Genomic DNA, 72,089 nt, shown 5'->3' with positions numbered 1-72,089 from the left:
CATCATCAGCAGTGCATTGCACGCGCAAGTTATAGTGAGTCCATCTAACTATAACGTGGGAATTTCAATGGTTTTATATCAGTAAAATTTCCAGCTAACTATAACTGGTGTGAAACCTATGGTTTTTTCAGTGAATTTAATAGGTTTTTTAAATGCTAATTCCTAACTATAACTGGTGTGAAACCTATGGTTTTTTCAGTGAATTTCATAGGTTTTTTAAATGCTAATTCCTTTGTATATCGAGTTTCTAACCTTTTTTTTTTTTTACAATTTGCTGTTTTTTTTTAAGTATTCATGTTTTTTATATAATTTTTTTCTTTTGCGCTCTGGGTGCGCGCTCCGGGAAGCTTTCAGCTAAGCTCTCCGGTAAGCTTTTCCGAGAGCTCATCTGAAAGCGCACCCAGAGCGCAACTGTCGTTCGTGAAAAAAAATATGAATGAAAAGTTAATAATAATGCAAAACATTTCGTACCATACAAATAAAATTAGTTTTTTTTAATAAGGAAAATGATTATGCATTTCTATAAAAGATTGATGACGTCACTTCGGCGCGCAACGTAAGTGCCCTCGGAAGCGCCTACGTTCGCGGCGCATAAACGCACGCAAAAGCGCCTACGATAGCGCCACGTTTGCGCCCCGGAAGCGCCTACGATCGCGCTGCGTAAATGCACCGGAAGTGCTCCGGAGCGCGCAGCGTAAACGCGTCGGGTCATGTGACCCTAAAATAACACTTTTCATTGGTTGCTAACAGTTTTTTTTTACAATGAATGAAATCCCCACCCATTTCCTTCACTTCTTCTTTCACTTTTGTGACTGAAAGACCTGCCTTTTTTGCTGCTCCATATTCCTTGATTTATCATGGCTGCCAGACCATCCAGCAGTGAAGATGACTCCAATGATTTCATTGATGAAGAGCCTCCTCAGCCGAAGGTCAAAGAACATTTCATCTGGAAATTTTTTAAGTTTCCAGCAGACCAGAAGAAGGTGAATGCACCAAAAGTAGAGTGCAGGATCTGCAAACAGGTCCTGTCACGGGGTAACCCCCCAAAAAAATACTCTTTTGGCAACTTCACCATGATTCGCCATGTGGAGAGGAGGCACCCCCAGAATTTTGCCCGGGAAAGTGTCAGGGCTCTGGCACAAGAGGTTCCCAGAGATGGGGCCTCTACATCAACAGGAGGAGCAACTTCTTCTGGAAGAGAACAATCACAGGAGCAGGTAGCAAACATTCAACCTGCATTTAACCATGGGGACGTCAGATGCAGATACTGCAATCAACTCCTCACCTATGGGGAGCAAAGTGTCCTGCTCATGGTTCGGGCATTGGAGAACCATCACTGCCCTTCCCACCCCTAATTTTTTTCTTTTCTTTTTGCTCCTGTTGAGCAGTTTCTATTCCCTGTTTTTGTTCCTGTTCAGTTAAAAGAAGAAAACCAAAAGTTCTTTTCAGAACTACCTCCAATTCTCATCAAAGAGCTATATTCTTAAAAAATGAAGAGTAAGTGAAATATAGTGCATTGATAATTGAAAGGAGAATGAGTAAGAAAGAACAGAAAGGTATGAGAGGTGAAAGGAAGTGAAGTAGGAGGAATGAAAGAAGGTGAGTGTTAGAAAAGAAAGTTATGACACAGTGAATAAACTGGAGGCCTCATTTCTGAAAAGTGACGCATCGCTACGTGAAAACAGCGATGCGTCACTTTTCTGGACGCACTCCTTATGACATTCCAGATATGTCATATTTAATATATGACTAATCAATTCGCAAGGAGTTACAGATATGTCAGTATTTCTGACATATCTGTAAACACAAAAGTAACGCATTGCAGGAGTGCGTCACAAAAGTGACGCAACTCCAGTAATGTGTCCTTTCACATGGAAAAAGCACCATGTGAAAGGTTTGCTGTGAAGCAGGCGCAAGATTTTGGCGCAACAGCATCCTAAAAGTGACGCACTGCGTCATTATTACCAAGCTTTTTGCAAGGAACACCCCCTCTGCATGCATTATACCTGACACTATTTTTTAAAAAGTGACGCATCTAGGTACATGGGTCACTTTTTAAAACTCTGCGCCACATTGTATCTGCATCAGGTATAATGTATGCAGAGGGGGCAATCCCTCGCAAAAAGCTTGGTAATAACGACGTACTGAAATCTATGAGATTTCTCTGCGTCACTTTTAGGATGCTGTTGCGTCAAAATCTTGCGCCTGCCTCGCGTCACTTTCATGTTTACAGATATGTGAGAAATACTGACGTATCTGTAACTCCTTGCAACATGATTCGTCATACATTAAATATGACACATCTGGAATGTCATAAGGACTGTGGACAGAAAAGTGACGCATCACACCAGCAGTGTAATAAAATGTGCCTCGTTGCACTATATTTAAAGGATGCAACAGCATCCTAAAAGTGACGCAGTGAAATCTCAAACATTTCACTGCGTCGCTATTACAAAGCTTTTTGTGGGGGAACACCCCCTCTGCATGCATTATACCTCACGCAGATATAAAGTGGCGCTTGATTTTAAAAAGTGACCCATCTACCTAGATACGTCACTTTTTAAATATAACGCAACGAGGCACATTTTTTTACACCACTGGTGCGATGCGTCACTTTTCTGTGCGCACTCCTTATGACATTCCAAGTAACGCATTGCTGGAGTGCGTCACAAAAGTGACGCAACTCCAGTAATGTGTCCTTTCAAATGGGGAAAGCAGCATGTGAAAGGTCTTGCCTCAGTCTAACACCTGCTGTAAAGCAGGCACAAGATTTTGACGCAACAGCATCCTAAAACTGACGCAGTGAAATCTCAAAGATTTCACTGCGTCGCTATTACAAAGCTTTTTGCGGGAGAACACCCCCTCTGCATGCATTATACCTGACGCCATTTTTAAAAAGTGACGCATCTAGGTACATGGGTCACTTTTTAAAACTCTGCGCCACATTATATCTGCGTCAGGTATAATGTATGCAAAGGGGGCATTCCCCCGCAAAAAGCTTGGTAATAACGACGTACTGAAATCTATAAGATTTCTCTGCGTCACTTTTAGGATGCTGTTGCGTCAAAATCTTGCACCTGCCTCGCATCACTTTTATGTTTACAGATATGTCAGAAATACTGACGTATCTGTAACTCCTTGCAACATGATTCGTCATACATTAAATATGACACATCTGGAATGTCATAAGGAGTGCGCACAGAAAAGTGACGCATAACACCAGCAGTGTAATAAAATGTGCCTCGTTGCACTATATTTAAAAAGTGACGCATCTAGATAGATGCGTCACTTTTTAAATATTGCATAACAATGCGCATTTTTTTACACCGCTGGTGCGTCACAAAAATTGACGCACAGGAGGCGCAAAACTAACAGCGCAAGGCCTTCATAAATATGGTCCTGGATTTTCCCCGTGCTTCGCCGGTGCGCGTACCATGCGCTTCCCCCGCGCAAAACGAAAAAAAAATGTTAATGCCCTGCAGGACCCTATTTTAGTCCCTACATCAAACCTAGGGGGTCAGAGGGGGTCTACTCTTCCCCCTTATGGTCATTTGCCCCTTTTTTTTTCAAACCCCTTGTGTCTCGATTTTACCGAGACACAAGATGGCGGCCGCTCCGGACTGTTTAGAATGTTTACAGACACCCAAGAGCCAATCAGCTTTCTGCGCGCAAGTCGCGTGTCGCGCCTGGAGCGCACTCCGGTGCGCGCACCGGAGAGCGCCTATAGATATATATATTTTTTTGAACCTAAATTACTCAAAATCCACTGCAGCACATATCTTGAGACATAGCAAAGGCACATCGGGCTACAAGTCCCTACAATTTTGCCAAGTTTGGTGTAAATCCATTCAGCCGTTCGGGCTAAAAGTGAAATCGACCGCCCTATGGAAATTAACATGGGGAAAACGCGTTTTGGGACCCCCCTTTTATCTCGGCCCCCGCTTGACGTATCCCCCCCAAACTTTCAGGGAAGGACCGGAACCCCGCGAGGCCATTTTCAGGAAATTGTCAGGCAGATTCGTCAACCGGCGCCAAAGTTATTCCAAATAGAATTTTGAGATTTAACATTGAAAAAAATCCTAACTATAACTACCTACTGGCGACCGCCAGTAGGTAATATATATATATATATATATATATATATATATATATATATATATATATATATATATATATATATATATATATATATATATATATATATATATATATATATATATATATATATATATATATATATATATATATATATATATATATATATTACCTACTGGCTATCGCCAGTAGGTATATATAGTTAGAATTTTTTCCCTATGGGACTTTTGAAAATTCTATGTCTAATAACTTTGGCGTTTGTGGACGGAATCGGCTGAAATTTTCAGGAAAATGGCACATTTTGTTTCTGAGCAGCCCCTGAAAATTTGGTGGGGTTTCGTCAAGGGGGGGCTGAGAAAAAAGGGGGGTCCCAAAACGCGTTTTTTGCATTGAGTTTTCCATAGGGCGGTTGGACTCACTTTTAGCTCGAACGGCTGAATGGATTTGCACGAAACTTGGCAAAATTGTAGGGACTGTTAGCCCGATGTGCCTTTGCTAGGTCTCAATATATGTGCTCCAGTAGTTTTTGAGAAATTAACGTTCAAACCAAGATATATATCTGTAACAGCGCTCTGGGCAGCGATCCGGTCCGCTTACTTTTCGCTTATCGGAACTTTGCGCGCAGAAAGCTGATTGGCTCTCCGGTGTCTGTCAACATTCTAAACAGTCCGGAGCGGACGCCATCTTGTCTCTCGGTAGGATCGAGAGAGAAGAAGAGGTGGAAAACGAAGGGGGAATTTAATGAAAGGGGGCAAGGTATCCCCCTCTTGACCCCCTAGGAATGTTGTTGGGGTTATTAAAGGGTCCCGTGGGGAAAATAAAAAAAAAATGATTTTTCACGGTAGAAGCGCGGCCGCGAACTGGTAGCGAAACGGGAATTCGCCATTTTGTGCTTCGTTAATTAAATTACTAGTTATAAGTGGGTGCGGGAGACGTATCCTAATCCCCTATGTTTCCTGAGGGTGGGTGAGGAGGCTGATATATGTTGATACATCTCTTCCAGCGGCTGTGCGTGAGCTTTTTTTTTTTTTTTGCTGCGTGACAGTCCGGAGCGGCCGCCATCTTGTCTCTCGGTAGGATCGAGAGAGAAGAAAAGGTGAAAAACTAAGGGGGAATTTAATGAAAGGGGGCAAGGTATCCCCCTCTTGACCCCCTAGGAATGTTGTTGGGGTTATTAAAGGGTCCCGTGGGGAAAATAAAAAAAAAATGATTTTTCACGGTAGAAGCGCTTCACGGGCCGCGAACTGGGCCGCAAACTGGTAGCGAAACGGGAATTCGCCATTTTGTGCTTCGTTAATTAAAGTACTAGGTATAAGGGGGTGCGGGAGACATATCCTAATCCCTTATGTTTCCTGAGGGTGGCTGAGGAGGCTGATATATGTTGATATATCTCTTCCAGCGGCTGCGCCATCTTGCCTTTTTTCGAATGCCACAATTTTGTCGTGCACGGCAGCCATTTTAGATTCCAGGCTGGTTCCAGGCTATCATCTAACCCTGCGGATGTAGTTTATGGCCCCAGCTGTAGAGAATTCAGACATGCCAATCCTCCTGATTCAGGCGTGAGAGTACTGATTTCAGTGCTAGTCTCCCGCCTCCCGATTTCTGCAAGCAAAAACCCGGGGGCATATTACGAACAACTAGCGATAATTTTTGTCTCTAACTTGTTTAGAGACAAAAATTATCGCCGCACATCGGCGATTTTTATCGCAGATAAACCTTGCTATTATCGCAGAAAAGTCAGCGATATTCATGTATTATCGACCTAATGCTCTTAGCCATGTTATCCACCTCCCATTGGATAACATGGCTAAGAACTGCTCAGGGCAGGTGTTAGATTTTGGAGATATTCGCGCTTAGCGCGAATATCTCCAAAAGTTGGTAATAGAAGGTAGCGATGTTAGGGACTGTTTCCAGTCGCTAACATCTTGGCACGCCACTTTGCATGTCATTAGTGATAAGTATCACTGACATGCAAAGCGGGGCCCAAGATGGTCGCTATCTCCTTTTAGCTGTCACTAACTGGTGTTAGCGACAGCTTGATAATAGGGAAATAATTTTATCTCCGCTTTCATGGTTTTTAAAGCCAAAAAAGCGGAGATAAACCCCCTTGATAATATGCCCCACGATTCCTTGGGGGTTTCAGCTGACAGGGCTTGGTATTGTGTTACATGGTAATTTTTCCATGAAACGTCAGAGGGTCGATGTAGGGGTTCTAGAAGAGGTGATAAACCATTTAAGCCTCATGAACAAGCGCATGGTCTTTTAAAGATTTGTGAAGTACTCGGGGCGGCGGTGTGTGTGTGCCCTCTTTCAGGAGCGGGCAGGGGGGCACTGCCAGCAACTTGCCAGGTCAGGTAGTGTTCAACACGTGCATCACCCTTTCTCTGCCTGCTATTGCGCTCCATGCTTCGGAAAGGTAAGAAAAAGAACGTGCATTTGAGTTTGAAATGTCCGATCCTGCAGCAGCACACTTCCAAAGCCCACACATGACAATAACCCGAATCAAGGCCCCATTCACCCGTTTTTAAAAAAATAGATAACACTCCAACAAAGTAAGGTTATAAAACTTTATTAACTACTAACTTTAACAAACGGAACAAAAACTAAAAACATTTAAACATTTCTCAACACAAAAAGCAACAATGGTTAGAAGCTGTCTTTTGTGCGAATAGTCCCAAGGCAGCACAACGTGCAGAGTTCTGGACGGCACCCAGGTGATGTCGCCTGGGTGCCGCACTGGTTTAGGGATCCTACAATGCTGCTCCGAAAATTGGCGTGGGGCGTCCCGGGTGGGGCGGGGGGAGGCCTCGTCAGTAGCGGTCTGTTGTGCGAATAGTCCCAAGGCAGCACAACGTGCAGAGTTCTGGACGGCACCCAGGTGATGTCGCCTGGGTGCCGCACTGGTTTAGGGATCCTACAATGCAGCACAGAAAAACAGCGTGGGGCGTCCCGGGTGGTGCGGGGGGAGGCCTCGTCAGTAGCGGTCTGTGTGCAGTGTCACATGGCTGACACAACATGTACGACAGGCACCCAGGTGATGTCCAGTAAACTGCCGCACTGGTTTTGGTATCCTACAATGCTGCTCCGAAAATTGGCGTGCGGCGGCCCGGGGGGGGGGGCGTGGGGGAGCCGGCGTGAACGGGCCTCCCCAGGTGGCGGCCATCTAGCTGAGTTGCGCTCGCTCTTGCGGCCACAGCGTCTCGCTCACCATGTTGTTGAGTTGCTCCCACTCTTGCAGTGCAGCGATAGGCGGCTGCCATATGGCTCTTAAAATGGCGGACGGCTCCTCGGTTTTGGGCCTGGTCCACTGAAATGGCCCTGGGACACTTTGGAACTCGGACGCTTGCCTGCTAGGGCTTGGGCTCCATTCTCGAAAAGCGTCCCCTCAGCCGTGAAGATTGTATAAAAGTCTTGGGGGCCCCCGACTCCCGCAGGCTTCCGGTGGGGAGCGGCTGCCATGATTGCTCGCGGAATGACCACGACGGAGCCACGAGATGGTGGTGCTCTCATGCTGACGCCAGCTTCAGTCTGAATGATCCAGAAACAAGGTGGGGCTTTCATCGTTTGGGAAAAAAAAATGTTCTAAACCAATGAAAAGTGTTATTTTTAGGTCATATGACCAAGCCTTCCATCTTTAGGAAACCAAAAGTAAAATGAACCAATGAAAAGTTTTATAAACAAGTCACATGACCTGTTATGCGACATAGGGCTACAAAAAGCGTAGAAAATCCGTTGGCACGTGAGGCGGCGTCAGTAGCGGACCGATGTGCGAATAGGCCGAAGGCAGCACAACGCGCCGAGATCCGGATGGCACCGAGGTGGTGTCCAGCAAATTGCCGCACTGGTGTGGCCATCCTACAATGCTGCGCCGAAAGACGGCGTGTCCAGCTGAGTTGCGGTCACTGTTGCGGTACAGTGACTCGAACGCGCCGAGATCCGGATGGCGCCGAGGTGGTGTCCAGCAAATTGCCGTACTGGTGTGGCCATCCTACAATGCTGCGCCGAAAGACGGCGTGTTCAGCTGAGTTCCGGTCACTCTTCCGGCACAGTGACTCGAACGCGCTGAGATCCGGATGGCACCGAGGTGGTGTCCAGCAAGTGGCTGCACTGGTGTGGCCATCCTACAATGCTGCACCGGAAGTCGGCGTGGGGTGCCCCGTTGGCTTATGAGGTGATGTCAGTAGTGGACTGATGTGTGAATAGGTCGGAACCAGCACAAGGCGCCAAGATCCGAATGGCAAGTCCTGGATGTTGAGTGCCTCAGTTGAGATTTCTGAGCAGTGCTTGTAGGACTGTCTGAAGCTTATTTGCACCTGCTGCAGCTTCACTAGGTCCGGCGGAACTTGTTGCCTTTTCCTTTCTGCTTCTTTTCCTACAATGCGTTTCTTCTGAAGACACGACCAGGTCCCTGAATGTGTGCAGGGGGATGCTATTGATTGAATGAACGCGCCGAGATCTGGATGGCACCGAGGTGGTGTCCAGCAAATTGCCGCACTGGTGTGGCCATCCTACAATGCTGCGCCGAAAGTCGGCGTGGGGTGCCCCGTTGGTTTATGAGGTGATGTCAGTAGCGGACCGATGTGTGAATAGGTCGGAACCAGCACAAGGCGCCCTGCACTGTTGAGCCTTTTTCAATGTCTGTTTTTTGTTGTTTCCCCTCCATCAAAAACAAAACAAAAATACAAGGCGCCAAGATCCGAATGGCAAGTCCTGGATGTTGAGTGCCTCAGTTGAGAGTTCTGAGCAGTGCTTGTAAGACTGTCTGAAGCTTATTTGCACCTGCTGCAGCTTCACTAGGTCCGGCGGAACTTTTTTCCTTTTCCTTTCTGCTTCTTTTCCTACAATGCGTTTCATCTGAAGACACGACCAGGTCCCTGAATGTGTGCAGGGGGACGCTATTGATTGAATGAAAATGGCGGCTTGACACAAAGCTGACTCAAGCGTTACTGTTGGTGCTATACAGACAAAAATTGGTTTTCAGTTTGTACATTCTTCAGGTTTTTTTTTTCCATCCAAGTCTGATTGAGAGTTTGTAGAAAAATGGCTTCAGATTTTCCACATACTACTCTTCAACATTCTTCCTAAATGTAACAATGTGAAACTCACTAGGAGAACGGCTGTTTCTGTTTCCTTTCAAAATGCTGCCACCAATATTTTCTGAATGGAAGACACCATCTTGTAGCATAAAGGGCCGAAAGGGGTTCTGGTCTGGCCGATGGTTGGTGGAGACATTTTGACTATATCTTGGACCTGCCCGGCCTCGCCCAAAATGGCGCCGGTATAAATGGGACTCGTAACTCTTTGCCCGCAAATGTATATCTAGAAAATGTTATTGTAAGTGGCCCTGTCGTATTTTAATTACAAAATGTACGTCCACCGATTCCGCAACTGTTAGACACCTTTGTTCTTGTCACCTAATGGCCCGCTCGTTACGTTCTTCTACAGTGTAAATGTCTCCTCATCATATACGATTTCAGTTTGCTCCGTGGCCGGCCCACGTGGTTATAGGCCCGTATTTGTATACTGACATTTTCACAATAAAGGTTTTTAAAACAAAACACGGTAGTAGTATTTTCATTTGTAAAGTTTTTACTTTTGGTGACTGTTTTCGAATCAGTAAAAGGCAAGTGAAATAAAGCAGTCCAATTACATGACGGATAAAAGGTATAATATGTAGGAACGCAGTAAAGATAAATGGTCAAGGGCAGTTGTGTTTTTCATGTCTGCAACATAAAGTGATCGATAAGAATCTGATAATCAGGCGTATCGGCGACTAAGACAGCAGGCCGAATCTCTTTTACTCAACGGCTCCGTCATGGAAGGAAGAAACGCCCTTTTTCTCGAAAAAGGAATATATTTTACTTGCAAGACAGTTGTAAATTTTCCGGGAAAGTACATTAGCCTGGAATATTATAACATATGTTTGAAAAAAAAATATTGTTCGAAAATAATAAAAAGCGTAATTTTTAGGTCATATGACCAAGCTTTTCATCATTAAATTAACAAAAGTAAAATGAACCAATGAAAAGTTTTATTAACAAGTCACATGACCTGTTATGCTTACGTTACGCGCTGCGCGCCGCGCCTCGGATCACTTCCGGGTGCGCTAACGCGGCGTGTCATAAAACGCATTACGCGACAACGTAGGTCAAGAATATAGTCTAAATGTCTCCACCAACCAGCGTTCAGAACACAACCCCTTTCAGCAGTCCAAAAAGTTCTGTTAAATGACAACAGAGGGGACAGGCAACAAGAACCATCAGTCAAAGAGGGGAGGGCAAGTTCTTCTCTTCCGGGTCATGTTGGGGCGCTACCGGAACTGATCGAATTGGTAGTCTACAGTGTTTCTGGATGTTTCAGACTAAAGCTGGCGTCAGCATGAGACCACTACCATCTCGTAGCTCCGTCGTGGCCATTCCACGAGCAATCATGGCAGCCGCTCCCCACCAGAAGCCTGCGGGAGTCGGAGGCCCCCAAGACTTTTGTAGAATCTTCACGGCTGAGGGGACGCTTTTCGAGAATGGGACCCAAGCCCTAGCAGACAAGCGTCCGAGATCCAAGGTGTCCCAGGGCCATTTTAGTGGACCAGGCCCAAAACCGAAGAGCCGGCCGCCATTTTGAGAGTCCTGTGGCAGCCGCCTATCGCTGCACCGCAAGAGCGGGCGCATCTCAACTACATGGTGAGCGAGACGCTGTAGTCGCAAGAGCGGGCGGAAAACAGCTGAATGGCGGAAGAGGCACAGTGTAGCAAAAGCGGGCGGAATGGCAACTAAAACGATAAAGGGGCGCCCCACTACAGCTTGTCTTCAGGTCAAACGGATTGTGGGACAAGGTCCAGAATTGAAGAGTCATCAAAAGGCAAAAAGTTCCGCCGGACCCCGGGAGCCGGCCGCCTATGTCGGGGGCGATCTCAGGCTACACCAGTGCTATAATACTTGGGGAGGGTGTCGGAGCCAAGCGTCTTCTCCGAGTCCATGGCCATCACACCGCCCCTCAGGGGCCTCCGTCAAGCTGTTTAGGAAGGTAACATATCACATTGTTTTCTAATGCAGTCAGGTCCACAAACGACACTCACTTACTTTGAGAATAGTGAAGCTGCAGTAGGTGGAAATAAGCTTCAGACAGTGTTACAAGCGCTGCTCAGAACTCATAACTATGGCACCCAACATCCAGAACTTATGCTATTTGAGAATGGTAGTGACATTGAAGCATCTCAGGGACCAAAACCATTAACGTACTTTCACGTATGAAAATCTTACTTGGGGAGGGGGCAGGAGCGAAGCGCCCCCTCCCAGTCAGCGCCACCACACCGTATGTTGAAAATCTGAAGCCATCGTTCTACAAAGTCAACCAAACTTGGATTGAAAAATCTTGAAAAATGTACAAACTGAAAACCAGTTTTGGTCTGCATAGCATCAGTAACAACGCTTGAGTCAGCTTTGTGTCAAGCCGCCATTTTGATTCAACAAAGCACAGGCATTGAAAAAGGCTGAAATTCAGAACTCTAAACTATGGCACCCAACATCCAGGAGCTTGCTATCCGGATCTTGGAGCCTTGTGCTGTTTTCGATCTATTCACACATCGGTCCACTACTGACATCATCTTATAAACCAACGTTATGTAAATAGTTTTTTAATAAAATGTTTTACCCTGTTTCTTTGCTGGTGTGTTGTCTATATTTTTAATATTTGCATAGGGTTTGTCGTTATTTTGTGCGGGATGGGTGATGGAGCCGAGCTGTCTTGCAGCCCTCATGGTGTGGAGCTCAGTTCATCTCACTATTTTCGTATTTCTCAAGAAGGGTTGTTCCTAATATTTCTATTTTAGCGAGGTCAAAAAGAGATCCAATTAGTGGCCTACTGATTTTGCTCGATTACTTTTATTTTTTTACACGATTTTTCACTATCTGCAAAGACTAAACAGAGTATTGCGACTTTGTGCTTGTTTGTAAATAGAGAATGATCCAAAGAGAACCAATTCTAAAACAGTAAATGCTTGGACAACAATCAATCAAATGGAGAGACAAGGAGGCACGACGGATTACAACGGGGGTAAAGGCTTGCGTTAACTACCCTTCAGTATCTGCAAAGAGAGAGTACTACTAAGGCAAAAGAGGGGAGGGGGGGGGCAGCGTTCAAAGCACATCAGCGTGCATAAATACGAAAATGTTTTTATCTATCACGTACTTGACATTTTAAAGCTTTTCATATTTGCTATTAAAAAACCAATGAAATTCACAGAAAAAACCATAGGTTATAGTGGATATATAGTTAGGAATTTGCATTTACAAAACCTTGAAAATTCAATGAAAAAACCATAGGTTATAGGCCATATATAGTTAGGAATTAGCATTTACAAAACCTTATTTTACTCGCATAAAACCATTGAAATTCCATATATAGTTAGCTAACTATAAGCGCTAACTATATATCGCGCACCCGCAATCCACTGCTGATGATGTCACATATTACATCATTCATGACATGGTCAGTGACATCACTGATGACATCACTGATGACATCTCAAATGACATCACTGATGACAACTCAAATGATATCAATGATGACATCTCAAATGACATCACTGATGACAACTCAAATGACATCACTGATGACATCTCATTTGTCATCACTGATCACATCACTCATGTGATAATACAATGAACCTCTTCAGACTCTAATATAACCTTACATACACTCAGTATAAACAGACACTCACAGACTGTCACTCATCCATGGAGTTACTCACACACCTAGTCAGTCATGCAAAGAATCAATCACACCTCCATTTCCTTAACTATACAGTTATACACATCTTACTTATTCAAACATATAATAACACATATTTACTCTCTTATATAATCCCTGATACAAGCTCACAGTGATCGATACAGCCACTCACACATTCACTGGCTCTTATGTTCAGTTATTTATATATCTCAACTCTCACATGTATTGTGTTTTACATACGTACTTACTTGCACATGTAGCAATGAGAAATCCATTCACTCACCAACACACCCATGCACAGTCAACCGCCCATATAGCTGTTTCCACATGCACTCTTGAACTCATACTCCTAGTGAATCAACTGCTTACACATCTATGCACAGAGTCACGCACCTCCCAGCCACCCACACACACACTCAGCCTCCCATTCAAATATTTGGGCAACCAATCAATAACCCATATGGCCACTCTTATAGCTACTGATCAACACATGCAGCAGCTTACACAACATCAAACATACTGATGCACGAATTAAGACAGTTTAGTCACTAACCCATGTACTCAGTGAGACACATTTAATCACTCACTCATACAGTCAGTCATGCACCTACTAAATTCTTCATCCAGACACTTATACATCCACTCATTCTTCAATATGTGAAACATATTTAAACTTTACAGACACATACAATCACTGGATGTTGTGATCAGTGATGTCATCAGTGATGTCACTGACCATGTCATGAATGATGTAATATGTGACATCATCAGCAGTGGATTGCGGGTGCGCGATATATAGTTAGCGCTTATAGTTAGCTAACTATATATGGAATTTCAATGGTTTTATGCGAGTAAAATAAGGTTTTGTAAATGCTAATTCCTAACTATATATGGCCTATAACCTATGGTTTTTTCATTGAATATATATATATATATATATATATATATATATATATATATATATATATATATATATATATATATATATATATATATATATATATATATATATATTACCTACTGGCGGTCGCCAGTAGGTATATATAGTTAGGATTTTTTCCCTATGGGATTTCTGAAAATTCTATGTCTAATAACTTTGGCGTTTGTGGACGGAATCGGCTGAAATTTTCAGGAAAATGCCACATTTTGTTTCTGAGCAGCTCCTGGAAATTTGGGGGGGGTTCGTCAAGGGGGGGCTGAGAAAAAAGGGGGGTCCCAAAACGCATTTTTAACATTGAGTTTTCCATAGGGCGGTTGGACTCACTTTTAGCTCGAACGGCTGAATGGATTTGCACGAAACTTGGCAAAATTGTAGGGACTGTTAGCCCGATGTGCCTTTGCTAGGTCTCAATATAAGTGCTTCAGTGGATTTTGAGAAATTAACGTTTAAATCAAGATATATATCTGTAACAGCGCTCCGGGCAGCGATCCGGTTCGCGTACTTTTCGCTTATCGGAACTTTGCGAAGCGAAGCTGATTGGCTCTCCGGTGTCTGTCAACATTCTAAACAGTCCGGTGTGGCCGCCATCTTGTCTCTCGGTAGGATCGAGAGACAAGAGGAGGCCAAAACAAAGGAGGAAATGAAGGAAAGGGGGCAAGGTAGACCCCTTCTGACCCCCTAGGATTGATGAGGGGGTATTATAGAGCCACGCTGGGCCCAAAAAAAAAAAAAAATTCAGTTTTTTTCGCCGTAGAGACGTGTCTTGGTATGCGAACCGGGCAGCTAACCGGGAAGCTAACCGGCAGTGTAACGGGAGTCTGACGAGTAGCTGATTGGCTGTCAACATTGTAAACAGTTCGGAGCGGCCGCCATCTTGTCTCTCGGGGTAGGATCGAGAGACAAGAGGAGGCCAAAACAAAGGGGGAAATGAAGGAAAGGGGCAAGGTAGACCCCTTCTGACCCCTAGGATTGATGAGGGGATATTATAGAGCCACGCTGGGCCCAAAAAAAAAATTCCGATTTTTTCGCCGTAGAGACGCGTCTTGGTACGCGAACCGGGCAGCTAACCGGCAGTGTAACGGGAGTCTGAGGAGAAGCTGATTGGCTGTTATCATTGTAAACAGTCTGGAGCGGCCGCCATCTTGTCTCTCTGTGGGATCGAGAGACAAGAGGTGGAAAAAAGGTGTAAATGAATGAAAGGGGTAAGGCAGACCCCTCCTGAACCCCTAGGATTGATGAGGGGGCTATTAAAGTTCCCTGGGGGGTGAAAAAAAAATGTGATTTTTCGGGGTAAAGGTGCTTCCTGGTACGTTAACCGGGCAGCTAACCGGCAGCGTAACGGGAGTCCGACATATTGTGTTTTTTGAACGTTTGTGATATGTGCACGTGTGGATTTTGTCTAATTAAGGTTAAAAAAATATATATATATCTTTAAGCGTGTTTTGGCGTGCTTACGTTTTGGGTTTGGTTTGCGCTGCAGAGACGATACGTCACGGTTATGCGATGCATCATGAGGCGTCTCACGGGCTACGTGATACGTCACTTAATAAAGAATATATTTTACAGCTATAGATATTAGCTTTTAAAAAACCAATGAAATTCACAGAAAAAAACATAGGTTATAGACCATATATAGTTAGGAATTTGCATTTACAAAACCTTGAAAATTCACTGAAAAAACCATAGGTTATAGACCATATATAGTTAGGGATTAGCATTTAAAAAACCTTATTTTATTTGCACAAAACCATTGAAATTCCATATATAGCTAGTTGCACTAACTATATATCGCGGACCCGCAATCCACTGCTAATGATGTCACATATTACATCATTCATGACATGGTCAGTGACATCACTGATGACATCACTGATGACATCTCAAATGACATCACTGATGACATCACTGATGACATCACTGATGACATCTCAAATGACATCACTGATGACATCACTGACATCTCATTTGACATTACTGATTACATCACTGATGATATCATTTATGTGATAATACATCTTCAGACTCTAATATAACCTTAGATACACTCAGTGTAAACAGGCACTCACAGACTGTCACACATCCATGGAGTTACTCACACACCTAGTCAGTCATGCAAAGAATCAATCACACCTCCATTTCCTCAACTATACAGTTATACACACCTTACTTATTCAAACATATACTAACACATATTTACTCTCTTATACAATCCTTGATACAAGTTCACAATGATTCATACAGCCACTCTCACATTCACTGGCTCTTATGTTCAGTTATTTATATATGTCAACTCTCACATGGAGTGTGTTTTACATATGTACTTACTTTGACATGTAGAACTGAGATATCCATTCACTCACCAATATACTCATGTGCACAGTCAACTGTCCATACAGCTGTTTCTACATGCACTTTTGAAGCCATACACCTAGGGAATCAACTGCTCACACATCTATGCACAGAGTTATACACCTCCCAGCCACCCACACACATACTCAGTCTCCCATACAAATACTTGGGCAACCATTCAATAACCCATATAGTTACTGATATAGCTACTGATTTAAACATGCAGCAGTTTACAGAAGAACATAAATAATGATTGCCAAATTAAGACACTTTAATCACTAACCCATGCACTCAGTGAAACACATTTAATCATTCTCTCATACAGTCAGTCATGCACCTACTAAATCCTTCATCCAGACACTTATACATCCACTCATTCTTCAATATGTAAGACATATTTTAACTTTACAGAAACATACAGTCACTGGATGTTGTGATCAGTGATGTCATCAGTGATGTCACTGACCATGTCATGAATGATGTAATATGTGACATCATTAGCAGTGGATTGCGGGTCCGCGATATATAGTTAGTGCAACTAACTATATATGGAATTTCAATGGTTTTGTGCAAATAAAATAAGGTTTTTTAAATGCTAATCCCTAACTATATATGGTCTATAACCTATGGTTTTTTCAGTGAATTTTCAAGGTTTTGTAAATGCAAATTCCTAACTATATATGGTCTATAACCTATGGTTTTTTCTGTGAATATATATATATATATGATCAGAAAATAGACCTTCAAACTTAGGGCCTGAGTACGATAGCAGTGAATCCGCCACCGACAAACTGTCAATAGCGGGTTCACTGCCATTGTGTGCCCATTTCCCATCCCGCCTGATTGTGGTGGCGGGCAGTGTGCAGGCAGGCAGAAAGCACACTGCCACGGGTCCGACAAAGCAATTGTTCCAATTGCCTGTCAGACCACTGCGCATCCCGGCACCGCCCGCCTGATTGGGATGCAGGATCCACACCAGACTTTCCATGGAAAAGCTGGTGGGGATGTACCTTGAAGGCCCGTTGGGTGCCCCTCTTGACCAGGGGCAGTTTGTGTATGCACTTGGGGGGCACCTATGGTGCCACCCTACATTTCCCTGCACCATGTGGCAGGCACAGCATGGTGCCTGCCACGTAGTGCAGGGAAATGTTCAAGGTGCATTTCTAACATTGCGGCGGGTGCTGCAGCTAGCAGCACCCGCTCAATGTTAAATATTGCAGATGTGGCCATCGTGGTGGCGGTCGCATCCTTAATTCCATGTGTAGGACTGCCGTCTTATAGGCGGGCGGTCCCCATCCCCAGGACGATGGCAGACGGACTGAAGTCCGTCCACCATCCTAATGACCTTCTTAGTTTGTCGCATTATTTGTGCAAAAAAAAGGAAGCAGGTATCTAGGCTTTGATGGAGAGCAGCCTCTGTATGGCATGCTACAACATCACTGACAGTCTGAATTTGCTCGCATCATATGTCTGTTTTTGTAGCAAAATTTGTAAGCATAGGATTAGCGCAATGCCATCCACCCTGAGGAAGAAATGGAGAAAGCCTTTTGCATTTCACTGCAAAGTTTTTAAGCATAGGATTAGCTGGTACTATCCTTGCTGGGCTGAAAAATTACGAAAGCCTGTTACGACTTATGAGGTAATCTGAATTTTATGGTCAATTGTGTCCCCTATCGTAGACCCCAACGGCTCCATGTACGTGCTTCAAGTAGATGTAATTTCCCTCCATGACCAGCTAGGAAGACGCAAACACGTTTGCGTCCAACGTTAACATGTCCTTTTTCAGATCCACCATGAATGGATCGATAATTCAGTTCCTAAGTATGCCTTGCCACCGTCTTTACATGGTGCACTTTTCACGTTTTCTTGGCTCTATTGAATTAGGCCCTGATTTCTGCCACCAAGCCCTTTCTGCCTTCTGCCTCTGAAAGCTGCAGCCTGGATCTGCATCCATGACCTTTACCTTACTCCCTGCGCGGCGAGCGGTGCCCGACTCGGCCTGCTTGCCTGCCAAGACTGTATTCAGCCTTCAAGTTATCTGCTCTGCTCCTCGAAAATACATTCCTGTCTGGTGATTTAGGTAAACATCCCCTCAGTTGCAGAGCAAAGGGCCCGGTCTTCCTGTCTCCGTGCAAGTAATTCACTGCTCCTGTTACCATGGTAGGCCCATGGCCCCTCGCATTACACGCAGACACGTAGACGCATATGCACGCACTAGCAGTCAGTATAGAATAGCCTCTGCCCGAGAGACCTTTCCTTCTAGATAATACAGTTCCTCAAACACAAGATACCAGATATGATTTGGGATTAGGTTGTTCTGACATGCCAGACTTCTGTCTCCTCTTTCGGAGCTAAATGTCAAGTCCCCTTCACCCTCCAGTTCCACGTCAATCACACGTCATGTTGCCTGCGCGCGCATCCAGCCATGTATTTCTGCTGACACTGCAGGATTCCTCTATGAATCCACCCACTTGTGACGCTTTCCTGTGACGTTTCTAGTACACACCTCCGTGTACGCCCTTGTGCACGCCTTCTGTTACGTACATGTGTTCTTATTTTGTTTCTCTCAGCTGTTACGCCTTTTGTATCCATCACCATTATATGCATTGACTATATATATTGTACACTGTCAATAAAGTATTGTCTATCCCTTCCTGAACCTTCGTGGTGATGGAACATGATACCTGGTTCGAACCATTCCATTACATGGAATAAAACCCTTATAAACTCAGATTCCACGGACTCTGCCTCTCATTTTTGATTGAGCTATTATATTGAACTTTACCGCATAGAAATTCCGCATAGGTAAATCTTTATTTACCACATAATTTGGCGCCCGAATAGGGACCCCTCCCCCACCTTACACGCCGGCGGTGCGTTGCAGGCCTAGCCCCCTGCCACAGCCGTGACGGACAATTACGCGTACCCGCAGGATTTCCTGTATCTCCCTCAGGCCAACGGAGGTGACTGAGACTGCGATCGACACCCAGACGAGGCGGTGAGGAGTGCGGAGTATCCCGACCAGAGCCCAGCCGAGAGAGCAAGGTCCGAGGAGTCTAGAGGCCCACCAGTTCCGAAGTACCTACGTCACAAGTCTAGTCAAGTCCAGTCCGGTCCTGTCCAGTGTCGAGTTTCCGAGGCCTTCCGTTCCGTGCTTCCCGGTGAGTACCGTTGCTGGGGATGCATCAAGACGGGTGCATTAATTTGTGTCCGGTCAAGACGGGTTTGGGTACACAGACCCGGTCTGCACTGTTTTAGCAGTGTATCTGTACTGTTTAGCAGTATATCTAGTATCCAGTGATCTAGTTATTCTAGTTATTGTTGTTCGTTTTCGAAATGTTTAAATGTGTTTTAATGTCATGGTATGAGTGATTGTCTGATCTTCATTACTGTGTTTATTGTATTAATTGTGTTCAAATCCGAGTAAGTATCAAGTATCAAGGTTCAGAATGCCTCTATTCTCTAAACTAAGACAGATAGGAACTAGAAAAGGGATACTCGAGGAAGCTGTTCCCATCCCACCCAGGGACACTCCCGGATATTTTATGTACCACAAGCACGGCTTAGATGCCGTATTATACCTCGACTTGTGGGTGGATTATACTAAGGACTTAGAAGAGAATCAGAAATGGCCCGCTACTGGGACATGGGATGCCGAGTGCATCATGAGAGTAGAGGAAGCATTATGGAAAAAGAAAGCCAGACAGTCACAGAAAGATGCCATTGAATTATGGCGTAAAGAATCACACAGACGGACAGAGAAAGCGCTCAGAAAAGCAGAAAAAAGTAGAGAGGATTCTGAAAAAGCCAAAGAAAAAGAACTACTAGAAGAAGGAGAACGAGTCAGAATAGAACAACACGACAGAAAGAGTAATGCCATCATGACAGGACTGTATCCAGTCCTGGCCGAGGGCCTGCCCAAGGCGACCCCGGAAACACCGAAAAATCTGCCCCCTCCATTGGTTCCGACTAAATTACGTCACAAGACCGCAGCAGATATTTTCCTCTCTTCCTATTTAGACGACGTAGCTCCCGAATATACCAATGTTCCACCTGCACCTATGCCACCCGCTGATCGTCTTCCCCAACGACAGACCCCTCCTCCACCACTTCCTGCACCCCCTATTAATCCGCTTAATCCTTTTGGAATTCCATTACAGCCGCCACCGACCCTACAGACAGATTATGCTCAAGCCTCCGCCTCAGGAGGTGCATTAGGAGGTTACCATACCCCGCCACCAGTACAGCGATTAACTACTAGAGAACTAGCAATGCAACGTACTCCGAAACCAGTCACAATCGAAAAGCTTAAAGAGTTCCTTACAGACTGTAGATATGGCCCAGTACCAGGCAAAGACGGTTGCATGATATTAGCCTCAATACGTATAAGACGTGCTGCAAACTTTTTAGTTCTATTTCCAGGAATGCAAGATTATCTAGACAGGATATATTATTTTGTTCAGCCTGGGGAGGGTCAGGAATGTATTTCCGAGGCCATGGCACACCAGAAAGTAGACACTCAAAGTGTGATATTAAGATTCCTCATAAACTGTTTCATAAGAGAACGAGACCGGCCTGGTGTAAATAAAGAAGAGATGGAGGTACTAACTACATGGGGTCAGAATATTGCAGATGGAAAACATGATAAACAAAAATGTATAGAGGCCATGTACAGAAAAATCTGTAAAGAAATAACAGTATTCCATGTAAAAGAGAAAGCTGCAAGGGAAGCAGAATCCGACGTGAATAAATCCTCAGAGGAGGATGAGCCAGAAGATACAGGAACAATAGCATATGTAGGAAAGGGTAGACCCTTCAATAAAACGCTACGCCCAGAAAGCAAGAGACTTTTTCACTCTGCCATGTCAAACCCGAGGACTCCTGAACATCTGTTTCAGGCTACCGATAAAATACTTCAAGAACGAATGGGGTACCATGTACTCGACTCCATGGATGTGTGGTAAATATTTGATTTACCGTCTTAATTTCTATGCAGGTAAGTACTTAATCAATAATAACTCAATCGGAAAGAAAGACGCAGAGTCCGTGGTGTTAGAGTTCTTAGGGGTTTTATTCCTTAAAAAGGAATGGTCATGACCGGATATCTGGTTCCTGCCACCACTGGGGTGCAGGAAGGGATAGAGCAATATTTTATTGACAATACATAGCTTATATACTTAAGTTACATTATAGAAATCAATACAGTAGGCGTAACAGCTGAGAGAAACAAGATAAAACACACACGTGGTAATGATACGTAATTAGAAGGCGTGAACTAGGCGTGAACATAGAGGTGTGTGCCAGAAACGTCACATGTAAGTGTCATAAGTGGGTGGCAACAAAAAGCAGAATCTTGCAATGTCAGCAGAAATCTGAGGCCTGGATGCGCGCGCAGCTGCATGACGTGTAATTGACGTGAAGCTGGAGGGTGCAGGGGACTTGACATTTACACTGACGGAAAGAGACAGAAGTCTGGCATGTCAGATCAACTTGTGCTTCTATCATATCTGGTATCTGATGTTTAGGAACTGAGTTATCTGGACGGAAAAGGTCTCTGGGGCAGAAGCTATTCTATACTGACTGTGAGTGCGTGTATAAGCGCCTAAGTGTCTGCATGAGAAGCGTGGGGCATGGGCCTTCCATGGGAGCATGGTAACAGAGGCTATGAATTACTTGCACGGAGACAGTGAGGCCGGGCCCTTTGCTCTGCAGCTGGGGGAATGTTTACTTAAACTAGTTGGCAGGAATGCATTTTCGAGGAGCGGAACAGATAATTCGAAGGTTGAATCCAGTCTTGGCAGGCAGCAGGCTGAGCTAAGCGCGGTGAGCCGCGCTGGAAGTAAGGCAGAGGTCACGGGTACAGAGGCAGCCTGGGCTGAGGCTTTCAGAGTCAGAAGACAGGAAAAAGGCTCGATGGCAGAATTCAGGGCCTACTTCGCCAGAGCTGAAAAACGTGTAAAGTACACCACAAAAAGACGTTGGCATGGCATACTTAGAAACGGACTATTCAACCCATTCAGGGTGGGTCTGAAAGAGGACACGTTAACGTTAGACGCAAATGTATTTGCGTCTTCATAGCTGGTACAGGAGGGAAGTTACATGCGCTTTAAGCTGGTACATGGAGACGGTGGGGTACACGATAGGGAACATAACTTGACCAAAAATTTATATTTCCTCATTCCCTCCTTGTTCCCTACGGACCCTTCATGATATATCGATCCTCATGAATCGATCAGTCTGTTCTTGTAACATCATTTGCTCGTCTTTCTTCCTTTGGCGGTTTGAGAGAAAACTGGAATGTTCAATGCATGATGTGGCACACAGTCCACAAATCGCTGGCCCACACTGTAGGCACAGGCAGCAACTGAATACTATGACAAGGCCAATACCTAGGAAGGATAGGATCTTCCATCCCCAAGCGGTCAACGTTGTCCAGAACCAACCGGACCAAGTCCAGGTGCCTGGATTCTGATGTATCAAACTTGCAATCTTATGAAGACGTGTAATAGCTTTGTATACAGATGGCGCGTTTTCTGGAATGAAAACACAGCAACTTGACCCGATGACCTTACAAGCTCCACCTCTATCTGCCAAGATGATGTCAATAACAAGACGATTTTGAAGGACAACAATCCGCATAGCAGACTGCTCCTCTGTTAAGTTACCTAGGGCGGAGGCAGTTTCATGTACTACTGCTTCAAGTGTTCTAGTTAATCTACGTATTAGTTTACTGTTTTGGACGGGACCTGTGAAGAAAAAGAATCCTTTATTGAAATCTGTGTATTGCTCCCATGCCGTTTCAGTATAGTCGACAATCGGGAGGTCTCTTCGGAATCTATTCTTTCCTAGATTCGTATTTCTATGATAATCAGGAGGAGCCAGGAAAACAGGGGGCAGAAGGAAAGCAATGTAACAGGTACCATCCCAATCTGGAGGTAAGCGTATGTATGCGGTATGACCACAAACAAAGTAGGAATGACGTGTAGCTCGAAATGAGGACCTACCCTCATCAGTGAATTCGACCACAGTAGTACATTTACTATGACCTAAGTGTACTGTACCCTTCTTTCTAACACAAAGATGACCAGTGACTGGTAATACTGACATAGCGGGGAGAATGGGTGCAGCTTCGGACTCAATAGTAAGAATCATAAGGTTAACTGTGTAATTACCTAATCCATATACTTCGTTTTCTAGATCAGTTCCTAGTCTAACGGATTTTCCATTTCTGTCAGGGTAACAGACGTTGAACAGAACTAAATTCAGGTTTCCCCAAATCCAGCCCCCCTCGCTGGTAACAGCAATATCAGAATCTAAAGAATTGATCAATCTACTCCATGCACCACAGGAGCCATTGTGAGTGAACGGGTACGGAAAGAGAGGCAGAACTCCCTTGTATTTCTGATGGGGAGGGAGTCGGCCACATATCCAACAGTTTGTAGCATTGCTGGTCTGATGGGAGTGATGTAACATGCTAATGAATGTGTTGTTGCGCAGCGCAAGTCTGTAAGACAGTTCGTGAGGCGGTAATGTACTAAAAGAATGTTCAGCAGAAACATTGTAAGCAGATTGTTCACGCTTGAAGATAGGGTAATATATGGGAAGCAATATACTCGCCACAATAATCAGAAGACTTAGAAAAAACATCATCAATAATGTCACTATACAGTGGCTGCGGAGTGATTTGCAATATGCACGTTTCTTGAATTGTCTCTCTCTCTCTTTATCTCGATCTAGGGGATACATGTCAGAAACTATTTAACCGATTCACCTAGGGGAGGACTTAAACAATTAAACTGTCTGACTTGCTAGATCGAAGTTTCAGTCTGTACTCCTCTTGGGGAGTTTTCTCTCGTTCGGGAACTTTAAAGTCACTAGGTTCAATACAGTCTTTGGAGGGGGTGGACGAGTCTGGGTCTGGTTTCAGTTCGTTGCACTTTTTAATATGACTCGTATGTATCCACCCCTTTCTGCCTTCCAGCTTGATCGCGGTCCTCGTAGTAAGAAGGACGGTCTTCGGCTCTTTCCAGCGGGGCTCCAGCGGACTTTTCCTGTCAAAGTTCCTAATTAGGACGGTATCCCCTGGTCGGACATCGTGTGGCTTTACATCAGTGTTGTCAGGAAAGGCTGCAGCAACCTGTGAACGACATGATTGGAGTGCAGACATCAAGGAGGCAAGGTAATCTGTCAGCATATTACAATCGACATCAGTAATTTTCTTAGGCATGGGCGTCCCCCACATATTCGGTGGTCTGCCAAAGACCACTTCGTACGGGGATAGTCCTGATCTCGAATGGGCAACCATTCTCATGTAGAATAATGCAACTGGTAGGGCGACTATCCAGTCGACCCCTTTCTCTTTACAAACTTTGGCAAGACGGGTCTTTAGTGTCTGGTTATGCCTTTCTACAAGGCCTGCGGCTGCGGGATGTCGGACACAATGGAATCTCCACTGATATCCTAGCAGAAGGGAAACATGCTTCATGAGTTCGGATGAAAACGGCTGTCCGTTATCTGAGTACACGACACGAGGCAAGCCGTACCGTGGGAAGAATTCTCGAACCAACTGCCTGGCAGTGGTCGGGGCAGTGTAATCTGAGACTGGATATGCTTCGGTCCAACGGGAAAGTGCACAAACAACTACGAGGACATATTTGAATCCCCGACAACGGTCCATCTGGATATAATCCATCTGTAGGACTTCAAAAGGGTGATCGGGAGGATGGTATCCACCTTGCTCTACAGGGACGCTTTTACCTGGATTGAACTGACAACAGATCATGCAAGTACGCACTTTCTGTTTTGCTGCTGCTCGTAAGTGTTTGTTGTACCAGAGATTCTGTAAACTGTCTAACATAGCTTTCTCTCCTAGATGTGCCGGACTATGTGCTGTATTTATCATGATTTGTACCATTGAGTCGGGGAGAAACCATGTAGATTTTTCCTTCGTGACCCATCCTTGATCTGTCTGAATCCCTCCTAGTTCAGTCCATTTCTTTATTTCATCTGAAGTAGCATGTGTCTGGATATCGATTACATCTAGGGTGGGATCCCTGACTGTCATACACTGTGTTGGTACTATTGTCTTTGTCACATCAGTAGTCTGGGTGTGAGTCAATGCTGTATGTTTTGCTGTCTGGTCTGCCAGGTCATTACCCTGGGAAACAGAATCTGTAACTTTTGTATGTGCTTTACACTTCATGACGGATATGCCCGAGGGCAGATGTATTGCTTCTAACAGTGCTTGAATGAGGGGACCGTGTTGGATCTTGGCACCATGAGAGGTCAAGAAACCTCGTTCTGGCCATAACATTCCGAAGTCGTGTACAACTCCGAACGCATAATGGGAATCAGTGTATATGTTAACATTTCTGTTCTTGGCTAGTATACAAGCTCGGGTCAGAGCGATGAGCTCCGCCGCTTGAGCAGACAGTGTGTCAATACGATGTGTTTCTTTAACTTCAGTTTCAGTGGTCACTGCATACGCGGCCACTAATTCTCCTGTACTTGTTCTGATGCATGAACCGTCCACGTAAAGTGTCAGGTCTGGATTTGTCAGTGGGACATCTGTTAAGTCTCGTCGAGGCTTTGTCACTGCATTAATGATCTCTATGCAATCATGCGGGGCTGGATCTGTCATAATTGTAGGTAACAATGTTGCGGGGTTCAGAATGCTACAGCGTCTGATTTCTATGTGTGGCTGGAAGAGCGTCAATTCATAACCTGTCAGTCGTGCTATAGTCAAGTGCTGAGTCTGGGTTCTGTTTAAAAGAACCTCTACAGAATGTGGAACTTGTACTGTTAATGGATGTCCTAAAACAATTGAATCGCTCTGTCTGATTGCTAGCGCTGTTGCTGCTACTGACTTCAAGCACGCAGGGAGTGCCTGGGCTACTGAATCCAATGTACTTGAAAAATAAGCGCAAGGCTTATGTGAACCTGCTTGATCTTGAGTGAGGACAGACAACGCTGTACCATCACGTTCTGTAACAAAAAGCGTAAAAGGTTTGCTGTAACATGGTGTCGCTAGAACTGGTGCTTGGCATAAAGCTTTCTTTAATTCTTCAAAAGCCTGTGTATGTTCCTGAGTCCAGGGAAGGACAGTCGGAGTCGCTGCCTCCTGTGTTGTTAACTGGATGAGTGGTTTGGCTAGAAATGCATACTGGGGGATCCATTGTCTGCAGTACGAGGTGAGGCCTATAAAGGCCCGCACTTCCTTTTGTGTCTGGGGTTGTGGCATATTTACAATTAACTGAATGCGATCGGGAGTGAGCTGTCTCCCCACTTTGGACAGCAAGTGACCCAAGTACACAACTTGCTGAACACAGAATTGTAGCTTCGAAGGAGACACCTTGTGTCCCTTGTCGGCCAGAAAATGTAAAACTGTCAGTGATGCTTGTTCACATTCGGGTTCACTTCGTGCGGTGATCAGCAGATCATCGACGTATTGCAGTAAAGCGGTGTTAACTGGCATTATGATACAATCAAGTTGTCTTTTCAGTGCTTGGCTATAGATGCTGGGGCTTTCTGTGAATCCTTGAGGTGCGCGTGAAAATTTGAAACTTCGTCCATTTAAACTGAATCTGAAGAGATATTGGCTCTCTGGATCAATGGGCACACTGAAGAAGGCGTTCTTGAGATCAATTACAGTAAAGAACGTTGCTTCTGAATCAATAGCAGTCAATAGGGAAGAGATGTCGGGAACCACAGGGTACTGTGGAACAATGCATTTATTCAGTTCTCTTAAATCAATCACCAGCCGATATACTGACGGTGCATTGGGATCAGTACGTTTAAGAATCGGAATGATAGGGGAATTACAGATATTGGAGTCGGTCTCTACGACCACTCCTTGGGCAATGAGCTCTTCAATGATTTCCAGTAAAGCCACTACAGCATCGGGTGGTAACTTGTATTGTCTGATTCTGGGTAAAACAACACCTGGTTTGAGTGTAACACGGTATGGTGTAATGTGCATACAACCTACATCAGTTGGGCCTTTTGCCCACAAGTGATCTGGTACATTTTTCAATCTGACATCAAACTCTCGTAACACATAATGACCCTTAAAGTCTCTTAAGAAAAGTCTAACTCCTTCCGGAGAGCAACATATAACAGCTCCTAGAGCCTTCAATGTCTTTATTCCTAACAAGTTTTCTGGACATGATTTCGTGAGTAACAGGTCTGTAACACGTGATAATGGACCCACAGCCAGGGGGACGGGTTTCGATACCTCATTTACAATAGGCTGTCCTGAAAAACCAAGGGAAACATTCTGTGAACCTGAGAGGGGTGCCCCTGGGACTTCATCATGGCTGATTGTGGTGCGACTTGCCCCTGTGTCAATTAAAAACTTTCTCTCTTTTCCCAATACTTGACTGTGTACATAAGGACCCTCTTGATCTACAGGAATTTCAATAAGAGGCAAGCCACCCTCCCTCTCTAGGCTGTTTCATGTGTATCGTGGATAATCGGGGTAATCAGATTGGGCATACTGGTACATCTGTTGCGAAACTTGCTGAGTCGCGGCAATGGGCTGTGACTGTGACTGTGACTGTGACTGTCTCTGAGGTACCGCTACTGTCTGTGCTGTATGTGGTGAAACATTGCATAGGCTGTGTATTCTGCATGGGCGGTATATTCTGTGAAGACTGTTGCTGACCATGATCTTGTCTAGGCGGATGCGGTCTTTCTTTAGTTTTACCTGTCGATATATTATGCTTCAGGACTGGGCATTCATGTACGTAGTGACCTGGCTGCTTGCAATAGTTGCATGTCCCTTTAACGGGAGCTGTGGCGTGACCTGTCTGGGTCGTACCCTTTCTCTGGCCGTCGGCTGGAACCGACTGGGCCACTAACATTTTCATTTTTGTGTCTTTCATGCGTTTCTGTTCCTGATCCTGTTCTTCTCTAATTCTGTTCTGATGGTATTGTAACATCTGTAACATCTGGGATGGCGTATTTGCTTGCCAAGTACTTTCAACTTTGTACACGCGGTTCTTAACTAATGGCAGGGAATTCTCGACTAATTTTGATACAAAAAGATGCGGGTACGACTCGCTGCTTGGTTTAAGGCCACTATTAATAATGAAACATTTCTCGAATCTTGAATAGAAGTCACTAGTATCTTCATCGTGTTTCTGTTTACAGGCCGAAATTGCGTCCCAGTCTTCCTTTCTAGTTGTCAGTAATCTTGGCAGAACCTGTACTATTAAACCTGGTAATGCTTTAGTTTTCTCCCCAAGACCTAGCCCTGGGGTACGAAGTTTCTCCTCATCTTCTATTTCTGTCCATACAATCTTTTTATCTCCCACCTCCCATTCTCTTTCCTTCAGTTTCTCGTAGATGCCCGTGGGCAGCAGTACCTTTAACATTTTCATAATATCTTCATATGTGTAATCTCCCATCAGTAACATGTCTTTAAGTTCTCTGTGAAAACCTGCAGGGTCTTTATTGTGATAGGGTACTAGTTTCTTCATTTCCAATAGTTCTAACTTGGTTAGAGGTGTGTGTACATATACACGTTTCAGAGTATTATCGGTACCCATGACTGGGTGTACTTCTCGTAATGGGTTCTGACTTTCAATGCCATGCAGACGCTCCATATGATACATTTTTCTTTCTGGGGGCGGAGCGGGAACATATTGTGAACCTAGGAAAGTGTTATATCTGTGCCGTTGTTCTAGAATTATTTGAATTAGCTTGGTACTTAGGCCTCTCCATCTATCCATGAGTAGTGCTTCTAATGTATCGTGTAAGGGACCTGGGTCAGAATGTTGATGTCTGAATAACGTGAGGAGGTGCTGAATCATGTATACACCTGCTAACTTCTGCTCGTCTGGGGAAAGGTTCAGAAATGTCTGTGCTACTGTGTCATCATTGTATATATTAGGATTGTCAGCCCACAGTACTGCTGACCGGGCTAGTTCTTGTTCATCCATAGAATTGAGTACATGGTACCCCATTCGTTCTCGGAGCATTTTATCAGTCTCTTGAAACTGATATTCAGGAGAATTCGGTTTTGTTATGCCAGAGAGGAAGACTCTCTTGCTTTCTGGACGAATGCCTTTCCTAAGGTAAGTTCCCTTACCTACATACGCTATCGTATCTGTAGTCTTTTCTGGTTCTTCAGGTTCTTCCTCCTCCTCGGAGGAGGCATTCTCTTTTTCTTTTTCCTTTTCTTTTTCGTGTATCTCTATTACTGCTTTTCTTATTTTCTTGTACATACTAGCTATGCAACCCCCTTTATCATGTCTTCCTTCGGATATATTCTGACCCCACTTGTTTAGGGCGTCCAGCTCATCCTGTTCTGTCCCAGGCCTGTCTCGTTCTCTTATTAAGCAATTTATGAAAAAACGTAGTATATATGCTTGAGTGTCAACTTTCTGATGTGCCATGGCTTCCTTAATACTGTCAGGGTCTTCCCCAGTCCGGACGAAATTATATATTCTATCTAGGTACTCTTTCATTCCTGAGAAATACAGTAGGTAATCTGTAGCTTGTCGTAAGCGTAGTGATGCTATAAACATCCTATCGTCTTTACCGGGTACTGGATCGTATCTGCAAACTTGAAGCGGTTCTTTGAGTGGGTCGAGACGGGGTGATTGGAATGTAAAGGGCTTCTGCAAGTGTAATCTGTGTGTTGCTGGCGGGGTCTGGTAACCCCCGGTCGCACCTCCTGAGGCTGAGGCTTGAGCATTATCTCTCTGTGGAGTCTGTATCTGTATTTGAACTTGTCTTTTAGTAGGATCTATCGCAAGCGGATTTGGTATATTAATTTTAGGTGGGGGAAGTGGTGGAGGTGGAGGAACAGGCTGTCGGACGAGGGAACCTTGTTGCGGTAATGGCGGGATATGGTTTGGAGGCGGGTTGCCACCTCCGTCACCATCAGTAGGCGGGACGCGGACAGGTAGATTGGTGTAAGCGGGAGCTACATCCTCTAGATAGGAATTCAGAAATATGTCTTTAGTGGTCCTGTGAGTTACTTTAGTTGGAACCAATGGTGGCGGCAGATTTTTCGGCATTTCTGAAGTGGCTTCAGGCGAACCCTCGGCCACAAGATACATGCCATTTACAAGGTTGTTTCGTGCGCGGTCTACTTGTTCTGATTTTACTCGAATCCCTTCAGCAACTAATTCGTTTTCTCGGGTTTTATCTGACTCTTCTCTATGTCTGTCTTCTCTACGGAGTGCTTTTTCAGTACGTTTATGTGATTCTTTACGCCAAAATTCTATGGCGTCTTTCTGCGATTGTCTGGCTTTCTTTTTCCATAGTGCTTCTTCTACCTTCATGATGCACTCGGCATCCCATGTTCCGGTAACGGGCCATCTGTGTCTCTCGTCTAGATGCTTAGTATAATCGGCCCATAAATCTAGATACAATATGGCATCTATGCCATGTTTATGGTACATGAAATTTCCAGGCGTGTCCCTAGGGGGGATAGGAATTTCTTCCTCTAGTATCCCTTTCCTAGTTCCTATCTGCTTTAACTTATTGAAAAACGGCATCTTGTTTACTCAGTACTGAATGCTCAATCCTTGCTGCTTAACTCTAGACACAACTAGTTACACAAGAACACAATAATGCACATTAAAAAAACAGTCACTCATACCACGACATTGATCACATGAAAAGACATTTGACAACATTTATGACTACCCCCTATACTGGATGTACTGCTAAACAGTACAGATACACTGCTGAGAACAGTGCAAGAACTTGAATAATCGGATATACTGCTAAACAGTACAGATACACTGTCTAAAACAGTGCAGACCGAATTTGTGTACCCAAACCCGTCTTTACCGGTACATAATAATGCACCCGTCTAGATACGTCCCAGCAATGGTACTCACCGGGAAGCACGGAAACAGAAGGCCTCGAAAAACTTGACTGGACTGGACCGGACTCGACTCGACTCGACACGTGGATACTTTGGAAAACTGGTGGGCCTCTTGACACCTCGGACCTTGCTTCTTTCGGCTAGGCTCTGGTCGGGATCCTCCGCGCTCCTCACCGCCTCGTCTGGGTGCTGATTGCAGTCTTCGTCACCTCCGTGGGCCAGAGGGAGATACAGGAAATCCTGCCAGTACGCGTAGTTTTCCGTCTAACTGATGGCAGGGGACAGAGCTTGCAACGCACCAACCGGCGCGTGGGGTGGGGGAGGGGTCCCTGTTCGGGCGCCAGATTAATGTGGTAAATATTTGATTTACCGTCTTAATTTCTATGCAGGTAAGTACTTAATCAATAATAACTCAATCGGAAAGAAAGACGCAGAGTCCGTGGTGTTAGAGTTCTTAGGGGTTTTATTCCTTAAAAAGGAATGGTCATGACCGGATATCTGGTTCCTGCCACCACTGGGGTGCAGGAAGGGATAGAGCAATATTTTATTGACAATACATAGCTTATATACTTAAGTTACATTATAGAAATCAATACAGTAGGCGTAACAGCTGAGAGAAACAAGATAAAACACACACGTGGTAATGATACGTAATTAGAAGGCGTGAACTAGGCGTGAACATAGAGGTGTGTGCCAGAAACGTCACATGTAAGTGTCATAAGTGGGTGGCAACAAAAAGCAGAATCTTGCAATGTCAGCAGAAATCTGAGGCCTGGATGCGCGCGCAGCTGCATGACGTGTAATTGACGTGAAGCTGGAGGGTGCAGGGGACTTGACATTTACACTGACGGAAAGAGACAGAAGTCTGGCATGTCAGATCAACGTGTGCTTCTATCATATCTGGTATCTGATGTTTAGGAACTGAGTTATCTGGACGGAAAAGGTCTCTGGGGCAGAAGCTATTCTATACTGACTGTGAGTGCGTGTATAAGCGCCTAAGTGTCTGCATGAGAAGCGTGGGGCATGGGCCTTCCATGGGAGCATGGTAACAGAGGCTATGAATTACTTGCACGGAGACAGTGAGGCCGGGCCCTTTGCTCTGCAGCTGGGGGAATGTTTACTTAAACTAGTAGGCAGGAATGCATTTTCGAGGAGCGGAACAGATAATTCGAAGGTTGAATTCAGTCTTGGCAGGCAGCAGGCTGAGCTAAGCGCGGTGAGCCGCGCTGGAAGTAAGGCAGAGGTCACGGGTACAGAGGCAGCCTGGGCTGAGGCTTTCAGAGTCAGAAGACAGGAAAAAGGCTCGATGGCAGAATTCAGGGCCTACTTCGCCAGAGCTGAAAAACGTGTAAAGTACACCACAAAAAGACGTTGGCATGGCATACTTAGAAACGGACTATTCAACCCATTCAGGGTGGGTCTGAAAGAGGACACGTTAACGTTAGACGCAAATGTATTTGCGTCTTCATAGCTGGTACAGGAGGGAAGTTACATGCACTTTAAGCTGGTACATGGAGACGGTGGAGTACACGATAGGGAACATAACTTGACCAAAAATGTATATTTCCTCAGATGAACAAGAATTAGCCAGGTCAGCAGTACAATGGGCTGACAATTCCGATAAATATAATGATGACGCAGTAGCGCAACTCTTTTGAATCTTTCCCCAGACAAACAGCGACTAGCTGGTATGTACATGATACAGCACCTCCTTATATTGTATAAGAGCCAGCATTCTGATCCAGGTCCCCTACCTGATATACTAGCAGAGTTACTCATGAATAAATGGAGAGGCTTAGGTACCGATTTAATTAAGGTAATTTTAGAACATCGACACAGATATAGTGCTTTCCTGAATCCACAGTTTGTTCCAGCTCCACCCCAAGAAAGAAAAATGTTTTACATAGACAGACAGAATCCCTTACGAGAAGTCCACCCAGTCAGAAATGATGATAATACCCTTAGACGTGTGTTTGTGTACACGCCCATAACTAAAATGGAGCTATTGGAAATGAAGAAAATAGTGCCTAGTCATGATAAAGACCCAGCAGGTTTCCACCGTGAAATTAAAGACATGCTACTCATGGGAGATTACACCTACCCTGACATTATGAAAATATTGAAAGTACTACTGCCTGCCGGTATTTACGAGAAACTCAAAGAAAAAGAATGGGAGGTGGGAGACAAAAAGATAGATTGGGCTGCATTAGAAAATGAAGAAGCGACTCGAACCCCAGGTTTAGGTCTTGGGGATAAAACTAAAGCATTACCAGGATTATTAGTACAGGTTTTGCCACGTTTGTTAACAACTAAAAAGGAGGACTGGGATGCAATCTCAGCCTGCAAACAGAAACCCGATGAAGACACTAGTGATTTTTATTCCCGATTTGAGAAATGTTTTACTATTAATAGTGGTCTGAAAGCAAGTAGCGAGTCATATCCACACCTTTTTGTATCCAAATTAGTCGAGAATTCACTGCCCCAGGTTAAGAACCGTGTACTGAAAGTCGAGAGCACATGGCAAGCTAATACGCCTTCACAAATGTTACAGATGTTACAGTATCACCAGAACAGAATTAGGGAAGAACATGATCACGAACAGAGACGTATGAAAGACACGAAAATTAAAATGCTAGTTGCTCAGTCTGTTCCAGCAGACGGCCATAAAAAGGGTACAGCACAATCACAGTCTAATAATTCGGCAGCTCCTGTTAAAGGGACATGCAACTATTGTTAACAGCCAGGTCATTATGTAAACAATTGTGCAGTTTTGAAACATAATATATCCACAGGTAAAACTAAAGAGAGACCACGTCAACCTAGACAAGACCAGGCCCAACAACATGTACCACAGAATGTACAGCCTATGCATGCTCCACAACAGACAGTACAGACCGTAGCGGTACCACAGCCACAACCGATTGCCGCAACACAACATGCAACACAGCAGATGTACCAATATGCACAAACTGATTATCCCGATTACCAGCGATACACATGAAACAGCCTAGAGAGGGAGGTTGGCTTGCCTCCTATTGAGGTTCCTGTAGATCAAGAGGGTCCTTATGTACATAGTCAGGTATTAGGGAAAGATAGAAAGTTTTTGATTGATACAGGGGCAAGCAGGACAACAATCAGTCACGACGAGGTTCCAGGGGCACCCCTCTCAGGCTCACAGAATGTTTCCCTTGGATTTTCAGGAAAGCCCATTGTTAATGAAGTATCGAAACCAGTTCCCCTTGCAGTTGGTCCATTGTCGCGTACTACAGATTTATTGCTCACGAAATCATGTCCAGAAAATTTACTTGGAATTAAGACTCTGAAAGCTCTAGGAGCTGTAATTTGTTGTTCTCCGGAAGGAGTAAGATTGTTTCTGCGTGACTTTAAGGGTCACTATGTGTTGAGAGATATTGATTCCAGATTACAAAATGTTCCTGCACATTTATGGGCACAAGGCCCCACTGATGTAGGTTGTATGCACATTACTCCATACCGTGTCACACTCAAGCAAGGAGTAGTACTACCACGCATTCGACAATACAAGTTGCCACCAGATGCTGTAGTGGCTTTACTGAAAATAATTGATGAGCTCATTGCACAAGGAGTGGTTGTAGAAACCGACTCAAATCTCTGTAATTCCCCTATCATTCCAATTCTTAAACGTACTGACCCAAATGCACCCCCAGTTTATCGATTAGTTATCGATTTACGAGAATTTAATAAATGCATTGTACCACAATATCCCGTGGTCCCCGACATTTCATCTCTATTGACTGCCATTGATTCCGAAGCAACGTTCTTTACTGTAATTGATCTGAAGAACGCCTTCTTTAGTGTCCCCATTGATCCGGAAAGCCAATATCTTTTCGGATTCTGTTTAAATGGCCGAAGCTTCAAATTTGCACGCGCACCTCAAGGATTCACAGAAAGCCCCAGCATCTATAGCCAAGCATTGAAAAGACAACTTGACAGTATTCACATGCCACCCAACACTGCCCTACTTCAGTATGTCGATGATCTACTGATCACCGCCCGTAGTGAACCTGAATGTGAACAAGCATCACTGACGGTTTTGCATTTCTTGGCTGACAAGGGACACAAAGTGTCTCCTTCAAAGCTACAATTCTGTGTTCAGCAAGTGGTATACCTTGGGCACTTGCTGTCCAAAGGGGGGAGACAGCTAACACCTGACCGTATCCAGTTAATTGTAAACATGTCACAACCCACGACACAAAAGGAGGTACGGGCCTTTATAGGCCTCACTTCTTACTGTAGACAATGGATCCCTCAGTACGCATTTCTAGCCAAGCCACTCATACAGTTGACAACCCAGGAGGCAGCGACATCGACTGTCCTCCCTTGGACTCAGGAACATACACAAGCTTTTGACGACTTAAAGAAAGCCTTATGTCAAGCACCTGTTTTAGCGACACCATGTTACAGCAAGCCTTTTACACTTTTTGTCACAGAACGCGAAGGTACTGCATTGTCAGTACTCACCCAGGATCAGGCAGGTTCACACAAACCGTGTGCTTATTTTTCTAGTACATTAGATCCAGTAGCCCAGGCTCTGCCTGCGTGCTTGAAATCTGTAGCAGCAACAGCTCTAGCGATTAGACAAAGTGATTCCATAGTATTAGGACATCAATTGACAGTACAAGTTCCACATTCCGTGGAAGTTCTTTTGAACCGAACACAGACCCAGCACTTGACTATAGCACGACTGACAGGCTATGAATTGACATTGTTTCAGCCACACATAGAAATCAGACGCTGTAATACACTGAATCCTGCTACACTTTTGCCATTAAGTGAGACAGACCCTTTGGCACATGATTGTGTTGAAGTCATTACCATTACGACGAAACCCAGACAAGACTTGACAGATATCGCATTACCAGATCCAGACCTGACACTTTATGTGGATGGTTCATGTATGAGAACAGGTACAGGAGAGTTAGTGGCCGCATATGCAGTCACGACAGAAACTGATGTCATAGAAACACACCGCATTGACACCCTGTCAGCCCAAGCAGCCGAGCTCATCGCTCTGACCCAAGCCTGCATTCAAGCCAAGAATAAGAAAGTTAACATATACACAGATTCCCGTTATGCCTTCGGAGTTGTACACGACTTCGGAGTTCTCTGGCAAGAGAGAAGTTTCTTAACTTCTCACGGTGCCAAAATCCAGCACGGACCTCTCATTCAAGCTCTGTTAGAAGCAATACATTTGCCTACAGCCATAGCCATCATGAAGTGTAAGGCACATACGAAAGTCACAGATACCATTTCCCAGGGTAACGACCTGGCAGATCGAACAGCCAAGCATACAGCTCAGACTCATACTCACACAACCGACATGACAAAGACAGTAGTCCCGACACCGACACATTACATGACAGTTAGGGATCCCGCCCTAGATGTAATTGACATACAGACACATGCTACACCAGACGAAATCAAGAAATGGACTGAACTAGGAGGGATCCAGACAGAACAGGGATGGATGACGAAGGGAAAAGCCACATGGTTTCTCCCCGACTCTATGGTTCAAGTTATCATTAATACAGCACATAGCCCTGCACATTTAGGATAAAAAGCCATGTTAGACAGTATTCAAAACCTTTGGTTCAATAAGCATTTACGAGCAGCAGCAAAACAGAAAGTGCGTACTTGCATGATTTGTTGTCAGTTCAACCCAGGTAAAGGCATTCCCGTAGAGCAAGGTGGATTTTATCCTCCCGATCATCCTTTTGAAGTCCTCCAGATGGATTATATCCAGATGGAACGTTGTCGAGGATTCAAGTACGTCCTCGTAGTTGTATGTGCACTTTCCCGATGGACAGAAGCATATCCAGTCCCAGATTACACTGCTCCGACCACTGCCAAGCAGCTGGTACGTGAATTCTTCCCACGATATGGTTTGCCCCGTGTCGTGTATTCAGATAACGGTCAGCCATTCTCGTCCGAGCTTATGAAGCAGGTATCACTCCTGCTAGGATATCAGTGGAAGTTCCATTGTGTCCGACACCCCGAAGCAGCAGGTCTCGTAAAGAGACATAACCAGACCCTGAAAACACGCCTTGCTAAGATCTGTGCAGAGAAAGGCGTAGACTGGATAGTTGCATTACCTGTCGCACTCTTTTACATGAGAATGGTAGCTCATTCAAGAACAGGGCTATCCCCGTACGAGGTGGTCTTTGGCAGGCCACCAAATATGTGGGGGACGCCTCTGCCTCGTAAGATCACAGATGTTGACTGTAATATGCTGACAGATTACCTTGCCTCCTTGATGTCTGCACTACAATCTTGTCGTTCACAGGTGGCTGCAGCCTTTCCCGACAACACCGAGGTGAAGCCACACGAGATCATTCCGGGGGACCTTGTCTTTGTCAGGAATTTCGACAGGAGGAGTCCGCTGGAGCCCCGCTGGCAGGCGCCGAAGCTTGTTTTATTGACCACGAGGACAGCAGTGAAGGTGGAGGGCCGCAAAGGGTGGCTCCACTCCAGCCACATAAAGAAATCCCATGGACTGCCGCCAAACATAGACTCTCAGCCCGGCCCCATTCCAGTGACTGATACTAAACTCCCCCTGGCAGAAAAAACTCCTCAGGAGGAGTATAAGCTAGCGTTGAGATCTAGCAATTCAGACAGTTTAATTGTTTAAGTCCTCCCCTAGGTGAAGCGGTTAGACAGGTTCCTGACATGTATAAGTTAGATCCCAATAGAGAGAGAGATAGACAGAAACAGATCAAGAAACAGAAATATTGTAAATCTCTCCGCAGTTATTGCATCGTTGCATTATTGATTATGTTTTTTCTGAGTCTTATGATTATTGCTGCAGGTTTCTTGCTACACATGTACTATCCTATTTTCACACGTGCACATTCTTCCTCAAATGATACTGTCGAGCATACTTTCAGTGAATTGCCCCCTCACGAGTTATCATACCGACTTGCGCTGCGCAACAATACCTTCATTAGTATGTTACATCACTCTCATCAGACCAGCAACGCTACAAATTGTTGGATATGTGGCCGATTCCCCCCCTATCAGAAATACAAGGGAGTTCTGCCCCTCTTTCCGTACCCATTTACACACAATGGTTCCTGTGGTGCATGGTTTAGTTTAATAAATTCTTTAGATTCTGATTCCATACTTTATCAGGGAGATTGGGTCTGGGGAAATCTGAACGTAGTTATGCATAAAGCATGTTACCCTAACAAGGAGGGTCTTCCACAAAGGTCAGGGACCGATCTAGAAAACGAAGTATATGGATTAGGTAATTATACACTTAACCTCATGATTCTGAATGTCCAAGCCGATACCAGACCAGATTTACCCTCTATGTCAGTGTTACCAGTCAAGGGTGAATTATGTGTCAGAAAGAATGGTTCAGTACACCTAGGCCATAGTAAATGTACTACTGTAATTGACTTCAGTGATAAAGGCAAGTCTACATTTAAAGCTACCCGCCATTCCTATTTCATTTGTGGTCAGACAGCCTATATACGCTTGCCACTAGATTGGGATGGGACATGTTACATTGCATTCCTTCTGCCACCTGTTTTTCTAGCCCCACCTGATTATCATAAGAACTCCCGTCTAGTACCTAATAGACCCAAGAGAGAACTCCCGATTGTCGACTATACTGAAACGGCATGGGAACGATACACAGATTTCAATAAAGGTTTCTTTCCCTATTTAGGAGCTGTCTTCAATAGCAAATCAATACGTCACTTAACCAGAACCCTTGAAGCAGTAGTGAATGAAACTACTTCCGCCCTAGGTAACTTAACAGAGGAACAGTCTGCTATGAGACTTGTTGTCCTTCAAAATCGTCTTGTTCTTGACGTCATTCTGGCCGATAGGGGCGGAGCTTGTAGAGTCATCGGATCGAGTTGCTGTGTTTTCATTCCAGAAAACGCACCGTCAGTATATAGAGCCATAACCCGTCTCCATAAGATTGCAAGTCAGATACACCAGAATCCAGGCACCTGGACATGGTCCGGTTGGTTCTTGAGCGTGTTATCAGCCTGGGGATGGAAAGTCCTATCCTTCCTCGGAATTGCCCTTCTCATAGTATTCAGTTGTTGCCTATGTTTACAGTGTGGGCCAGTGATTTGCGGCTTGTGCGCCACATCATGTATTCCTCATCCAAGTCCACGTTCTAAATCCCGCCTGAAAAAGGAAGAGCAAATGGTGTTACATGAACAAATAGAAAGACTAATGAAGATCGATATATCATGAAGGGTCCGTACGGGACAAGGAGGGAATGAGGTAATCTGAATTTTATGGTCAATTGTGTCCCCTATCGTAGACCCCAACGGCTCCATGTACGTGCTTCAAGTACATGTAATTTCCCTCCATGACCAGCTAGGAAGAAGCAAACACGTTTGCGTCCAACGTTAACATGTCCTTTTTCAGATCCACCATGAATGGATCGATAATTCAGTTCCTAATTATGCCTTGCCACCATCTTTACATGGTGCACTTTTCACGTTTTCTTGGCTCTATTGAATTAGGCCCTGATTTCTGCCACCAAGCCCTTTCTGCCTTCTGCCTCTGAAAGCTGCAGCCTGGATCTGCATCCATGACCTTTACCTTACTCCCTGCGCGGCGAGCGGTGCCCGGCTCGGCCTGCTTGCCTGCCAAGACTGTATTCAGCCTTCAAGTTATCTGCTCCGCTCCTCGAAAATACATTCCTGTCTGGTGATTTAGGTAAACATCCCCTCAGTTGCAGAGCAAAGGGCCCGGTCTTCCTGTCTCCGTGCAAGTAATTCACTGCTCCTGTTACCATGGTAGGCCCATGGCCCCTCGCATTACACGCAGACACGTAGACGCATATGCACGCACTAGCAGTCAGTATAGAATAGCCTCTGCCCGAGAGACCTTTCCTTCTAGATAATACAGTTCCTCAAACACAAGATACCAGATATGATTTGGGATTAGGTTGTTCTGACATGCCAGACTTCTGTCTCCTCTTTCGGAGCTAAATGTCAAGTCCCCTTCACCCTCCAGTTCCACGTCAATCACACGTCATGTTGCCTGCGCGCGCATCCAGCCATGTATTTCTGCTGACACTGCAGGATTCCTCTATGAATCCACCCACTTGTGACGCTTTCCTGTGACGTTTCTAGTACACACCTCCGTGTACGCCCTTGTGCACGCCTTCTGTTACGTACATGTGTTCTTATCTTGTTTCTCTCAGCTGTTACGCCTTTTGTATCCATCACCATTATATGCATTGACTATATATATTGTACACTGTCAATAAAGTATTGTCTATCCCTTCCTGAACCTTCGTGGTGATGGAACATGATACCTGGTTCGAACCATTCCATTACATGGAATAAAACCCTTATAAACTCAGATTCCACGGACTCTGCCTCTCATTTTTGATTGAGCTATTTTATTGAACTTTACCGCATAGAAATTCTGCATAGGTAAATCTTTATTTACCACACTTAGGCACAGTAGTATAGCTTGGGATTGGTAAACTACCATCCAAGACAACTTGAAACACATAAAGCAACCCCTGACACAAGGGAGCACCCAGTATAAATCAAAACAGTACCCTTTCAGATTTTATAATGGGAAAGATTGAAGGAGATTGTAATGAGGACAAGCAGTGAAAATGTTAAAATTTGTCACAGGTGCATCCTTAGTTGGTACATAGGTGTTTGCTTGAAAACAAATATGAAATGTGTTTAAACAATTATCAAATAACATGTATAAACAATGCTTACTGTACCGAAATGTTGCCTTCTTGTCTCTTGAAGAAGTAATGATAAATGAATGTCTGGATTTATACTGTTTACTATTTGTATTTTTATTACTTGAACACTATATTACTAAATAAAAAACATATAATACTTTTATTTTTCAGGAAGGTTCCCATCGTATCCATTCTAATTTGAGCTAACCCACGCACCAAAGCGTGTGTGCTAAGTCAACCTATACTTTTCATAAGGAAGTAAAGTCTTCATGCATACCATTTTATTAATACAACTATTTATTTGTGGTGTGTTCAATAAATAGAAATTATTTATAAATGAATAATTCTAATTAGCTACATGTGTCCATCCTTAATGCAGAATGTAGTATGCAGCACTTTACTTACAAAGCATGTGTACACATATAATAGATAGTTATTTCAATCTTATTTTTTGGCAGGAAAACACCTTTGTATGCTACTTTGTGAAACTTTGCCGCAAAAATAGGGTTTTAGTGCTTTCTAAAAATTTATATTTTAAAGTACAAGTATCTTTGTTTGATTGACTTTAAATTATTTTAACAAACCCCTTAAACATCATTTCATAAATGTGACCCATTATCCCATGCAATTTTAGAAAAAAACATGTTGGTCATGTAGTGATGTTAATCATGAGCATTAAAAATGTAGAAAGTAATAGTTTTCCCCTATATACAACCACATTTACTAATCAAATATTTTGCAGTATTAGATTTTTATTGGAAACAGTGTATGGATTAAAAAAACCAATTTTATATTTGGTAATAGATAAGTAAATTCTAATATGGCTTATTGAAGCCATAAGTTATTTAGTGTATGAATTTTGGGGCTAACCCTACAGAGACTTTTTGGTTTATCGAAGAATACATTCTTTGTAACAGAAACGTGATTGGTAAACAGTGTACTTTGACATACATCTCAAAGGAAATGGTAATCCTCCCTATAGTGAATGCTATGAGGTCTTCTTGTAAATCAGTTGACCTTTGTGATTTTTTAAATACAAGAATAATGTAGCATATGGCTTTTTTCATTGGACTATTATCTCCCTTACATCAATGTTTTTTTTAAGTGGAAATTGTTTTGCTTATTAATAATGCTGAAACCATATACCTCAAGCAAAAGGGACTGCAGAAACATTATAAACTTTTTAAAGCAGATAGAAAACCATACAAGGTGGTCTGCTTAACATAGCAATCTTATCTTCTTGTGATGGGCATCAATCAAAATCTATTGGTACTTACAACATCACTAATTATTATTGGTGAGGGATCCAACAGGCCAAATACAGAAGGATAACATTTTTGGCTCAAATATTCAGTAGCATGGGATCCATATATGAGAAAGCCAGAGTGGAATCGAGAACAGCTCAGGTCGCAAGAGTATTAGAGCCCACAGAAACATCCTAAGCACCACTTCCACTTCCACCACCACCACCATTAACAGTTAATCCTGCAACTTCATCACCAGAAATTCTATGCAAATCACTAATATCAAATTATATAATTGCAGTACTAATAGGCAATTGAGGCAAATAACAAACAATTTAACATGGCTGTCGAGGAACACTGTTTACAATGGCGCAAAAATCAATAATGGACTACATTTATTAATGGGATTTTACAGTTGTAGTTTTAATATTATCAGATTGCATTTTTATAGCTATGATTTCTTGTAATTACATTTTTAGGTTTTGGATTAGGGTAGTTTAAGTTAGTTTTAGAATGGATAGTTATTAAATAATGTCAGGGAAATGGGTTAATGTGTAAATGTTTGTTGATGTATGCAATGGTAAATGTTTAGTTTAGTGATATATGTTTAGATTAATTTATGCGAGTTTTAGATAAGATAGTAATATAATTTTTTCTTGGGGGACTTAGGGTTTTAGATATACATTTTATTGAACTAGAATTGTTTAGATAGCATTAGATTACATACATTTATAGTTCAATACATTTTTAGTAAGGTGGTCTATGTAGAATTTATTACTTAGACTCTATAAATATTAATTTTATTTATTAATTTATTTATTTATGTGAGGTTTTATAGAGCGCAAACGTGACCCAATAGGGTATCAGAGCGCTTTACAGGGATACCATGTTACATACAGGTTAGGCACAGGCAAAACACAAGGATGGGGATTAGGGAATTGACTACATTAGGACAAAAGCCAGAGTTATATACAATAATTAGTACAGTACCATAATCAGCAGAGCGACATGTCAGCAATAAAAAAGAGAAATCCAGCAATTGTATAAGAGGGGAGATATGATAGCAAAAGGCATAGAGAACCAGCAGAACATGTGAAGGAGTGAGAAATTGGTACAAGGAAAGGGCCAAGCAGTACAGGAAATTATGCACAGAAACAAAAGCCATGACAAAAGGCGGTATACGCAACAAAGGAGAGTTATTGGAGGAATTTGCTAATTAGAAAGGTTTTAGCTTCCTTTTTGAAGATTGACAGAGAAGGTATTCTTCTGATGGAGGATGGTAGCGAGTTCCAGATTCTTGGTGCAGCCCCAGGAAACGCTTGGCTATATGTTTTTTCCTTGCGGAAGCGGGGTGGCTGGAGCACACGGTCTCTGGCGGACCGGGGGTTTCTGAATCCCTGAAATACCACAGTTTTCTGGGTGAGATATGCCGGGGAGTTTGTGTATAAGGCTTTGTGTGTGATACAGGCCAGCTTGAGCTGGATTCAAGAGGAAGCCAGTTCAAGTTCTTCAGATGTGGTGAAAAGTGGTCAACTTTTTTGAGCCAGATTAAAGTCTAGTTGCTGCATTGAGGCAAACATTTAGAGGGGCCGTAGAGGTCTTTGGTAGGCCAGATAGAGTAGAACAGCCATATTCAATTCTGAAGATAACTATCGCCTGAACTGCGGTTTTTAGGTCCACAGTTTCAAGTAAGGGTTTTAGTTTTTTCAAGTAGCTCGGGTGGAACCAGGCAGTTTTGGCCATTGAGTTGATGTGTTCACGCATATTCAGGTTGCTGTTCAAGGTTATACCGAGAGATTTAGCAGAATCCACTATGGTCAGTGTGCAGTTAAGTGCTGTGATCGAGTTAGTCCATTCCAGGATGTCATTGGAGTTTTTAGGGGAGGAGATGAGAGGGAGCTCTGCTTTTTGGGTATTCAGTTTGAGCTGGTTGTTGGTGAGCCATTGAACAGTCAGTTTCAGGGCATCATTCGGATAGGTATTCTCCTCTAGAGAAGAAATTTTGATGTAGATCTGAGTGTCATCAGCGTACATGTGGAAGGAGATGTTGGCCATGCAAAGTATTTCAGCTAACGGTTCAAGGTAGAGATTGAAGAGGGTAGGGGACAGAGTAGAGCCGTGAGGGACACTGATTGATATTGGGAAAGGAGCAGATAGGTTGCTGTTGACTAAGAACCTCTGGGTGCGGTTCTGGAGGAAGGAACCAAACTATTTGATGGCGGTACCTCCTAGACCCATCCTGTGTTCGAGGCGTTCAAAAAGTTTCTCGTGATTGACTGTGGTGAATGCCAAGAAAAGATCCAGTAGGATCAAGAGACATGTTTTGCCTTGGTCAAGGGCTTGGAGAGCATCATCTACAACTTGAAGAATAGTAGCTTCAGTGCTATGTCCAGGCCTGAACCCAGATTGGAATTTGTTGAGCAAGTTAAAATTAGCGAAATGTTGGCTTAGTTGTAGCTGCACACATTTCTCCAGCACTTTCGCAAGAAGAGGAATATTGGAAATTTGTCTGAAGCTGTCTGGAATTGCCGGTTTCAGGGTTTTTTTTTAGGATGGGGATGACTTGCCAGGTTTTCAGGGAGTCAGGTATGGGCCCTTAAAGAAGGGAAGAATTGATAATTGTAGTCCAAATGGGAACTATGAATAGGGAGGTCACTGCCAGGTAATTGGCGGGGGAAGGGTCGTTGAAGTGGGTATTCGGTTTTAAGGAGGATAGAATTTTCGAGGTGGATTGGTTAACATATATTTCGAAGTTAGGCCAGTGAGCTTGATTTTTGGGTGTTGCCTGAGGGGGAAGAGAGGAGAGATGGGTCCCGGTAAGGGGAGGAGGGAAGTTTGAGGTGGCATTAAGTTTATTACCTAGAGAGTTCATTTTGGTTGTAAAGAAGGAGGAGAACTCATCACAGGTTATTAGGGATTTTGTAGTTCCTTTGGATGATTGAGCTAGTTTGCTTGATTTAAGTTTGACTATTTCAAAGAGCTTGCGGAGTCTGTTCTTGGCATTTTCCAGTTCTGATCTGAAGTACTCTTTTTTGGATATGAGGATGTTCTTGTCGTAAGTATTTCTGGCCTGACGGAGAAGTTTAAGCTGGGAGGCTGAGGGGTGCTGTCTCCAGTTTCTTTCTGTAAGTCGGAGAGCTCTCCTTTCGCTTTTGAGGGGTCCGCTGCACCAAGAGTTTTCGTCTTTGATTTGGGACCTTTTGAGCTTCAACTGGGCCAGATCATCCCTTATGTTGAACTTGGACATAGTCGAGTTATAGTGCTCTGTGAGGTCATTGACCCAAGATAGATTTGAGGGGTGTAGGTCGTTCTGGCAGCGAGCAGTTAGCTTCTCGAGGTCAAGGCTCTTAGTGTCTCTGAGCCAGCGTTTCGGTTTCACTGGTTGCCCAGGGCTTTTCATGAGGTAGGCAGGTATTAGGAAGGTGATGGCATGGTGGTCTGACCAGTCACATGGATCTATTGAATTCAGCATGACCACCTAAGGAATAGTATAATTTACTCTTTCAACACCTACCCTACTGTTGCACACACTTAAATTCGAATAGTAAATTATGCTATTCCTAAGTCCAGCGCGCCCCCTACGGCAAGTCCATTTAACGACTTGCGTTGTAATGTACTGTTATGTAACAACACAGTTGTTGTAACGACCGCTTTGTAATTGCATGCTTTTTAAACGCATGCGATGTAAGGTGCTATATTCGTGGATGCCCTGCGCCTTGCCAGTGAAGGCGGTTGACATGATGCTGTGAGTGAGTAGTGCCCCTGAGGCCCTATTCTCCTTATTTCTTGCAGTCCATCCGTGTGTAGTGTTCCCAGTGTCAGTCCCTCAATAGGCTATATTGAGCCACATCGACTTGGGGATCTTCGATTCCTTTCTGGGGCCTCTACCTGCTCTGCTCATTCAACTTTATCTGTCTTGTTGCTCAGTGGGAGCGAGCTCGTTGTCCATTGACTTTGGCCCGGGGCTACTGTGTTAGTGCTCTGCACTGGCTGAACCTGACCTACCTCTGCTCCACAGGAGTTCCCGGGACCACCTCATGGATTGCTGTGCAGCCTACTTGCCTCATTGCTCTGCAGATATAATATCCACCTGTATACCATGATGGAGAACATACCAAATTGCCCTAGCTACTCCTCTGAACCAGCTGGTCCCATTGCTGCCAGGTTTTGAAGAGAACCACTAGGGGATAACTTCGTATTGAAGGCAGGTTGCTCTCTTATCCTACACATGCTGGCTGGCTTTGCTGCAGGAGTGTACAAGCTACATAATGGGGTGCAATGACGCTGAACAGCGACAACTTTCCTTTGATCCTGCTAGATCCCCCCGATGTCGTGGAGCTGAGAGCCTTATGGATGATGCCCCTGGCATATCTACAACAAAAGCCCCAGCACTTGAGTGTGCTGCTGCAATAATGATTGAGCTAAAGGTCGGATTCCAATCCATAGGCTTTTGTTTTGATGCTCTCTCTACCCACCTGGATGGAGTTCATGAATGCATGGATAGACAGGAAACATGTTTGGACGCCACAGAGCATAGTATATATCCGACGTTGAAGATATTAGCGCAACAACAACCAAGTGCCTCTTGAAGGTAGAGAGGTTTCTCAAGACAATGGCTACCACAACCGAGGAGTTGAAGGCGTGCTCTTGTTTTTATTGAAAACTTACTTCAGGAGCTTTTGATGGGAAGGTGTTTTTTCCAATGTTTGCGGTGGCGAGGGCATTGACAATCCCTCGCCCTAGACCGGTGCCTGGCATGCAGCCTCGACTTATCATTGCGAGACTCCTCAACTACCGTGACTGTCACACTGCACAACCTTTTTCAAACAACATGGCATTGGGGTCAAGGCTCCTGGTGGTGGGTTGTCTGCATCTTCCTCCACCTAGGCCACCGAGGACCCATAGACTTCTTCCTACTACCATGTTATGCTACAACAAGTTCCAGACATGTGGACCTCTGGCCTGGCACAACTTTGGGACCAGTCACTTCGCATTGGGTCACTACAAGGCTCACGGTGCCCCTATGTCTAACATGCTACGTCAATCCTTACGCCTGCTTCAGGCGCAGGGCTTTGACGCAGCATGGCCGTAAAAGTGACTGAGTGAAATCTTGTAGATTTAACTCAGCCACTTTTCAGAGGCGTTCCTGCGCCGGAACGCCCCCACCTGTGTCGGAACGCCCACATGTGGCGCAGGTCTTTACAACGTGACGCATCTCCCCGATGCGTCACGTTGTAAATAACCTGCAGCATGGAGCTGGCTTTGCGCCACCGCTGCGTCACATAAGTGACGCAACTGTGGTGCAAATGTGGCATACAGGGCTTGCAAGTCTGACCCGAGATCTGCACGGCAATAACTGTAGCCCCTTCAAGAGGGTGTGGGGGCAAATGATATTAGACCAGGTGCCTCAGGTTATCACCCTTTGCCAATATTAAAAAGGTAATTCGAATTGCAAACATTTACGAGCATCACAGGGGCTCCTTGAGTGCGCAGGTCTCATTTGAGAGCACCAGGTGGATATGAGAAACTCTCGGAGTGCACAATCCAATAAGCTAATCATCTCACACACTGGTGCAATCGTCTCCCGCAGAACCTACGGGGCCTTTTTTTCATTTTACCTTCACGGCTAGCCGGCAGGATTATGATCTCATCTCAGATCCCACCCCACCTCCTCTGAGGCTCGCCTCGGAGTCGGATCACTCCTGCCTTGGTTGGACAGATTCACCCGAGGCCTAGCCTGCAGCATAAGTGGCAGGGGCAAGCGGGCAGCAGTCCAGCAGAAGAGAGGGCAAGGTTAGCCAGGCAGGGACTAGTAATAATTAAATTATGCCCTGCGCCGCACGGTCCTTTTCAGTTTGACTCTGGCTGGGTCCTGGGATGCCTCATTGTCACCTCACTGGCCACACAATACGCGCACTTTTAATTGAGCTGCACAATGCGCATGCCTAACAATGGTCACCAGCCCCACCTATGCCCCACCCTGAAGACTGAGCAGACGCGGAGGCATCTGCATGCCTCGACCCTTTTAAATAATGAAGAGGACAGCCTCAGAGCCCAAGCGTGCGCACCATTTGATTAATTTAGAGCCCGGGCCTGCCCACCAGTTAATTAATGAAGAGGTCATGGTGTGCGTTCACTGGCATTTTATTAAGGAAGAGGCCCTGCGCACGATTAATCTGGAGTGCGGGCCCCCCGCAATGCGGGGGCTGTGGGGGCCTGTGTTAAGCCCCTGCATAGTACATTGTCAGGTATTGAGCACTGGTATCTTACCCCTGTACCTACTACTCATGATTACCAATATTGACCACCTGACTCATATGTTATCCGATCACTCTCCAGTCTTGCTAACTCTGTAGCTCCCAAACGTCACACCTCCCCTGATGACCTGTTACTTTCCGGCTAATGCATTGCAAGATGAGGTATTGCGATTGGAGATACGTGACGCCGTTGCAGAGTACTTTGCCTTGAATACCAGGTCAGCCACACACCACTCAGTGCTTTCGGAGGCATTTAATGCCTACATTAGGAGCATCTGTATCGCCAAGCATGTGGGGGTGCTTCGCTCCATTAGGGGAGAGCTGGCGTCTATCGAACGTCAGCTGAAAGATCTTGATCTACAGCAGAGGCGCAACTAGAGCCAAATTTCGGGGGGGGCTAAGTAAAGATTTCGGGGGGGGGGCTGAACCTTTTATCAGTAGGCAGAGTGGAGCTGCAGGGCCTCCAACAAGGGGTGAAACAACAGCAAGGCCTAATTACCATTCAAATGGTCTTTTAAAGACCTGTTAAACGATCGGGTGCAGCTCTGTGTGTGCCCGGGATCTGTCTCATCCCGGGCTGACGCACACGACGGGGGGGGGCTGAAGCCCGTGAGTTCAATGGGTGTTGCGCGCCTGATCTACAGGCCATGGAGCCCCGATCTTCACTGGAACTACATCTACGTGCTATGCTACTGCATGAGTTCTGTGACCTAGCGAATCACGATGTAATGTACCTGAGCAAGTAAGTAATATTTTATTGCATATGGTTAGTTAAAACCTTTACAAAATTGAGTACAAAACAGTATACGAACTAGCCTTGGTTAAAATGCATTTAATGTACCTGAGCAAGTAGTCAAGAGCGCAGGTTTACAGGGAAAGTGTGAGGCCTGGCAGGGCATATACTGGCTAGGCTTCTCCACCCGGCATATCAAACCTCCTACATCACATGTTTACAGCTTGAAGACGGCTCCCTAAACAGGGTTACCTTTCTTTACTACAATACTCACCTGTACACGTCTCAGTCTGTCGCTCCTGATGAGGCTCTTGCTAACTACTTGCCGGAGGTGGCAATGGTGTGGCTTGACAGAGGCCACCACCAGTTTCTAGCCTCGCCCATTTCCTGTGGGGAGATTTTGCAAGCCATAGACGACCTTAATGGCACTCGTGCCCCTGGTCTTGATGGCTTCAAAGGATACTTCTATAAAGCCTATAAATCACTGTTAGTTCCTGACATGATGGAAGTCTATGCAGAATCTCTCACACAAGGTATTCTCCCCTACACTGTGAGAGGCTGTTGTGACACTCTTACTTAAGCCTGGTAAATCTCCACAACACTGAACGTTTTACAGGCCCCTCTCACTTTTGAACTTCAATACCAAAGTTCTTGCCAAAGTTCTCACCACACAACTCTCTCTATTTATGGACAGCATAATATCTTTGTTACAATCTGGGTTCGTCCTGAACTGCTCCACTTCTGTGAATCTGTGCAAGGTGTTTGCCGCTATTAATAATCCAATCCCTCCTGACCTCCCTGATGCAGCAGTGCTACTTGACACCGAAAAGGCATTCAATTCTCTTGAATGGTCTTTTTTGCATGCCACGGTGTGTGAGCAAGGTATTCATAAGGGATTCCATTACCTTGTCTGGCTGCTTTACACAGATCCATAGGCCTGGCTGAGAGTCAATGGAACATTGAGTGATCATTTGCACTGACGAGGGGCACTAGGCAGGGGTGTCCACTTTCGCCCCTGTTATTTATCATTGCGATGGACCCTTTGGTTTGCCATTTTCAGGAGAACCACTTAGCCCGTGAATTGTGGTTTCACCAGGGCCCCTTTTTGGCCTTTTTTATGCTGATGATATCATTCTCTTTGTCAAGGATCTCGAGACTAATCTCTCTCCTCTCCTTTTGTGGTCATCCAGTTTGAGGCTTTACTGGGGTAAATCTGAAATTTTCGCATTAACAAATGCCATGGTGCCTTGTCCTATCGAGTTTCCCCTGCAGTGATTCACTGACTCCCTGAAATACCTGGGCATATACCTGCACAGGAGTGGTCCGAAGGTCATCTGCCTAAACCATGGCCCTGCAATCGATCGACTGTCCTCCAAGGTCGATCGCTGGATCAAGCTCCTCTTTCCATGCCCGGCAGAATAGCCTTAAATAAAACGTTAGCGTTACCCCGATTTTTATATTTATTTCTCAATATCCCTATATTTCTGGTTAACCTTTTCTTTGATACCTTGCGTGGCATACTCGCACGATTAGTTTGGTTGGGCAAACATACAAGAATTAGCTGTCATACGCTGACTTTACCGAATGCTCGTGGGGGGTTTTAGAGTCCCTGACTTCAATCTATATTATCTTAATAGCGCAGACACACTTGGCATTTTATTGGTACCACCCAGGCACACGGTTACAATATCTTAAGCCGGAGAGGACTCAGGCCCAACTACTTTTTCTTCTTGCTATTATACCAGATGGCCTTGCTAGAGCCCACTTGGAAATAGAGACGCCTCCCACTACATATTGGGCCTGGACCAGACTCAAGCAATATCTGGGCTTAGATTTTTTATACTCGAACCATATCCCCCTTCCCAACAATCCCTGGTTGCTGGTGACTGGGGAGTTGTTAACAAGGCAAATGTTGGCTGCATGGCAGCTCCATGTACTAGGAGATCTCATTGCTAATGCCACACTGCAATCTGTGTCTTCGCTGACTGAGGGACATAATGTGACTTACATGGACAGGTTTAATTTGCATTGATTGCACAGTACTATTCTCACCGCACTTCCCTCTTTCTCTGCAGAACCTGCAGACTTCCCACTGCATCATGCACATTAATGCCCCGGACAATGCGTGCCTGGTTTCCTGACTGTACCACGCTTCTATCTCCCTAAGGGGTAGATGTATCAAGATTTTCGTTTGCGATTTCTTAATAGCGAGTAGTTGCGAATCGCTATTAAGAAATCGTTAAATGCGATGTATGTATGTTTCTGCGACTTTTTTGCGATTCCTTAGAAGTCGCATTTTATTCTCAGAATTTTATGCGACTTCTTAATTTGCGAATTCGCAAATTAAGAAATCGCAAAAAAGCGTGAATCTGCTGCTGCCAACTACAAAATTGCTGAGTCATACTCAGGAAATGGGCTTGATTAGTTACACCTGCATGCCTGAGCCACACCCAGTGGCAGTTGGAAACCTGTTTGGCTGGAGAGAGGAGCTGCTTGACTACAGGATGGAGGCTGCAAATTCTGAAGGAGGCCCCTCTGTTGAGAAAAGAAAAAGGAAGCAAACATTTTCGGAGAGGGAAGTGGAGACACTGGTGGAGGAAATGGCCTGCCATCATGAGCTTTTGTTTGGAAAGCAATCCAAATATGTTCCTGAAGTCAGGAAGAGGAAGTTATGGCTGGAAATCCAGGAAAAAGTCAATGCAGTTGGTGTCATCCCAAGAACAATTGATGAAATCAAAAAGCGTTGGTACGACATGAGGCTGAGGGCAAAGGAAAAACTTGCTGAAAGACTAAAGGATGCCAATAAAACTGGTGCAGGATCTTCAAATGTGGACCAACCAAACCCACATGAGGAGCTCATAGAATCTACAATTCAGCACGAAAGTGTTTCCGGAGTCTCAACAATTGACAGTTCTGATCACCCAGTTGCTGAACATGGTAAGCAGGATGCTTGACTTTTTCATTGCATAATTTAGAAGCATGAGTGTATGAGTGTGTGAGCATTATTCCATGTGTTTAATACATAACTGTTCTTAAATGTTAAAAATTATCCCCTTTTTTGTTCCACATTACTGCATACTTATGACATGCAGTACATTTAAGCTGCACCAACATACATGCTTCTGAATAATTACACAATACTACCTCTTTAGTTAGCTTAATTTAATAGTTATGAAGCACACAGACAGGCAAGCATCTCATGTGACTCTTTCTTTATTCCCAGATCATGTTGTAGATTCACATGATGGTGATGGGGGCCAATCCTCACAGGAACATATTACTGCCCCAGAAGAAGAGAATGTCTGTGATGACCAGGATTCATTGTCTTTCATGAGAAGAAAAAGAAAAGCAGTTGCACAACTGCAACCTTTTGAAGACTCTGATGAGGAACCTGAGGGATCAGCAAGTAACATAAATGTGTCAGAACAGGAAGTCATACATAATGACACAGTTAGTGATTCTGCTTCAAGAAGGTCATACTGTAATAATAACACCAGGAGAAGCAGGGGAGAAGTCACAGAGGCAGCAAATGTTTTTGCTGGTTTAGAAAGCAACATGCTTTCAGTGCAACAAAAACAACATAAAGCATTAAGGTCAATTAATGCCCAACTAAATAAACTAAACAAGAGCAATGATAAGGTGGGTGATGGTATGGCCCGGATGGCTGACTCCATGGACAGACTTTGTGAAGCAATTGAAAGATCAGAGTCAAACAGATTGAGGGATTCTCGCACACATAACATCAGACTGAAGAAATACTATGCAGCTATAAATAATCTGTGCTATGTGACAGCACAGAGTAATAGAAGAAGCATTGCCATGCAACGCATGGTTGGTGAATGCAGTTCAAATGTTGCCAAAGGCCTGGATAAAGTATCCCATTCTTTTGAATTATTGAAAACTTGTCAGAAAGGGGCAAGTGCGTTCTTTGAGGCCACTGAGTCTGAGGACACTTCCAGTCGAACCAGCAGTAACCCTACGCCCACTTTGGACACCCCTGACATCAGTAGTGGAACCCTTGGTAGCCAACTTACATGTGTGAGGAGAAGTGGGCCAGGCCAACGTAAGAGTAGCAGAAGGGGCAAAAAGTAATAAGAAATATCAATATATATTACAAAAAGAGAATGACACTGTGAGCTAACAGTCTCAGATGTATGTCCTGTGGATTAACAGGTTCCAGGTTTTTGTTACACATCTAATTTTGCAAAATTAAAGGTTTACATAATGAATACAAAGATTTTGTGGTTTTATTTCTTACCTAGAAATAATTGTTAGTAATTTCTGCACGCCTTTGTCGCCCAGCCACAGCTCCTAAACCTGTAGCACATCTTCTTGGTGGAGGGACATCATCATTGTCTGAAGATTCAGGGTCACTCACTTCACATTCTGTTCCCTTTCTAATAGCCATGTTATGTAGCATAGCACAACTTGTAATTAGTTTGCAACACAATGCTGGCTTATATTGCAAGGATCCTCCACTTTTATGGATTCTTCTGAACCTGCTTTTCAAAATTCCAAAAGTTCTCTCAATGACTCCACGTGTAGAACGGTGTGCCTTATTGTATCTCCTTTCATGTATGTTACTTGGATTTAGATAAGGTGTCAAAATGAAATCACGAACTGCATAGGCGCTGTCTCCTAAATTGTAATTTCAGAAATGTGACAAATTTTAAAATAGATTCACAAACGTTTCTAAAATTGATTTTGTGTTTCTAAGTAGCACTTACCAAGCAGAAATCCATCTCCAAATTCACCAGCACTCAAACGTCCATGTAATCCACTGTGTCTAAATATATATGAATCATGAGTGCTTCCTGGAAATTTGGCAACAATGTCAGTAATAATATATTTAGCATTACACACCATTTGAATGTTTAAAGAGTGATAATTTTTCCTATTCCTATATACATGCTCAGTTGCAGCTGGAGGTGTAATGGCAATATGTGTCCCATCTATACATCCAATTACATGTGGAAAATGGGCAATTTGATAGAAATCAAATTTAGAACTGTGGATATCTTGAGGTGTGCTGGAGAAGTAAATATGATGTTGCAACCTGTTCATCATTGCATCCAAAAAAACCCTAAAAAACCTGGAAAAGGCACTCTGAGATACTCCTCCCACCTCTGCAATCACCCTTTGAAAAGATCCTGAGGCAAGAAGGTGCAGGGAACATAAGACCTGCACATGAGTTGGTATAGAATGTGTCCTGTGTGTCTCATGCTCCAAAAAAGGCTTTAACTCCTCAATTAAGTCCAAAATGGTATGTGGATGCAGTCTATATTTCTCAAAAATGTCTTCTTCAGTCTGTTGAAATAAGGTAATCCTCAGTTTGAAAATCCTTTCCTGCCTCTGTCTCATCTGTGCAAGAGCTTGGATGCGCAGTCTTCTAGCTATCAGGTAAAGTCCAGCCATGGTTGTGTTGAAAAAATCAGTTGGAACTGTCTTTTAAAGATTCAAAAAAAATTGCACCTGGTTTGATTTAGTGTTAATTGCGAATTCTTATTTTGCGATTTACCGTTTTTCGCTGTTTGCGATTCCTTGATACATTTCTTAGCGACTTCTTAAAATGCGATCATGCAAAATAGAGAATCGCTAATACATATTCGCATAAACAAGAAAACGCAAACAACGAAACGCAAAATATAGCGATTTCTTATTTTGCGCTGCGAAAAAATACATACATCCCGAAAAATGCAAAATAATCCATAGCGATTCGTTAAGGCCGAAATTCTGCGAATTTCGGCCTTAACGAATCGCAAAATGCTTGATACATCTAGGCCCAAGACTTTATGGGGTGGAGATGGCTATGGTACATGGTGAGAGATTTGGGGAGCCCCTTACCAGACACAACATGGTATTACTGCTGCTACAACTCATGGCTAAAATTGACCATACTAGGGCCCTGATTATGAAGGTGCTGAGTCCGCCCCCTAGCCCTCAGTGATGGGTTTTGTGGTGCCCCCCTACATATTCCTGTCACATAGTGCAGGTATATGCACAATGTGCGTTTTTTGGACTGCTGCATGTGCATCAGCCGTCAGCACACGCTGCAATGCAAAAAATACATTTTGTGACCACCTTGAAGCCAGTCGCATTGTAATTCGGGGTGCGGGATGCCAATAGCTTGTGGGCGATCCCATCTGACCATCTGATACGATGACGTTAGTCCAACCGTCATCGTAATCAGCCCCTAGGCTACACTGTCATTCCAGATGTGCGACGGAAAATCTTGATTTTGTTTATTTGGCATGGAATTGCGCTCAAATACTGTCTTACAGAGAGGTGTGGAGTCCAGACCTATCTGGACACACGCTGCATGGAGGCTAGGCCTCAGGCGTTACAACGCAGCAATTAGAGACCCACACACAGTATTGCTCGTACTGAGCGGTCTTACACCCCTTTATTTAACCCCTCGGGCCCTCCCTCAGGGTGCGTGAGTGTGTGTAGGTGCAGCGTGAACAGGCCAGGTGGCAACGTCTCTACATCCCTCCAATCTATTAGATGCTAACGCCCTTCACATTTGTAACCTCAGTCCTTCTTTATGCACCACGCAAAGTCCTTTAGTCTTTGGCTGGGGACAGGGTTCGGCCGGAGACCATACCTCTGGCTCCGGGAGTTCTTTTCTGTTCCTGATCCCATTGCCTCTCCTTCTGACTCAGAGGATACGACATTCGGGTTCCGCTGTTCTTCACTCGTTCCTGACTTTTCTCCTTACGGGCGTGACATGGTACAGGACTACTGATGGTAATGCTCCTACGTCCTCTTCTGACTCTCCAGTGCCACCATCGACCGGTGCCGGCCCACACTCCACTCTCTTGAACCAAGATGTGTTCCTGGAAACCACACGATTCCCACGCATTGCCGACACCATGGTCCCTTGCACCTTGATGACCTCCCACACCTCCGGCTCGTACGGAGTGCGATACTTCCAGCCAGGGTACCGGTCCTTCACGATGACCCTGTCACCAACTCGGATGTTCATCGGCCGTGCTCTGCGATCCTGGCTCGCTTTATCATTGGACGCCTTTCACTTGGCCTGTGCAGCTTCAGGATTCATCGCTGGAGGACTCCATGACGGGTCCGATGGGACGCTGTCCCTTGGAGCTTTTTGGGGCATGAGGGGAGCCGGTGCACACTGGGTGGTTCAGTATGGTGTCTGACGGTAAGCACTTAGGAATTGCTGAAGGCACTGCTCAACATCCTCCCCCTTCTCCACTCCGATCCTGAGAGCTCTGTTCATTGTTCGCATGAACTGCTCCACCTCACCGTTTGCCTGGGGTCACTGTGGCATAATCTTGTGGTGTCAAATGGCACGGGAGGCCAGAAACTCTTGGAACTCTCTTACTTGAAATGGTGGGCCATTATCTGCCTTGAGTTCCTCCGGCAGTCCCATCATGGTGAAGACACGCTCAAGTGCAGTCCGGATGTGTTGAAATGCTGTTCACGACACCACCTCCACCACCTGGAACTTGGAGTGCGAGTTGACGAGAACCAGGGTGCTTCGGCCGTCGGAAAATGACCCAAAATATAGACTCACTTTGGTCCAGGGATCCTGGATGGGTCCTCAGTGATCACCGGATGGGGTGCCGGGTCGCCTGCCATGATGTTACAAAGTGGCAGGTGGGGACTACCTCCTGGACCATGGCATCCATGCCTGGACACCAAACCTTGCTCCGTAACCTGGCTTTTGTCTTTGATATTCCTTGTTGCCCTTGGTGTGCCAGATGGGGCGAAAGTATGCCATCACCTTGTCATCAATGAGGGATTCCTTGACGGCATGAAATGCCAGATCTTCCTTCGCCGACCAGTCTCAGGGCTGACCAGACTTTGTAATATTGCGGAGTGGTTCAGAGAGAGACGCCAGATTGGGAATAAACCAGCCACAGTATGTGGCCATTCCGAGGAAACTGCGGACCTCTGTGGGTGACGTGGGCCTCGGGGCAAACTGTATGACTTTCGGATCAACACACAGGCCGTCTCTGGAGAAAAAGTAGCCGAAGCAGTCCACTCATTTCTGATAGAACGAGCACTTGGCTCTGTGCAGGGTGAGTCCGTTTTCTGTCAGACGTTGAAGGGTGGCTCAGAGATGCACGCGATGCTCTTCCAGTGTCTTAGAGAATACGAGGATGTCATTGCTCAAATTTATAACACCTTGCAAACCGGTGAGCGTCTCCCTTATCACGTTTTGAAACACCTCCGCAGCAGAGGACACTCCGAAGCTCAGTCGCTTATACCGACATCGCTCCACGTGAGTAGAGAAAGTCGTGATGTTCCTGCTGTCGGGGTGGAGCTCCAGCTGGTTGTAGCCAACATTGAGGTCGAGCTTGGTGAACTACTTGGCACCATTGAGGTCGGCCACAATGTCATTCAGGGTGGGTGTGATATGACGCTCCCTCTTCACAGCCTTGTTTGGAAGGGTCAATGTCAATGCAGAGCCGAATGGCTCCAGGCAGCTTCTGCTTGGGGGCTATGACCAAAGGCGACACCCAAGGGGTGGGGCCGACACTTTCTCTATCACGCCAACTCCTCCAGCTTCGCCAGCTCTTCCTCCACTTGAGGACATAGGTGGAACACCACCCGTCTGTGCCTCAGGGACATGGGCTTGACTGTTGGATCGATGTGTAACCTGAACATTTTCCCTTTGAGGCGGCTCAGGCCCTCAAATGACATGGGAAGTCTCTGAGGATTTCACGGGCATGCAGATCGTGCACCTGGTTCGTGAAGAAAACCAACTCCAGGTCCTCTGCTGTGTGACAACTGAGGAGGGTTCCTCGTTACCCTTCCGTGACATGAAACCTTGTGTTGTGCCGATAGCCCTCATTGGCAACCTCAACTTCCATGACTCCTCTCAGGGGAAGCGACTCAGTTCCGTCATATGTGTATATTCTTGCCTTGGACAGGAGAAGCGGCGGACGTGGCGATAACTGCTCATACTGCACACTGTCCATTACATTCACCGATGCCCCCGTGTCTATTAGGGCGCTCACGGGAGAACCAGCCACGGTAATAGTGCACATGGGTGGCGGCCAGCGCCTTGTGCCTTCTCGACCGACAAATGACACGAAGAATACGTCATTGTCTTCTGCCCCCAGTCCAAAACCTGGTGGGGTGGTGTTCACCTGATCCAGAGGGTTCTCGAGTATCAGCTGTCTCATTGCTGTCATCGGTCCACGTGCATTTAGGGCATTTGTTCTTACTCTGCCACTCCGGCAGAACTTCGTGAAGTGGTTGAGTTTCCCACACTGGGAGCACATTTTCTCTTTTGCAAAGCACCTCCGTGCTGGAGGGTGGTCTAATCTGCAATTCCCACACGGTCTCGTGGGTCCCCTTGACGGCGCCGGCTGTCTCAGAATAGTGTACACTCTCTCTTCTTAGACCACAAGCGGCTGTGTCAATGTGGGCTGCAACGTAGGCTGGTTGAGGGCCGCCTCCATTTCGTCTGTGCGAGCATTGGGAGAGCTTGTGGGGCCTGCGGAGTACGAGGATCTCGTCCACACTGACGCCCGGTTGTCGGAGTATCAGGCGGCGTAGCCTTACTGAGCAACACCCCTGAATGATCTGTGCCCTGATTTCCTTCCTCTGGTACAGCAGTGTGCTGGAGCTCACCAACTTACTTAGAAGGGCGTAAAAGACATCTATGGACACGGATTCCCCTTGTCTTGCCTGGCGTAACTTGAAACGTTCGAAGTCGGGATTTATTTGTGGATCAGAATGCCTGCTCAGGGCAGCTACCGCTCCATCGTAGTCTTCGTCCGCCCCTGTTGCAGGCAGTGTCTTGAACAATTTGTACAGTTCACCTCCACCATAGCACATGAGGAGTGAACTCTTGACTCTCCCGTCAGTCTCTCTCATACCCACAAAATAGTGGTCCTGGCAGCCGATCCACTTATTCCATTGTGCTGCTGCAGGATCGGAGAGTCAGCTGAACAGGGGCAAGGGGGCTACAGTGGTGTGACCTGGATGCGGTGGCACAGGCAGGGGCGCCAGCTGGGGAACTGGTGGCTGCACCCCCAGGGCACCAGCTCCGTCCACGTTGGGCACACTCATGCCTATACGTGAGTGTGCGTGCTTTGCAGCTACCAGGCTGGCTCTTCTCCTGGTGAGATGCCTGCACTATCTTTTCCCCATGGCGACAGGTGGCTGCAATGGGACTGGTGTGGCGCAGATGGTGTGTAGCGGTGGGCCGTGGACCGCTGTTGGGGCCCGTGTGAGGCGCAGGAGGCGAGGGAGTGAGCCGTGGAGTGCAGGGATACTGTGTGCCCTGTATCGTCCTTGTTCAGTTCCCAGCACCGCGCGCGAGAGGGGGCGCTTGTTTGCACCTGCCAATGCTTGTTGACTCTGAGTTGAGGGGCGTGCTGCCACATGCTGAAGTGCTCACACTTGTGTTAGTTGCACTTGCCAGTGCTTGTGTGCTTCTGGGACCGTTGTTGGTGCCCCCTAGAGCATCTCCTGCGCCCATGCTGACACTATCCACATGGGTGTGGACAGGCCCTGTTCCTTTGTAACTGGCTCGACCATGAGATGGTGGGAGCACGGTTCTTGCTGCTGGGGCGGGCGACCGCGCACGTGCTGAGCAGGGCAGACCTCACCTGAGTCGCACGGAGCCGCCGGCAGTCCCGCTGGGCCGCATTCCCTCTCCGCCGGGCCACGAAGATCACAGTAGCGAGCGCCGGCTTCTCCAGGCAGGGTGGGCACCCACAGGGCGGCGCAGTGTCCCAGATGAACTTCTATGCAGGTGGGCACCCGCAGGACAGCGCACCTTACAAGGCCGCACAGCAGAGCGGGGTGGGCACCCGCTGTCCAGCACAAGATCGTGCTTCCACTTCACGGGTGCAGCTGGACGACCTGAAGACGGCGGACACCGCACACCGCTTTCTTCGCCGGCACGGACCATGGCCGGGCAGATGAGGTACGGCGGAGGCACGGGTGGGACCACCTTGTCAGCAATGTGGCGTCCAGGCCTGACTGGACACATGCTGCGTGGAGGCTAGGCCTCAGGCGCTGCAACACAATTAGAGTCACACACACACAATATTGCTCATACTGGGCTAAGACCCCAAGCAGTCTTACGCCCCTTTATTGAACCCTTCAGGCGAGCCCGCCCCCAGGGTGCGTGAGTGCGTGTAGGTGCAGCGCGAACGTGCCAGATGGCACTGTCACTACATCAGGCAGTTTTTTCCACATTATCACGCATGATAGAGCTTCTACTTATCCTGGCCCCACTCATGGCTTTACTGGGCTATGTTCAACTAATACTGGTGGGGGTCCGGCGCTATACCGCTCTTGCGTTTTTACTGGCTAAACGTCAGGTGTCCCTACACTGGTGTACTACCACCATCCCGACAATCGAGACTTGGGTTCAGGATTTGATATACTGCGATACCACTAGTGACATAAATGCCTTGTTGCAACTCCCTACCTCTAGACGTAAGAATATATGGTAACCATTGAGAAATGATTTACTGAACTCTACTACTAACACCAACGGCACTGAAGTGACTGATTTACACTTTTATGAAACCGGCCTGTGGACTGCTGTATAAATGTCATGATGAGAGCACCCTACTTCAAGTGACTCGGGGCTTTTCCACATGTACCTATTATCTATGTGATTTACACACGTACTTCTTCCTCTTCCGTTATATTCCGAATTTTGCTAGAATTGTGCAAACTATGTATATGTTATGCATTGGTGGGTACTACAGTGTATGCTATATCGATATCCTGGATTGCCCTTGTATGTTGTGTTCCTTTCCTTTTTATGTTCAGTTGGTTCCAATAATGTGTTTGCTGACATAATTTACCATAAATAAAGGTTTTTTTTTAAATCATCAAATCATCAAATCTCCATCTTATTCATATAAGACATTTGGAACAGGAATTATGATTATTTATATTTTTATGAAGCAACATTATTTGATAAGTTGGAATATTTACAGATACATTAAAAGTTGAGATGATTATATTCAGACTGGCCCTGATGAAGTGAAAATACATTATAATAATCTGAAAAGCTGTTTTTTTCTACAACAATTCATCACACAACTACAAACCTCAAACCTTGTAGTACTTCTAGAGAGTGCCAGGGGGTCAGGGTTGTATGATGTTACAATGCATTCCGTTGTAATGCATGCCTTTTCCACGCATGCGTTACAACAGAATGTCGTTCCCACGCATAACCTTTACCACAAATATTCCTTTACCACGCATACTATTACAACGATTTTCGTTATAAATTCATGCATGGTAGGGCATACTCTTGGTAAAGGTTATGTCCCCACCCCTAAACCCTTCTTACAAATACCCCTCCCCTGCCCTTAATTCGGACCCTCTTTTTTTCTTTCTTTAATCTCATTTTCAATCAATCAATCAAATCAATCAACTAAGCTATTTGTATAGCGCGCTACTCACCCGGAGGGTCTCAAGGCGCTTGGGGGAGGGGGTCCGCTACTGCTCGAACAGCCAGGTCTTGAGTTGCTTCCTGAAGGCGAGGTGGTCCTGGGTCAGGCGGGGGTGGATGGGGAGGGCGTTCCACGTCTTGGCAGCCAGGTAGGAGAAGGATCTTCCTCCCGTTGTGGCTCTTCGGAGGCGGGGGACGGCGGCGAGGGCGTGACTGATCGCAGCTGGCGGGTGGGAGTGTAGAAGGTCAGGAGTTTGTTGAGGTATCTTGGGCCTTGGTTGTGGAGAGCTTTGTGTGCGTGGGTTAGGAGTCGGAACGTGATTCTCTTGCTGACCGGGAGCCAGTGCAGGTTTCTCAGGTGTACGGAGATGTGGCTGTGACGGGGAATGTCCAGGATGAGGCGTGCTGAGGTGTTCTGAATGCGCTGGAGTCTTTTCTGGAGTTTTGCTCTGGTTCCGGCGTAGAGGGAGTTGCCGTAGTCCAGTCGGCTGGTGACGAGGGCCTGGGTGACCGTCTTCCTGGTTTCGGTGGGGATCCACCGGAAGATCTTACGTAGCATGTGTAGGATGTTGAAGCATGACGAAGAGACGGCGTTGACTTATCTGGTCATGGAGAGGGAGGAGTCTAGGATGAAGCCCAGGTTGTGTGCGTGGTCTGTCGGTTTGGGTGCGCTGCCCAGGGCAGGGGGCCACCAGGAGTCGTCCCAGGCGGAGGGCGAAGATCCCAGGATGAGGACTTCCGTCTTATCTGAGTTCAGTTTCAGGCGGCTGTTCAACATCCACTCGGCTACGTCTTTCATCCCTTTGTGTAGGTCGGTTCTGGTGGTGGCGGGGGCGTTGGTGAGGTAGAGGATCAGCTGGGTGTCGTCGGCGTAGGAGGTGATGTTGAGGTTGTGTTGGCGTGCGATGGCCGCGAGGGGGCTCATGTAGACGTTAAAGAGGGTGGTGCTGAGCGATGATCCTTGTGGTACGCCGCAGATGACTTCGGTGGCCTCTGATCTGAATGGGGGGAGGCGGACTCTCTGTGTTCTTCCGCCGAGGAAGGAGATGATCCATTCCAGTGCCTTCTCCTGGATTCCGATGTTGTTGAGGCGCTGCACTAGGGTGCAGTGGCAGACCGTGTCGAACGCCGCGAAGAGGTCCAGGCGGATGAGAGACGCTGTTTCCCCGTTGTCGAGCAGGGTTCGGATGTTGTCAGTGGCTGCGATGAGGGCGATCTCGGTGGTGTGGTTGGCCCGGAAGCCGGACTGCGAGTGGTCGAGGGATCCATTTGTCTCAAGGAAGGCGGCCACCTGTCTGTTGACGGTCTTCTCGATGACTTTGGCAGGAAAAGGAAGGAGCGAGATGAGGCGGTAGTTCTTGAGGTCGGTGGGGTCCGCTGATGGTTTCTTCAGTAGGGCGCTGAGTTCGGCGTGCTTCCAGCTCTCTGGGAAGGTGGCGGTGTCGAAGGAGGCATTGATGATGTCCCGTAGATGGGGTGCGATGATGGAGTCGGCCTTGTTGAAGACGTGGTGAGGGCAGGGGTCGGTTGGTGATCCGGAGTGGATGGAGTTCATTGTGCGGATGGTGTCTTCGGTGTTGATCGGGGTCCAGGAGCGGAGGGTGGTGGGGGGGGGGGGCGTTGGTATGGTCGTAGGTTGCGTCGGCTGTGTGCTGAAACTGTTGTGTATGTCTGCGATCTTGCTGTGGAAGAACGAGGCGAGCGAGTTGCAGAGGTCTTGCGAGGGAGTGATGTCGTTGTTTCCGGCGCTAGGGTTCGAGAGCTCTTTGACGATGTTGAAGAGTTCCTTGCTGTTGTGGGCGTTGTTGTCCAGTCGTTCCTTGAATGCGGTTTTCTTGGTGGCGTGGCTCAGTTGGTGATGTTTTCGGGTGGCGAGCTTTAGGGTGGTCATGTTGTCTGTAGTTGGGTCTCTGCGCCAGGCTTTCTCGAGGGCCCGGCAGTTCTTCTTGGAGCTCTTGAGTTCGTCGGTGAACCAGGATGCTTTCTTGGTGCCCGGTCTGGCAGGGGGGTCTTCAGTGGAGCGAGGTCGTCTGCGCAGTTGCTGATCCACCTCGTGAGGTTGTTGGCGGCTTGGTTGGGGTTCGCTGAGCTGGCGGGAGGGTTCTGGTTCAGGGCTATTGTGAAGTGGACGCAGCTGTGGTCTGTCCAGTGGAGTCCGGTGGCGTGGCTGATTTTCCCCTTACCCCTCGTTTTCGGCTCTTCTCATTCTTCTTCCTGTTTACGTCGCACGTCTTTAAGAGGAAACGGAATAAGAGGAAACGGAATAAGAGGAAACAGAAGTGTCTTTTCGTTCCCTCTAACGACATGGATTGTCTCCACATAGAAACTGCAACAAGCCCCCTGTTTTTTTCACGTTTTTTTATTTTGGGGGGGAGAACCCCCTACCCCCCTTTTTTTTTGTAGCCTTTACCACACATGCCTTTACTACGTATTTCGTATTAAAGGTTTGCGTGGTAAAGGCTGTTGTTGTAATGCATGCGTGGTTAAGTTAAGCATGGAAACGGCCGCGTTGTAGTGGCCATTTCCCGGGGGACAGGTGATACTCCATGTTGATGGAGCCCTGCAGCAAACTGCGAAAAAGCATTGGCAGGAACCCGCGTGACAGCAATTCCTGCCAACGCTTTAGAAATGACCACCAGCCTGGCGGTCATTTCCAAATTTGACGGGTGGCATCTCTGTCAGTGGATGGAGTAATTTACTCCATCACTCTAGCAGGGAAATGGGCACTCTGCCGAAATATAAATCGGGACCTATATCCAATGATACTAAATTCTAAATCAGGCACTTAGACCGAATTGGAATCAAATGCATTTTGTGGGAAATCTTGCATATTTTCTGGTGTTATTTTTGGTTTGAGAAAACATTCACAGGCTCGACTAGCAAATGTACCCTTTCTTGAGACTCTGCTTTCGATATTGAACAGGTACCATAATGTTCAGTTCCACATTGTTAATTTTTTTATCAAAAGCAAAGTTAAAGTCTTGCAAATGGCTTAAAACCTGAGCAATATTACTTTATTACGTGACTGCTTGCCTATCTAACATTTGCAGGTTTCCACGCAGACCGCTTGTTAGCTGCTCGCGTGTGAAACTCTATCCGAGGTTCGTCGATGGAGTTTAAAAATAAATGCTGAATTTCCGTACGTCACGAGACGGTTCGGGTTGGAAATGCTTTGTAGAGGCTGCGTGAGTACAGGTCTGTGCAGGAAACAGCCAGCAGGAAAGGGATTGCTGCGCATTTCTTTAAACCGTGCGTGCGGACACTGAATGCAATTATGATCTTGCCCTTGGATGAAAAATGCAAGTCAGAAACTACACTATCAGCTCCAGGGTAATCGAACGGTGTTTAGTTTCATGCTCTTAATGGCTGACTATAGCTTGTAAAGAAAAGACCGCAAAAAGAAACAAGGCTGATAAGATACTGCCCCCTGCTGGTGAGCAATATATGTATAATTTTTTAAAAATCAAATCCATCGGTGCACCAGTACATTATTTTATCTCACTTTGTTTCTAGGTAGTCATGATGACCGAGGACCCCACATTTTTCTATTGTGCTGACTGACAGTTCAGTGCAGCTCAACCTGCTGCATTTTTTTGTTTATAAATGTGTCCTATGTAAAACTGCATAAACAAATTTGGGTCTGAGTTACTCATTCAACCAGGCTACTTTTTATCCTGGTCCTTAAGTGCTGTGGGGCTTAATTACAAGCCCCTTGCACCGCTGGTGCGTCACTTTTCCCACATTAAAAGTTGGAATGAGTCTCTAACGTGAAAGAGAAACTGAAAAAGGCAGAATGAAAAGAGCGCCTGCTATGTGGCAAACCAGCTTAAAAGTGAATTTACAGCTGTAGGGATGAAAGTTTCAACAGAGGACTTATTTATTTATTTATTTATTTAAAGAGTTTTATATAGCACTGGCTAGACCGAAGGTATCAGAGCGCTTTACATGAGAATCAACAATGTAACAGAAAAAGATTAACAATTACATAATACATCAAAAAACATTGGGAGAGGAGATAAATGAGAGAGAAAAGATGAGGTCAGGAGATTCGCAGGAGGGTATGTTGCGGCCGACATTTTTAGGCAGGTACAGGCAGTATTTCAGGAGCGATCACTGTGTGGGGTGATTACATCGCAGCTTTGTTGTCTCTATCGTGGCATGGTGCATTATTTACTAAGTCTGGCAGGTAAGTCCAACTAGTCTGCACCACTGGCAATTATCACAGCACTCTCGCTGTCGCAGATCACACATCCATAAGGTGGGTTAGGAATTCTGTGGTGGGAATGTAATTTCACTCATTCTGGGCCATGTGAGAATCAGGCTTGCAGAGGGGGCAGCTTGCCATAATCCGTTCTCTGCACAGTTCGGACACATTGGGGGTAGGTCGTCCACAAGTCGCAGCACATATAATGGGGAGCGCCTGCACTCACCAGAGCGCCCGCACTCACTGGAGCCCTGAATTTGGTATCCCTATGTGCCGCTCGGGATCCCCCTCTATCATGAAGGGCAGTCTCACTTCAGTGTGCAATCACTCTGATGCCAGCAATCTCCAGCGGATAGAGGGAATCAGACATATGGTGCAACATAGGCCGAGGGGCCCCACACCGCAGGGGGCAAACAAGAACTGCAGTGCTGTGGCGCCGGCGGCCCCGAGGGCAGATGAAAAACAGCAGAAGCTGCCCCAGCCGCGCTCAGGCCCTCTACAGCGCCGCCGTCTCAGCAGAGGAAATCAGGAGGACTCCTGCATGGGCACAGGCATCAGCAGTGTCACGGCCAGTCCCACTATTCCGCAACCAGGCCGGACGATGGACAGCATCAGCGGGAGGTAGGGGTGCGAAACACCTCACACCACATACCATGGCGACACAGGGAAGACGCCCCCTAAGCCCAACACCGCACGTTTGGCAGCCCCGCTCACCGGAAGTACGCAGTTCGCGTCCTCGCAGGCCGCCCGGCATCCCCAGCAATTACCAAGCTCAGCGGTGTTGGCGGTTACAGCCCCAAGATGCAGCGCAGTCTCCGGGGGCAATGGTGGGCTCACCACATCCGCTCACCACAAAGCAATCTCTTTTGCCAAAGCCCGTCCAGCCGCCATCGTGATTGCAGGCGTAAACGTTGCAGGTCGCACTTTGGGCACATCCAGAGCACTGATCCTCACCAAATCATACCGGCCGATGCCTCAGGTATAGGCACACACCATCATACCAAAAACGATACCATCACACCGCAACTATTACAACGCACTACCATTACAACAAAACTTTTACAACTCAACATCCATTACAACGCATGCTATTACAACTCATGCCATTACATCCCAGATGCTATTACAATGCATGCCATTACTATGTAAGTATTGGTAAGCATTTTAATTAATGTATATTATTTTAATTTAATTTTAATTAATTTAAAAACATATTTTTATTATTTATAATTTAACAAAAAAAATTAAGTATGGGTACGTATTTTAAATAATTATAATTACTTTAATTTTATTTTAATTAATTAAAATAATTATTTAAATTATTTATAATTTTAATATAAATTATTTTAATTTAGTTACTTTAACACCTACTCTATCCAAACTTACCCTACTATTACACCCCCTGGAGTTAGAATAGTAATTTAAACCCCTACACTATCCAACACTTACGCTACTATTACACCCCCTGGAGTTAGAGTAGTAATTTTAAACCCTACACTATCCAGCACTCACCATACTATTACACCCCCCTGGAGTTAGAATAGTAAGTTTAAACCCTACACTATCCAACACTTACCCTACTATTACACCCCCCTGGTGTTAGAATAGTAATTTTAACCAATACACTATCCAACACTTACCCTACTATTAGACCCCCCTGGAGTTAGCATAGTAATTTTAACTCCTACACTATCCAACACTTACCCTACTATTACAACCCCCAGGAGTTGGAATAGAAATAAGAATATATTAAATACATTTAATAATTATTTCATTCATTAAAAAAAACTTTATTTCGGTTGGATACAACCATAAAAGCACATACATGGTATATTAAAAAAGAAAATACGAATATTCAGCCATCATGGTTAAAATAACAATTGATTACGGGCCAGTTGGTTAAAGTGCATCGTCACAGCAAAAAATCAGAATAGGAAAGGCAAATGTAAAACATTTTAAGATTATAAATTACGTTTGAAATTGGTAAAAAGGGATAAGATTACATATGTACACAATTCATTCCCGAAGACAACTTGTTTTAGTTAATACAGAAACATTACAAAGGTTAGACAGTTAGTTAGACAGTTAGACAGTTAGTTTCCTGTGTATCTGCCACATTCAGAAAAGGAACTTTGCAACTACAGTAACTATCACAGGACTAGTATCGGTTCTTAAAGTCCTGTAGAAATCAAGATAGTTCCTGATGCCCAAGTTTTTGCATAGCTGGATGACCCACTTCTTCCGAATTACAGCGTATGCTGGACAGAAAAGTACAACATGAAGTGTGGATTCCTTCTCCTTCCTACATCCTGGGCAGGGACGAGGAGGTCCTCCTGTCCACCTGTTGGTAAATGCATATAGGGGCAAAGTTCCATATCTAAATTGTAAGATCAGCTTCTTAGCTAAGGTGGGTTGTATTACATCTAATTCTGGCTCAAAACCATAGTGTGGTTTAAAATCAAGAAACTCAAGGGTTAGGCTTGGAGTTTTGGTGTCACAAAATACTTTTGTGAGATTGTAATCTTTAATTGTGAGAGCAAGTGATTTCTTAGAAATGACTGGGCCAGAAGCCTCAGGAGTGATCCAGAGTTTTTCTAGCCCGATCAGAATAAGAGATTGCCTAACAAATGATAGCCAAGGGATCTTATCAGCGCCTAAAGTACCCCAAACCACTTTTAGTTCATCCTGGTAGCTCGCCAACTCAGGAGTACTCCATAGTCTCCTCCAATACATCAAGGGCCGGGAAGCTATAACTTCAGCAATAGGACGAATGTTTAGATCGAGCCTTAACGGCACGAGCGGCGTATTTTTAGGAAGATACAAGATCTGCCTAATACATTTTTTTCTGTATTGATCAATTCATTAGCAGGTGTGTGACCCCAGAGTTCCGCCCCATAAAGGGACAAAGACCTTGCCTGAAAGCTAAAGATTTCAAGGGGGGCACTTAATATTTTTACAACACATTTTTTTTGTACTCTTAAAATGCCACCCAACAGCCTGCGTAAGTTTTAGATTCGCCTTGACTTTTTGGGGGACCCACCCCATTTTGTCATTTAGCGTTAGACCGAGGTACTCAAAATTAGGAACTCTATCCAAGGGCATACCTTCCATCATAGGGTGGGGACAGTTGGTAGTATTGGCGTTGAAGACCATATACTTGGTTTTGTTGATATTTACCACCAGGTTCCTTTTTTTGAAGAAGATAGTAAACTGGTTTAGCACCCGCTGCATGCCCATCGGCGATTTAGAAAGGAGCAGGGTGTCATCTGCAAACATAAGTGCAGGAAATCTCTGAGAGGCCAGTTTAGGGGAGTCAATATCTTTGGTACCCAGTAGTTCGTCAATGAGCCCGTCAGGAAAAAGTGAAAAAAGGGTGGGGGCAAGAACACAGCCTTGTCGAACACCCTTTTCAACCGGGAACGGGCCTGATAGTTGGCCATTCTTGCCATAGCGAACTCTGGCATATGTCCCTTCGTGAAGAAGTTTAAATTGGTAGCATAGATATGGTGGAGCCCCCATTGATAATGGTATATTCCAGAGCTGGTTTCGATCCACCATATCAAATGCAGATTTTAAGTCCACAAAGGTCAAATATAGACTACCCCCATCCAATACAACGTGTTTCCAGTGCAGGACCTGGAGCCTGAAGAGTTGATCGATAGTTGAGATTTTGGCCCTGAAGCCCGCTTGAAGCGGGGTCAGGATACTATTTTCATCAATCCAGTCCTGCAAACGCTGTAAGAGAAGTCGGGCAAAAATATTTTGGCTCACGTCAATAAGGCTGATAGGCCTATCATTAGACGGTTCGAGCGGGGAACCTTTTTTGTATATGGGTATTATCTCAGCGCCCGTCCAAGTAGATGGTAACGATGAACCCTGAAGGATAGCATTGAACAGTAAAGACAGGTAAGGTGCCCATACCGTCTGTTCATCTCTAAAAAGATCACCTGGAATCCGATCTAGCCCAGGCGCTTTATTCTGTTGGAGGCTTTTTAGTGCCCTTTGAACCTCCACTAGCGTACAGGGAGGCGTATCCCACGTCGGGTCAATGGCCAGTAGGCTAGATGGTGGTTCGCTGTTCTTGTTCGGGGTGATAGAATAGAGCTCCTTGAAATACAGAGCCCAAGATTCTTCGGGAATGTTAGGGTCAATCGAGGATTTACCCTCCGATTTCCCGTTATGACCGAGATTCCAGAAGGTCCTCGAATCTTTTGCGATGAGCGCAGCCCTAATTGCTTGCCATCGTTCAGTTTCCCATTCTGATATTGCGCTGGTTATAATTTTCTTGTATGCATGTCTAGCTTCAGTGACACATGTCTTATGACCTTGTTTGAGGGCTTTAAGAAGTGCACTCTTAGCATCCCTACAGCCCCTAGAGAACCAGGGGTTTTTACCCTACTCCCTTTTAGGCTTTATGGATGCTGTTTTGTAGGAAGACTCTGCTAGGAGTTCAATTAATTCATTATGGATACCACCAATAAGGCTCGCCACATCATTATCTGTAGAGTTTTCAAGTATGTGGTTTACCCTTTCAAGTTGGGGGAGTATGCTATGATACAAAGAAGCCAAATTATACTTGGAGTGCTTAATTGTTGGCCAGCGAATTCGCCTCCCATCCTGAACCACTCTTAGATTACCATTTGTGAATGTAGCATCGTCGTGGTCATCATTCGCCAAGTGGAAATCTAATTCGATAATAAGGGGATCATGATCGCTCTCCGTGCGCCTTGTTATATGGAAGTCTAGGATCTTATGCCAGAGATCCAGACTGGCCAAAAAAGAATCAATCACGGAGGCATGGCCCAATCCCCTATAGGTTGATTGTCCTGGGGAATCCCCACAGAATCGCCCATTACATGCCCTTAAAGAAAATGAATAGGTAAGGGAAGTAAGCTGGAGAACCAGTGGGCTCTAACCTTTAGCACAATACATACTCAGAGAAGGAATTGACCAGATTTCATCTTCATCTGAGGAAATAGAGGGGACGCCACTAAGGGGTTCGTAGTGGCAGTTAAAATCACCTCCAATCAGAAGAGTGGCATCACCGGGTAGGAGTTTCAATAAAACAATTAGGGACTCTAGGGTCTGAGAGGTTCCACCATGCCGTACCGGCCGCGAGTAAATATGAATCAGTGCGAGTTTAGGTAAATTCTTATGGGTCAAAAAAATACAGGTAAGGTCAGGGCTGTTTGTATCAATTCTTTTAGCCGAGAGACCAAGGTGTAGGGCCACCCAAATGCACAAACCTCCTGAAGGTCTCCCTTTTGGGCCTTTAATCGCTTGTTCAGCAAAGGTGATATAGCCTATTCTATGTGGGGGGGTTAACGCCCAAGTTTCCTGAAAGAGGCATATCCCGTGTAGATCTATAAAAGCACACCAATCAGGATTATCAAGGTTGGTTGCAAGTCCCGCGATATTCCAGGAAATTATTTTCAGTGGTTTTCCCCGAGACAGCACCATATTATCCAAGTTTGGCTCTGGCTTTGGGTGGACGAAACCACCCCCTTGGTTAGGGGCGGTAAGATGTGAGGGTTCGACACACCCAATTAGGCCAGCAGTGGAGTTGGTAGTTAGTTGGACCATAGGTCCCGCATGGTTATTGGCCCACCCACATACTCATTCAATTATTTAAAAAAATAAAACAATTATAATAAAATTTAATATTAATTTATATATAAAAAAATATATATTTTAAAAATAAATTAATATTAATAAACGTATTTAATATATTAAATAAAATTAATAATTAATGTAAATTAATAAAAAAATTAAAGTTATTTTAAAATTAAATTAATATTAATAAAATTAAATACTTACCTAAACTTACGCTGTAATGGTATGCGTTGTAATAGCATCTGGGATGTAATGGCATGCGTTGTAAAAGCATGCGTTGTAATGGATGTTACGTTGTAAAAGTTTCGTAGTAATGGCATGCGTTGTGAATGTATGCGTTGTAACGTCATACATTCCAACTATTATATGGTAATTTTGTCAGGACTGCTTTGGGTTTCCCCGTCTGGCTCTGAGTTCCTCTTTCTCCATTGGTTACATCCCATGCTGCATTCATTGAAGTGCACAGAGTTTCCTCCCTTGACTGCTCTTTGTACCCCAGAGGATCTTTTCACTGTGTGCCATGTGCCCTGTGTGAAACATTTCCTTGTTCATTGCTTTACAGTTTCATAGCAAGGGACTGTGAGCATTTTCCGGTGATGTCATCACGCTTGTGCTCGCATTTCATGGTGTCCTCCTCAATCTGATTGGGACCCAGCCAGCCCTGCTCCTCGTGATGGTGCCACAAACCCTAAACTGGATGCAGAGACTCCAAAGAATAACACGGCAAGACGCAGGAGAGTTTTTCACAATGAGGGGGCAGATTTACAAGCCCCTTTTGTCACTTTTGTGACATAGCTGATGCGTAAATGTTGCAGCCCATTTACAAAGTGACGCATCTAGGGAGATGCTTCACGTTGTAAAGCCCTACGTCACATTATACGTGCTTCAAGTATAATGTATGGAATGTGGGCTTTCCCACGCAAAAAGCCATGCAGAACTGACGCAGTGAAATCTACATGAT

The sequence above is a fragment of the Lissotriton vulgaris genome, chromosome 9 (assembly GCF_964263255.1).
Source record: "Lissotriton vulgaris chromosome 9, aLisVul1.2, whole genome shotgun sequence".
NCBI classification, from domain to species: domain Eukaryota; kingdom Metazoa; phylum Chordata; class Amphibia; order Caudata; family Salamandridae; genus Lissotriton; species Lissotriton vulgaris.
This window is presented reverse-complemented; position numbering follows the sequence as displayed.